The 56,418-nt window shown below is 36.5% G+C and overlaps 7 protein-coding genes across 9 annotated transcripts; 4 read left to right on the top strand and 3 right to left on the bottom strand.

Moving 5' to 3' along the window:
- The first annotated feature begins 3,227 nt into the window (after positions 1 to 3,227).
- Positions 3,228 to 19,101, top strand: LOC124305482 (uncharacterized). The gene is made up of 15 exons (XM_046764994.1): positions 3,228 to 3,275; positions 10,550 to 10,651; positions 11,246 to 11,425; positions 12,019 to 12,110; positions 12,388 to 12,501; positions 12,698 to 12,733; positions 13,981 to 14,118; positions 14,526 to 14,759; positions 15,346 to 15,474; positions 15,744 to 15,938; positions 16,701 to 16,782; positions 16,859 to 17,072; positions 17,824 to 18,042; positions 18,150 to 18,241; positions 18,319 to 19,101. The coding sequence occupies exons 2-15, from the start codon at positions 10,571 to 10,573 to the stop codon at positions 18,478 to 18,480; spliced, it is 1,968 nt and encodes a 655-aa protein (XP_046620950.1). The 5' UTR covers positions 3,228 to 3,275; positions 10,550 to 10,570; the 3' UTR covers positions 18,481 to 19,101.
- Positions 19,102 to 19,482: 381 nt separating this feature from the next.
- On the bottom strand, positions 19,483 to 23,598 carry LOC124305480 (ankyrin repeat and zinc finger domain-containing protein 1-like). Its single transcript, XM_046764990.1, has 13 exons — positions 23,516 to 23,598; positions 23,203 to 23,386; positions 22,874 to 23,080; positions 22,456 to 22,802; positions 22,152 to 22,266; positions 21,838 to 21,992; positions 21,496 to 21,721; positions 21,159 to 21,419; positions 20,871 to 21,077; positions 20,514 to 20,796; positions 20,245 to 20,386; positions 19,987 to 20,160; positions 19,483 to 19,914 (listed from the first exon to the last, which is right to left on the bottom strand). The coding sequence occupies exons 2-13, from the start codon at positions 23,300 to 23,302 to the stop codon at positions 19,747 to 19,749; spliced, it is 2,385 nt and encodes a 794-aa protein (XP_046620946.1). The 5' UTR covers positions 23,303 to 23,386; positions 23,516 to 23,598; the 3' UTR covers positions 19,483 to 19,746.
- Positions 23,599 to 24,105: 507 nt separating this feature from the next.
- On the bottom strand, positions 24,106 to 27,256 carry LOC124305487 (uncharacterized). The gene is made up of 3 exons (XM_046765003.1): positions 26,870 to 27,256; positions 25,801 to 26,146; positions 24,106 to 25,714 (listed from the first exon to the last, which is right to left on the bottom strand). The coding sequence occupies exons 1-3, from the start codon at positions 27,051 to 27,053 to the stop codon at positions 25,627 to 25,629; spliced, it is 618 nt and encodes a 205-aa protein (XP_046620959.1). The 5' UTR covers positions 27,054 to 27,256; the 3' UTR covers positions 24,106 to 25,626.
- A 973-nt stretch (positions 27,257 to 28,229) lies between these two features.
- On the top strand, positions 28,230 to 37,925 carry LOC124305478 (unconventional myosin ID). 2 transcript variants are annotated; one of them, XM_046764986.1, is made up of 15 exons: positions 28,230 to 28,430; positions 30,313 to 30,419; positions 31,648 to 31,843; positions 32,101 to 32,320; positions 32,539 to 32,751; positions 32,966 to 33,166; positions 33,249 to 33,450; positions 33,545 to 33,714; positions 33,809 to 34,069; positions 34,198 to 34,442; positions 34,546 to 34,708; positions 34,803 to 35,135; positions 35,217 to 35,407; positions 35,548 to 35,796; positions 35,874 to 37,925. In XM_046764986.1, exons 1-15 carry the CDS (start codon positions 28,342 to 28,344, stop codon positions 36,082 to 36,084), a joined length of 3,051 nt encoding a protein of 1,016 aa, XP_046620942.1. In that variant the 5' UTR covers positions 28,230 to 28,341; the 3' UTR covers positions 36,085 to 37,925. The 2 variants fall into 2 exon arrangements, with proteins under 2 accessions (XP_046620942.1, XP_046620943.1); XM_046764987.1 differs by lacking the exons at positions 31,648 to 31,843; positions 32,101 to 32,320 and having other exon boundaries at positions 28,292 to 28,430.
- Positions 37,926 to 37,938: 13 nt separating this feature from the next.
- Positions 37,939 to 41,874, bottom strand: LOC124305479 (ubiquitin carboxyl-terminal hydrolase 5). 2 transcript variants are annotated; one of them, XM_046764989.1, is made up of 13 exons: positions 41,579 to 41,874; positions 41,374 to 41,499; positions 40,949 to 41,110; positions 40,764 to 40,870; positions 40,141 to 40,668; positions 39,982 to 40,053; positions 39,685 to 39,877; positions 39,448 to 39,600; positions 39,192 to 39,373; positions 38,694 to 39,079; positions 38,346 to 38,555; positions 38,171 to 38,280; positions 37,939 to 38,080 (listed from the first exon to the last, which is right to left on the bottom strand). In XM_046764989.1, exons 1-13 carry the CDS (start codon positions 41,672 to 41,674, stop codon positions 38,015 to 38,017), a joined length of 2,391 nt encoding a protein of 796 aa, XP_046620945.1. In that variant the 5' UTR covers positions 41,675 to 41,874; the 3' UTR covers positions 37,939 to 38,014. The 2 variants fall into 2 exon arrangements, with proteins under 2 accessions (XP_046620945.1, XP_046620944.1); XM_046764988.1 differs by having other exon boundaries at positions 40,949 to 41,125; positions 41,579 to 41,873.
- Positions 41,875 to 42,390: 516 nt separating this feature from the next.
- On the top strand, positions 42,391 to 47,915 carry LOC124305484 (replication protein A 70 kDa DNA-binding subunit). Its single transcript, XM_046764999.1, has 13 exons — positions 42,391 to 42,670; positions 42,743 to 42,790; positions 43,116 to 43,312; positions 43,442 to 43,608; positions 44,925 to 45,027; positions 45,112 to 45,274; positions 45,423 to 45,627; positions 45,719 to 45,831; positions 45,915 to 46,081; positions 46,168 to 46,405; positions 46,548 to 46,631; positions 46,712 to 46,906; positions 47,036 to 47,915. Exons 1-13 carry the CDS (start codon positions 42,641 to 42,643, stop codon positions 47,147 to 47,149), a joined length of 1,824 nt encoding a protein of 607 aa, XP_046620955.1. The 5' UTR covers positions 42,391 to 42,640; the 3' UTR covers positions 47,150 to 47,915.
- A 214-nt stretch (positions 47,916 to 48,129) lies between these two features.
- Positions 48,130 to 54,390, top strand: LOC124306510 (ATP-dependent translocase ABCB1-like). Its single transcript, XM_046767336.1, has 19 exons — positions 48,130 to 48,283; positions 48,362 to 48,419; positions 48,695 to 49,059; positions 49,143 to 49,314; positions 49,759 to 50,079; positions 50,142 to 50,366; positions 50,458 to 50,583; positions 50,664 to 50,867; positions 50,958 to 51,128; positions 51,292 to 51,453; positions 51,602 to 51,706; positions 51,848 to 52,009; positions 52,083 to 52,187; positions 52,320 to 52,685; positions 52,833 to 53,074; positions 53,172 to 53,331; positions 53,456 to 53,650; positions 53,747 to 54,100; positions 54,176 to 54,390. Exons 1-19 carry the CDS (start codon positions 48,153 to 48,155, stop codon positions 54,365 to 54,367), a joined length of 3,816 nt encoding a protein of 1,271 aa, XP_046623292.1. The 5' UTR covers positions 48,130 to 48,152; the 3' UTR covers positions 54,368 to 54,390.
- The last annotated feature ends 2,028 nt before the right edge of the window (positions 54,391 to 56,418 follow it).

Consider the following 56,418-nt stretch of genomic DNA (forward strand, 5'->3'; position numbering starts at 1 on the left):
CGTCGAGTTTACGCCGCTTGTTGGATCCTCCTGCCAAGCAGAGGCACAGCCTGACTGAAAACCCCCGACATTGTCTGATTCCGTCGATAAAAAAGTCAACGAAAAGGGTCAGAAACGGTCTACAGCGAATGATATGCACCGTGGACAGTAACAAGCTAAAGACGGAAACGTACAGGGATTCGGTCGAGGCGAATGACCAGATATCCAAGGACCACGAACCACCACCACCACCACCATCGAATAACAACGTTCAGCGGCACTATTCCTACACCTACGAGACAACGACCGAAGACTCGGCTTGCAGTGGGAAAGTAAAAGAGAAGGCAATCATGTCGATTGTACCGAGGAAGAAGTTTCTCGAGAGTAACTTCGACAGGAATGAACAGGTGATAACAACCGTGATAGAGAGCGAGGTACCGATGATACTGACAAGCCCGAAGAGCATGAGCAAACCAACGATTTACGGATGCGAGACTCCAAAATGGATGAGAAAGTACCTCCGAGAACCGGAAACTGACAATGAGTCGACACCAGAGATGCCAAGAAGACAGAGTCGAACGAGCAAAATTAAGGCCTGGCAAACCTCGAATCAAGACTCGGTGGACTCGGTCGACTCGGAGAAGTTAACGGCGGAGTGCGTCAACTTTCAACCAACATTTGAGGATACGGTAGTCAAACGGAAAGCGGACAAGGGACGGAACGATACTCGTAAGGTGCGGATCGACGCGTCGGCATTCAAGTCCGGCTGGATAGAAACAGAAATTTGCAGATTGTACGGACTCGACTGCAGCGACGGCACAGATACCGAGGAGGAATCGACCTCGATATAAGATCAACGCCTCCGTCGCGTTAACCTTCAGGTGGCACCTCGGGGTCGTTGAAGATCCCAATTGAAAATTGCATGCAGTAACGAAGCAATTTAATATTTTGACTTTAATTTTTTTTGGGTATTCGCTTAAGGGTGGGAGGTGATACAGCTTGGACGGTCTAAAATCTTACCTGTTTGTGGGAGTGTTTTGTTTCTTCTTAAGAAAATGAAAACACTTGAAGCAATTTAAGTTTTAATCGATAAACAAGTTTTAAAGATTGTGTAAATATTTCAAGTCGACCGGACGAAAATTGACCGAGGAATTTGCGCCACCGGATTGAAAACGTGATCGTTCGATAATTATATGCGCCATTCCGCCATTTTGTTGTTAATTTCAATGAAAAAATTCAAAAATATTCTTAGAACTATAAACAGTAAAGCCCTCGAACTCAAATTGTTCCGAGTGTTGTCATCTTCTGAAAAATAAAAACTCCTAAAAATAGGTATGATTTTAAACCGTCCAAACTGTACCCCCCCCCCCCCCCCCCTCCAACGTATCTTTTACAAGTTAAAAAAGGTTGCAACAATAATTTTTAATTTTAATCGACTCCAAGGTGCCAACTTCACTAACCAATTGCCGGCGTGATTGAAAGCTCGAAGGAAATTAATCGAAGAGTCCAACAATGAGGAATAATTAGTCAAAGAGTGGATTAATTACGTTATCTACATAGTTTGAATTACCACCGACGACAACAAAAAATTATTTATAATTTCATTTAAATTTTATAATTATTATCAGCGTATGGCAGGGTGAGACATTCATAGTATATAATTAATACAATTCTCTACGAAGAAAATATTGTGGAATAATAAATTAAATTTTCTTCATTAAAACCCGTCACATTGGATCGTAAAGAATTTTTTCCATGCCGCAACTCTTTCTATTCTGTAATATCTGTCGTCTCTGAGTCATTTACATGATATTATAAATATAAACTTGTTAGATCACTTAAAGACATTCTAAATATCTCAACAGCTGTATAAACGAATTATTGCAAATTTTTATCGATAATGTATCGCAATGTTTTTTACCGTTCTTTTTTTTTTTTCTTGCGTCGTTGAAATCGTTTCGAAAATATCCCCACCATCGTATAATTAAAAATAAACAAATAAGTTTCTAAGGTAGTAGTACGTATACTGCGACAAAAAAAAAAAAAAAAAAAACTTCAAATCACTGTTATACATATATTATAAATATTTAATATTAAATGTACAATATTATTGGTACAAGATCAATTTGTGCGCGTAAAATACTAGTCATTCGTAAATTGAAAATATATATATATATATATATACATACGTATTATGCGATAAGGATGTATTTTAGATTGTTGTTATTATTATCATCGTCGCAATTACGTACGTGTAACTTACAACATATACAATTTTTTTAAATTTCACCAATCTCGCTGATTGAAAGATTATTTTTAACTTACCTAACCACCGAGTGATAAAAAATTAAATATATACACGGATATACGTATTTCAATTGTTTTATCTCATCGTCGCGCTTTGATAGTAATTATTATTATTATTATTATTATTATTAACGTTGTTACTACTATTGCGAAACTATTGTTGTTGTTATTGTTGTTATTATTATTATTATTTATATCATTATTTATATTATTACCGATATTATTATACCGCATCTGTTAAGTTTACGCTTAGAAAAATAAATCTTGAAAAAAGCTTTAAAAAAAAGAAAACAAACGTCACGCAATTAGCGAAACCAGCGGTATTTATACTGATATTGTCCGCACTGAATTTCTTATTAGACGCGTCGTCTTTCAGCCATTTTGTATCGTTCAAGTCACTTAACAACAACGTCTCACCACACGGTATATAGCATATAATTACTATATCTACAATCTTTACTTTACCGCGCGGTCAACACGCATCGCGTACTATAACATAATGTAACAATTTTCTAATATTATTACATACATACATGTGCCATATATACATGAAGTATACAGACGTTGATTTACAATCAAATACACGTACGTATTATACGTCAAATTCGGAATAGATAACAATACATGCAGTTACATGTGTGAATTAAAAAATCCCGGTATTAATAGAATTATTAGTCACGCATACAGTTTAATGCAAAATCGAATGAAATATGTAATAATAATTTGTGTCGCGTAGTGAAATAACCGTAAATTCGTAAAAAGAACAGAAAAAAAAAAAAAAAAAAAAAACCCCATCGGTAACAAATACAAACCTTGCGTAAATAAATAATTATAATATACGTATATTATTCTTTTTCTTTTTTTTTTTGGTTTCTCAATTGAAAAAAAAAAAAAAAAAAAACAAAGGCAACGTATAAAAATAAGATGAGAAAGGAACGCGTATCCAAGCAATGATCAACTGAACGAAGACGGAGGAATTGAAACAAATGGTAAGCGTATTTCTCAATTGGCAATTACCGTACATTAAACACTATAACTGTTTATACTCGGGAAGAATCAGCGGCGGCTGCTTATTTCTCCGACTCTTTGACTCGCGCGTATAGCTGGATTAGTCATATCATGCACGGAATTTGTATTATTTTTCTAACGATAGGATGAAAATTATTCGGTCAACAACGAGTCGTGATAAATAAGTTAGGCGTACATCAAGTACGTGGCTTTTCACGCCGACTCGGTAAACGGTTTACCCGAATGAAATTTTTCATTTCCGTTCGCCAACGATTTTTTATTTATTTATTTTTTTTTTTTTTTTTGCATTAACAAGACCCCTGAAAAGCTTTAGACATTTTTTTGAAATTCATCATCAATCATTCGTGATTTTTTAAACCCCTCTCGAAACCGGCCAAATTGACTTTTACGCAACGAGAGAACGAGAAAAAAAAAAAAAATGAACAAAATGATTTGTTTCTCGAAATTAAACATTTTCACGCGAGACTCAAGGTGGGACTTTTTTCTAATTTATTTTTTTTTCGATCGTTTTTCTATTTTCATACTTGTCAAAAATCTATCACAACACATCATACCGCATCTCCGATTTGATTGCCGATTATTTTATTTTTTTTTTTTTTTCTTTTTTCATCGCTTCCCTGGTTCCAAGATACACTCGCGATTTTTCGCTTTTCCCTTTCATAATTTTTTAACGAATTTTCAACAGGTACGAAAATCAAGAATGAATATAAACGGAAATAATGAAGAACATTATTCTACACAAATCGTCGAACCGTAATGATACATTAATGTAACGATGATTTCTAATTATTTCAACAAGAGAGAGGATCAGGTTTACCGTAAAACAATCGCCTTGAAACAACTCATGAAAATCTTTACGATTCACGAGACTTATTGTATCCGTTAAAAATACAAGAAACGTAAACTTGAGGTATAACATATTGTTTACGCAATCGTTATTATTAATCTAACGAATATACGCGGATAAAATTTCAATTAAAAATTCAAACGTAATAATGCTTCGATAATCTCGTGTTTTTACACAATTGCAATCTCCCCCCCCCCCCCCCCCCCCCCCCCCCGCCCTCCGTCACTGGAATTGAAACGCAGTATTTAAAGCTGCGTAATATAATACGTCCGTACAATACACTTGCGAGAGAAATTTTTAGTTGGGGTTATCTCTCGTTCCTTAACTGTTTTCATTTTTTACCACAATCGACAAAATATACTTCTAGACAGAGAATGAAAATCAGTTTTCCAACTGTTACCGGAAGCTCTATTATCCGTTGCTATTCTTTCTCATTACTATCGCCGTTGCTATATTTTCTTGCAACCGTTGCGAAAATTTAACGCTCGTGCAAGAATAAATTGACGTTAAAGCCTTGTTCAACTTTAAAAAGTAGAGTAAACCTCAGAAACTGATTTCGCGTTGCAACGACCAAAAAACGGATCGACGATAACGCAAAATTGTTACGCTCATCTCGTTTCTCCTAATTCCAACAATATTCGAACACTTTTTTTAACGATACCCGTTTCACTCAATTTTTCCAGTCACTGTTAACAAATGAAATTTTTCTCCGTCCAATCCATCGCACCGATGAATATTCAAAATTAATCTAAATCCGGTGAATGCGTCCGCACGAGAAAACACATCGGAACGTAAAAGATGAAAAAAGTAAAACAACGCGTGCGAAAAAAACAGAAATAAAAAATCACTGGTTGAACAAACAACCGCGGTTACATGGATTTTTACGATAATCAAACTAAATCGTCCTCACGCTGCTGCCGTCGTACTAAACAATAATAATAATTATTTTTATTATTGTTATTGTAACGATATAGTTTCGCAATACTCGTTATACGTGTCGTCAAGTTCCTGTAACAACAATAAAAAAATAAAAATAACAATAACAACAACGATAACGGGAGAATCGAGGACGATCACAGCGAAGTCGGTCAAGTTCGATCTCATTTTCATCCCCCGGCTAGGCGCTCTTGCGTATCCCAATTTAGATATCCTTACAGGATGTACACCTTGTGTATAAAATACACACGATATATAAGCATATGTATACATACGTGTACACTGTACATGTATATACCTTCCCCGCTGCCCCGCTGCCTTTTCTCCTCCTCGTTAAGTAAAGCTTCTTCACGGAGGGGTGGGGGGGGGAGGGTTATCGTGTTACGTTGCCTTTCATCCCTCGCATCCTTTTTTTGTAATCCAAGTTATACAACACGTATTCTTACGCACGTCGGTTATTTTATAGGTGAGCGTTGAACGGATGATAAAAAAAAAAAAAAAACATTTGTCCCTACGCCTATGCGTATGCATATATATGTGTATATATACATACATACATATATATATGTATGGATGTATGTACCCATATCGGGGTGGTTATTATTTGCCCAATGTTCGAATTTCAATCGTGCAACCCCCCTCATTTGTTTCTGAATTTGAAGATAAGAAACGGAAAAGGAAAAAAAAAAGCCAAAAAAAAAAAAACATTTTAACCCGATATTAACGTCCTAACTCGATGTTAACTAACTTATTTTACGTTACGGAAAAATGCGTGCGTTTGACATTTTTTTTTTTTTTTTAAAGAAATCTAATACTGAAATTATCTTAAAACCGTGTACCATAAAAAATATTTCCTCTTTTGTGCCGCAGTAAAAAATTTCTTTTTTAACAATTTGTATGCAAAAAAAAAAAAAAAAAAATCCAACACTCATCATGTTATTAGCGAAAAACGAGGAAAGAGATGGAAATTGAATGGTTAGATTTACGCAACGTTATACGAAGCATATTTTTTGTCGGGCAAAGATTGTTTCCATTTTTTTTTCTTTTTTTTTTTTTTTTACGATACAAAGTTTACAACGTGACAAACAATCTTTCTTGAGAAAAAACATTTCGAACGCATACATTTTTCCATACGAAAATTCGACTGCTTTGCGGGGGCGTCTTTGGGGATTTAACCAGATGTTTTTTTTTTTTTTTTTTCTCTCTCTACATATGTTTTCGTTGTTTGTCTACTTTGTCTACATACCACTTTTGAGGGGTGGATGAACGCGGAGAAACGACGACACGACCAAAATAAGAAACAACCCAAGCCGGGAGAAATCTTTATATCCATGTATTCCTAAACTACGCGTATAAGAATCGATTCTTCGTTTAGTTTGAAAAACAAAAGTACTTACGAATCCTGTTAGTATATATATACATATGTATGTGTGTGTGTGTGTGTGTGTGTGTGTTTTTTTTTGTAACTATACCTATGTATAAAAAGTATTGTAGACAGCAGCGAACTGGTCCTTTGGACGTAAACAATTTTAAAAGGTGGATTTAGAACGGGACGACTGCAGACGTCGCGACGCCACAACTTCACCCCTCAATTTACTACCCGAGTAAGGTCCAACTTTTGGAAAAACAAGCTTTACTACACTGAGAATAATTTCATTTCTTACAGTGACTAGAAAAATTGATTAAAACGGGTGTCGTTAAAAAAAAAAAAAAAACGTAACGAGAAAGAATAGCAACGGCTAGAAAACTAATTTTCATTTTATACCTAGAACTATATTTCTCGATTTTGTTAAAAAAAAAAAAAAAAACTGATAACAGTTAAGGAACTAAAAATTTCTCTCACTATCCGAGGTCGGAATTTATTTAAAAGCGACAATCTCATCCAATTATCCGTCTGTCGAGAGGATCGCGGATCGATACGGAAAATCAGGTATCGGTTAATTATGCAAAAAGAAACCAGAAACGGAACAAAAAAAAAAAAAACGACAAACATGAAATCACCGCGGTAAATGTACGAATGAAAAAAAAAAAAAAAAAAAAAAAAAAAAAAAAAGTAGAAAATAACGCATCACGGTCGTGTGTAAGAATATACGAAGGAGGAAAACCTCGAGGACGCTTGTCCTATTAAATTCGACACGATACCAATTTCAGGACATTCAAATTACCGCTGCGCGTATAAAAGTTTACATTGATAGAGAGAGGTAATTTCCCTTCGTTAAACTGTAAATTATATATATATATATATATATATTTAACTATATTTACAAACAATATTTCTCTTCGGGGTTTTTTTTTTTTTTTTTTTGTTAGATTGAAAATTAAGATAACGATTAATTTTCAATTTTTATTTCCTAATTATATTTATACTGTAATAACGTGTAGGGTAAAAAAATTTGACCTTCGAATGGAGGAGAAAAAAAAATATACACATGTATATATAATAACAACATCAACCCGTTACGGAACATAAATCGATCGAGCAGATTTGTTCCTTTTTTTTGATTTTTTGATTTTTTTTTTTTTTTTTTTGCTTTTTTTTCCCCCCGACAAGTACGTATTGAAAAGAAGGCGATGCACATAAAAGATTACGTTATAGGTGTACGTATGAACGTGACATAATTTAATCGCGATAGGTAGATGAAGAGAGAGAGAGAGAGGGGGAGAGAGGCATACCTCCGTAACCTTGTGAGGAGAGGGTTACGTGAGGCGGGGATTCCCGAGGGATGATAGGATAAGGTTTTGCGCGAGCGCCCTGATGCAACAATTTTCTCCCCCCCCCCCCCGGCAATTATACCATTGTTCGTAAGGACTTTGTCACAATCTCTGACTCCGTAAACGACGGACGCGTCGACGGTATTTGAAAAACTGTCCAAGCTTTTGCAAAAATTTTTCTCCCACTCGTCCGACATCGACGTGTTGTAAAATTTCAACCTCTTCTTTTTCACGCCGTCATTCAAACCTTACCGCGATAAACTTCACGAGTGCGAAACGATAACGCGCGCGTTGTTCGCAAAAAACGTGATTGCGAAAAAAGTAAAACGAATAAGAGTAAAAAAAAAAAAAAAAAAACAAAAATATCGATACGGAGCGTGTTTTCGAAAGGTAATTAGAAGGAAGGAAAGAGAAATAATACAGCGACGAATCTTCGTTCGAATGAGAGAAAAAAAAAAAAAAAAATACGACGAAAAACGAAACTGACAAAAAAAAAAAACCAAACAAACAACAACAACAAATCACCGCGAGAAATTTTTACTTCCGGTCACCGCTTCGGTCCTTCCATCCGATATTCAAACAGTTTTCTTCAACGATTATCCCGTTTTACCGAATTTTTCCAGTCACCGTAACAAATGAAATTTCTCTCAGTGATTGACACGATCGTTTTTGTTATTTTTTTTTGTGGTTTTATAAGTTAATAGTAATAAAATGAAACGATTTAGAAAAAAAAAACAATTTTCCATCCTCAATCTTCGTAAAATTAGAAAACATCAAATAAAAAAAAAAAAAAAAAAGAAATCCGTTTTCTCTCGTCAAGCGCCGAGCTGCGTGATTTGCGTTGTATGATAATGATAACAACAACAGCAACAACAACAATAATATCGATACGGTGAAAAAAAAAAATATATATATATATATATGTATATATACGCATGCGTATATGGTGATATAGTTTATGTGAATATTGAAAGGGAATCCGACGATTATCGGAAGTACGGATCAGCTGCCGCCGCTTGCGTTCGGTATTTTAACATTATCCGTACCTTCTCGTATATTGAAAATGTGTCGTGCAAACTTGCTAACGGGGGTCTAAAGCTGTGACCGACTCCGGCGTTACAACTAACTGTACGTAACACGATACACGCGTATCAGGATTGTAAAGGTATGCATAGGTTGGAATTAATCAGGCGTTCACTTATTTGGCGATAAGTTATAAAAGCGAGATTCAATTATAGCCTTAGACCCAATTAGCAAGCTTACGCGACATCATTTCAAAATCGGAGAAGGTAGGATAATATTACGTATCGAATGTTCGAAGCGGCAGCGTCGGCGGCATCCTATAATCACATTAAAATATAATATAATAATTAAATGTTTAAACACGCATACGTATACACATGTGTATTGTGCATATGTGCGTATGCACGCGTGTACGAAGATAAATATGAATAAGAAGAAGAACGATCGACGTGAAAAACGATAATACTGTTAATAATTACTAATACATGTTTGTTAACGTGAAAAGTTTTTTTTCGGTACGGTAATTAAATTGCGATATTATTCTCGCGCGTTTGTAGGTGAATATCGAATATGCGCGGATCGATCGTTTTTTTTTTGTTGTTGTTGTTGTTGTTGGTGGTGTTTTTGTTGTTGTTGTTGTTGTTGTTGTATACAAATTATAAACTGTACGAATGAAATTACTTCGAGATCAATTGATGCGCGAAAATTGACCGTCAAAATTGCATATTTCCCGATAAAATAAAAAATTACGAATCGCCGCTGTTTAGACCTATCTTTATTTACTTACGAATCCGTAAGAAATAATTTTCATGCGCTTATTTTGCGTATTCGTTATTTATTTATTTACGTTTTTATGCAAGTACAATATTTCCCAATATTATCGTTTACGGCGTTTATATATATATATATATATATATATAAACTGTAGGTGTGCAAAACGTAAAAACCACATAGAAATTCGGAATTTCTTAGCACAAGTTTTTTCGTTCGATAAAACACAGGTACAGGTATAATAGAGCAAATATTAAAAGAAATCGTAGTAAAAAACATGATAAAAAACAATATATCTCGTTTATCGGACCGTATGTGTAAAAATATCAGGTGTAAAAAAAATAATAACAATAAGAAAGGTAATCAAGTAAGCTTGGTGCAATTTGCGTTATACGATTATTAATTTTAACCGAGAACTACGTGTCGTTCATTTTCGCGTATCGATACATATATATATATATATATATATATATGTATGTATGTATATAAATATTATACCTGTCCTTAAGAAGAGTGAAATCAAATTTCTATCGTCACAACCCTGAAATTGGTTGAAGATAATTTTTAAAAAATGTTGCATAATTATCCACCCCTAGAAAGTCTTACTTTTTCTCATAGCAAAATTCATTGATTTTCCCAAGTTTTCAATCAAAAGTCCGAAATGGTAAAATGAGGGGGGAAAAAAAAAAACCGAACGAAGATGAATTTGTACCGTTTAAAACGCCACTTGGAAAATTTGGCTATCTCTATTTTTGACGCCGCCAACCAATTTTTTAGTGCGACAAGAATGGAGGGGGTAGAAAAAAAGATGTGCAAAATGTTTTGTTTTTTTAAAATCATTTCGAACCAATTTGAAGGGTACGAGCATCGAAACTCGATTTCACCGTCATTAAAGACAGGTCTAATAAATCTAGTATGAAAAAAATGATTGTTATCAATATCCAGTGACAAGGGAGAAGAAACAAAATGACCGTCGAAGAATCACCGAAATCGCGGAGGCCTTCCAGCGGAACAGGAAACGAAAACACTGAGCTAAAAAGCAGTCAGGTAAGTGAATAATTTTAATTATAAACTCGGTTAATTACGTTACAAGTAAAACAACAGATGGCGTTTGAAAATTCATGTATTCAATATTCGCAGTCAGATCTTCTCTCTCTCTCTCTCACTCTCTCTCATTTCTTCATCTCGATCTATTTTATTTCCATTCTTTTATTTTCTTTGTCGTTATACTTTTGTTCTACAATATTGCTAGCCCTGATACTGCTGCCACGCAGTTATCTCACCGCCACATAATTGTCATCCAGATTTCAGATATTTGAATAAAAAATTTCATTTGTTACAGTAACTAGAAAAATTGAGTAAAACAGATATCGTTAAAAAAAAATGTTTGAATATTGGATGGAATTACGAAAAAAAACAAAAAACAAAAAAAAAAAAAAAAAAACGCCGTTATTTCGCGATTTTTCAACTGTCCGAAACTTTCGGTAAACCGTAATAAAATCAAAACTCGTTTAATACATCAAAATCTCAGTTCCTTAAAAACTGATTGTAAATTTCTTTATAAACAATGATTTTTTTTTTTTTCACCAACAATCCGTTACCGACAAACGTTTTACCAACTTAAACCTCGTTAATTTTAAGGTAAAACCAAAGACCGGATGTTTCCGTATAAACCCTGGATCAAAAGACGGTCAACGAGTATACTTGATCCAGATGATTTTACTGCCATTTATACCGATAGCCGCGCTTATAGCCCAAAGTTGTCACAGCATGGCGACGGCGGTAAAAGTTCTTCACAGAGCGGAAAACGTCGAACAACAGGTGACGCGATTTTGCAAAAGATTAAGTATAACTCTTACATACGTATATAGGCATAACAATACGATTATTTAAATAAATTTTCCGTACGAGCCTCGAACGAATGATTTTGCGTAACTGGGCGCAGAAAGAAAAACAAAAAAAAAAAAAAAAACACCCAACCAATCAGTCGTTACTCCACGTCAAAATTCACAGAAAGAATAAATTTCCGATCCCATAATCATTCCGCTAATTAATCCAAATCTTTCTGTTGTCCCTCCTCCTCTTCCTCCTGCTCCTCCTCACCTCCGACATTGACGACGCTGTCTTTAACTCGTTATATTCGCTTTTATCAATTTCCGTCATTACGATTAATTATCCAGGGTAGTGATGAAAAAAAAAAACGAAAAGAAGAAAAAAAAAAAAACGCTGCAGCTTCCGTTTGTTACGTCATTCGAATAATGCAATTAATGCGATTGCCTCGCAGGGAAACGTATAATCCGTAATCTTGGACAAAGTGAGGAAAAAAGAAAGAAAGAAAAAAAAAAACCAATAACATTTTTAACAATCACGTAACAATCGTTGAACAGATCATTTTCTTCCCGTTTCTCTTGCAGATCGGTATTACAGTTGAAATCGGACGTTTGTTAACCGCGTTTCAACAGGAACGAACGCAAAGTGCTATTTATATATTTACCGGTGAGAACAGGTGAGTTTTCTTTTATTTTTTTTTTATTTTTTATTACATATATCGTATAAAACAGATATACGCGTACGTGTATTCATTTATTTAACAAAAATAATCATAAATTTTACCAATCAATTTTGAGAACAAAATAATACGAAACGTTGTATAATGTTGGATATTTTTTTAACTCGTACAATAAATATCAATAATATTTTTTTAAAACTTCATATACGTATATATATATATATGAAGTTTTAACAAAATATTGCATATTATTCACAAATTTTAACATTCGCAGAACGGCACTGAACAACGCTTACGCAAATACGGACGAGCTGCTGAGGGATGCAAATTGGACTTCTTGGAACGAAGATTCGTCGTCCGGCATCCGTTTTCACTTGACGAATTTCAGGTGGCTCTATAACTTTAACCTCAAATATACGTATAACGTTTTGTTTTGTTGTTATTGAATTTTATACGAAAGTTTTAAACGGTTATTTAGACTTGTCGTTGTTATTTATTTTTTTTTTTATTGTTCTTTTTTTTCTGCCCACTCTGTTTGTTATTTTCAACAACAATTTAACGAAGTACAGATTTATCTGTTTCAGCAAAGTGCGACGTGACGTTTTAATTACAAGAACAGTGTAAGTCCGATTGGTATAAGAATTGTTTTCGTTGTAATTGTAAATCTGGACAACAGGGGATTAATGATGAAATAATAATAACGAATAATCGAGACCTAACGCATTTTGCAATAACTGTGAATGCGGATAATTGTAGAAAGAAACTTGAGATACTTTGCAAGTCTGCACGTAACTGCGTAAAAAATTTCACCAATTTTTGAGAATCGATTGAAAACTTTTATGAAAATTGGTTTTGTGAGGCTTTTTGAGTCGCTAATCGCGAAACTGAGGTCAGACTTGCGAAATTTAAATTTAGCGTATTCGATAAACTGAAGAAGAAAAACTAAAGACATTTGGATTTTGATGAAAATTGATACCCGTCGGTTTGTTGGGCGGATGATCGCGAATCTGAAGTCGGATTGCGAAATCCAAAATGACGATTCAATGCGACGGAAAAAAATCTAAAAATATTCCGATTTCGGTAGAAATTGGCAGGCGGAGATTTTTTGAATCATCGATAACGAATCCAAGATCAGACTTCCAAAATTTGTAACGCTGGATCCGTTAGAGTGGTTAAAAATAACAAAAAATCGTCATATTTTCATGAAACACTCTCTCTCTCTCTCTCTCTCTATGAACTTGGAACCTGCAGTGTGGGAACTGGAAGTTCGAAAGCTGGCTCATGGCCAGCGTAAAACCGCTTGTTTTTTCGTTTCCTCTTTACGAACGTATCGCTTAGTAATCACGAGTGTTCGTCAAGTTGCTACGACAGATGGAAGTCTGATCCTGAAACAGACTTTCTAGTTTCCATATAACGTCGCAGCATGTAACAGCCAGCGAGTGATATCATGTTCTTTTAAGGATATAAAAAAAAGTTCACGTCAATAATTTGATACGGATGCACCGCATAGCGTAACATACCTAACGCAATTGGATATCGAGAAATTTGCAATCGTGTAAACAGGACCAAATTTGCATGGTAATATTTTCTTTTGCCGCGGCCATGATACCGTCATTGAATTCCGATATCGTCGTACGAAACACAGCAAATAATCCGTGCGCGCGACTTTCGCACAGATCAATATTTATTCGCATAATCGCTAATCGGTGCAAAATTAATTACGAAATAATTTCCTTCTTCCGTTCCATCCTTTACTATATCATACATCCTTTATTCCTTGAGAATAAAAATGAAAAACATTGAAAATCAAGCGATTTACGAGTAACGTACGCAATTATTTTTTTTTTTTTTAATCGCTTCTCTCCAGGTGCGGAAACCTGACGCAGGAATGTGACAACGGGGCGGCCGTTGAAGGCATGACGAGATGGTACGTAAGAGCGAATCACCAAATGCTGGAGCGAATCTCAGAACGCATAGGAAGCACGGCGACGGGAAATGTCTGGAGGTACGGTGACGCGGATGAAGGAAGACTATCTTTAATTCAAATTTATCAAACCGGCAGAGAAATAGAGACAGGAATTGAAAAATAGAGATTTGTCGTTTTGCTAATTCCGGTGTTTGAAAAAACTTTCAAAGGAGCCCGCAGAATCCTTACGGAAATTCGTTCGATTTTCAGTACGTTCGATCGAATCGTTTGATTTAAAGTCCCCTCGAAGCTTTACAATCCATGAAAATCACGAAATCCATAGATATCAAAAAATCTGTTCTCACCTTTCTTCCGAAGCCTGTATCTCGAAAAGTGCTGATTTTTGATATTTGTGTCCGTGAGAACTATTGATCGGGAGGATATGTACTATGACGTGATGAAAATGCAGCCAAATTCCATGAGAATTTTCTTTTGCATTTTCACAGATTGCTGATAGCGTACAAGTACATAATGAGAAGCGTGGAACACGTGACGATATCCGTGATATTCGGATTGCAAAAGTACACCGAGGGACAGCTCAGCAATCAAGGATTAACTTCGTACGTCGAACACGATACTCTGGCTCGCGAGTATTTCGAGGCGATTCACCATTTTGCCCCGGGGCTTTTGCCTCTCGCAGACGACGAAGCTGGCGGTATTAAACGGGAGGTTGATCGTCGGTGAGTTGTTTGCTTCGCACGATTTTTCTGGTTTCAATAAATCCGGCATCGTTTCATTCTCTTTTTTTTTTTTTTTCTCTACTTTTACGAAATATTGCTTTTCAATTAACGGTAAAAAGAGTGGTGATTGTTTTTTTTTTTTTTTTTTTTTTTTTTATTTGCCATAATTTCAATAACGCACCTTATATTATTGACGAATTAATCAGTGCATTGTTTACTTTTATAAAAATATAATTTACACAGTATTCCTGGAAATGGGAAATACACAGGTAAATTTACTTGAAGAATCCTGATATTCTATTTTGAAAATGTCTGTTCAAAAGAAGAAATTACAACGTCGATAATTGTATTTTAAACATTTACGATTCGTAAAATTTGTGTAGATCACTTGGCGCCTTGTCGCAGGCAACTCGTCGTCGAAATCGCAAACGTACGATGGGTTGCCTGCCACCAGGCGTTCGAATTTTCAACTCGTACCGCATACCGGGTGTCGAATTCCTTCAAAGGATAATCGAAAAAAGGAGATCAGAGTTAATTTTTTAATTTTTCCTTTGAAAATCAAATATCCGCATCTTGTGACTTTCAGACGCGAGGAAATTTCGTCAAATGTGAAAAGCGCGAGTAACATGATGTTACTGAACTCCTACTACATCGAAATGAACGAATACGTGGAAGTTCTCCGGAGTTACGGAACCGAATTGCAACACCTGATTCGGTACGTAAACGTCTTAAATCTCACTAGAAAACCCGATACAATTATGAATAACTGAGTAGAACAGACAAACGAACGAGTAAAGAAAAATAGAAGATGACGGAGGCGAATTTCGAGAAGAAATTATCGTTCCACCGTAATGAGAATGATAGGCATAGATGTATAAAAGATGGGCTGTAGCCAAGGTGTGAGAATTTCGAGACAGAAAGAGAGAGAGAGAGAGAGGGGGAGAGTTGAAATAAGAATGGAAAAATCTATTGTACTGTTTTCAGCACTGGGTCTATTTTTGCTCGTAGGCAGCACCTTTTCAAAGAAATGAGGTCTGCGTCTAACCAGCAGGGTGTAGTCATCGCGATCCTAGCGCTGGTCCTGATTATCTCACCAGTGATAATCCTGCTCATCGGAAACGCGGCTCTAACGATTCAATACTTTGCGGGATCCCTCGTCTCGAGGACTCAGGAACTGAGGTAACGGTTAAACCGTTCGATTTTCAAACGACAATTAAATACGCTGCACGTACATACCTGGTATGTATGTACTAGGGTGGTCTTTAAAAAGGTAATTTTAAAATTTCGACCGGCTCCACATAATTAAAAAATAATTTCGTAATTCTTTCTATTCAACCCTTTCAGGGGCACATCAAATCCACCGAACGGATTGAGATGAAACTTGGTGCGGGTGTTTTTTGGAATGCTGATTACGAAACTGAACTCAAAATTTGAAAACTAAGAGTGTTGGATCCAATATGATGAACCAAAACCCCAAAGTCGATTGATATCGCCATATTGTATCCACCGTTTTGAACTTTTTAATTTCGAGTTCGGATTTGTAATCACCGACATCGAAAGCCTCCGATTATCGAGTTTTATTGAAATATAATCACTTTTTGAATTTTGCCTCACCATATTGGATCCGCCATTTTGAATTTACAAATTTTGAGTTCAGATTCGTAATCAGCGATCCGAGAAAAACCTTCCTATACCAAATTTCATCTGAATCTGTTTGATAAATTTTCTGTGCCCTTGAAAGGGTCGAATGGAATCCACCCTCTTTGGAGCACGGGTTAGAGTCGAGATAAAAAAACTGAAAAAATTATGGAATAATTTTTTAATTATCTGGAGCCGATTTGAGGGGCGAGTCGGTCAAAATTGAATAACGACCTTTTTAAAGGTCATCCTCGTACGTATGCATGTACATACATACTCGTACAATGGATGATTTACTCGCAGAAGGGAAAAGGGAAAGAGCGATCGTTTGCTCTTTCAAATGCTGCCGCCGACCGTCGTCAAACAGCTCAAACAACAGAAGCAGGTAAGCCGAAAAATGTGGAAGAAAAAACAATCGTCAAACTCACCTTCCGTCTCCCGTTTTCTTTTTTTTTCCCCAGGTGCCGGCGGAGGACTTTGAATCCGTGACGATATACTTCAGCGACATCGTCGGCTTCACCGACCTCAGCTCCAACAGCACGCCGATGGAGATCGTCAACATGCTCAACACTCTCTACAGGCTCTTCGATTCCCGGATCCAAAAATACGACGTCTACAAGGTCGAGACGATCGGCGACGCGTACATGGTCGTCAGCGGATTGCCGCAGAGAAACGGTACCGATTCTTACACTGCGTAGAAAAACTCGATACGCCGATCGCGGGGTTGACACGGAATGAAAACGCGGACCGGCAGGATTTCACTTCGGTTCGAAAGATAACTACGTAACGACGGCTAACTTCACGACACTGGTCGAGCCAATCGCGTAGTCGGCGATGACAAGTGACGCTCATTTCGAAATCGAGAGACGGCACAAACGGCGTACAACGCGAAACTTTTTTCATATACACTTTTCATCACTTTACCAAAGGCGATTTGGAAGATTGAAGCTATCCGAAGCCTCAGATTTACTCGGAGCTTCCGTATAACGCGACGAAAACTGAATAACTGAGAAGTTAGCCCCGCACGACTCGCCTGCGACACGACCGAACGAACAGTTGAGAGCTACTAATTGTATGTATTTAGAGCCGTAAGAGGCGCCACCGGCGTGAGGTTGGCGCTTGGCGCGAAGGGCTGAGTTTGAATTTCTCAAGAAGTTAATAAATAAATTGCACGCACATAAGCACGGCACTCGCGTCTCAATTGTTAAACTCGATCAACACGCTTTTTTTGATATTTATCAGTTCTGAAAATATATACCATACAACCACGAAACTTTTGATAATTATCTATATGTGAAAACATGGAAGAGACGAAATTTTTGTGAATGATGAAAAAGGGGGGACCTGACGATTTATTGGCAGGAAAGTTCGCACGTAATTATCGTTGCCACTTACAAATTAATGATGTATGTAATTTTCAACGCAGGGTCTAAGCACGTTGGTGAGATAGCGACAATGTCGCTCGATCTTTTGTCTGGAATACGATGCTACACTATACCGCATCGCCAAGGAGAGAGGCTCGAAATTCGAATAGGAGTGAACACAGGCCCCTGCGTCGCTGGGGTTGTCGGCACAACGATGCCACGATACTGTCTCTTCGGGGATACGATTAACACTGCGAGTAGGATGGAATCGACAGGAGAAGGTTCGCTACCAAACTCAATTTCTTCAACGTTCAACTTGTTCTTGAAATTTTCATTTTCACTCTACGATAAACAATTCGACTTACTCGATTCGTGTGACTCTCAACAGCGATGAAGATCCAAGTATCGCAAAACACAAAAGATGCACTCGACGATTTAGGAGGCTACATTACAGAGTTGAGAGGAAGTATGGAAGTTAAAGTAAGTGTGCGGAAGATGGAACAGCTGCGTGATAATCGATCTTTACCACACACTAATTACTTCAACATTTATTTTAGGGTAAAGGAATGATGAACACCTACTGGCTTACGGGAAAAGAAGAGGAGCTACCTCCGCCTGTCGACCAAGTGGAAAGCATTTTTACGCTGTGTTCGTTCATAGAGCCAGAATTTTTGCAGATTATAAACGAAATGGACGATACTCCATTCTCAATGTTGTAGAGCCAAGAGAATGAACCGTCGCCGTACAGAACGGAGCATAGTTCAGAGGCTTACAGTATACAGATGAACGTGTATTTGAAATTTCGATTCAGTGAATCTCTGGTTACGTCAAACAAATCGACCACCATTTAATTTTACAGAAATGTAGCTTTGAATATCGATTATATAAAAGTGAAATATAGAAGGCGTGTATCTGTTGGATATCAATTTTTAAAAGAAAAAAACGGATGCAGCTAACGCGTTGAAATGATAAATATGTGCAATTTACATATCAGTAGATATTGAATTATCTGTCCTGTCGCTATACGTTCTCAGTGTTATCGTTGTCCAATTAGAACGTATCATTATAGTGGTACAAAAATGAACGAAGATGTGTGTCAATTAATGTATCGTATCGATTAAGTAAATTGGTTAGTCTTAATTATAGATGGTGCATTACTGAATATATTGAATTAAGATTTAATATTCAGACGTAAATATTGGAAAAGTATTTTACTGGTTGGGATCAATAATGTAGGAAGGATGTACGTACAAGAAAATATAATTTGGAAATATGAAATAACTGTAAGTTCAGTAAACAAACGCGTAAACATGCTATATTATAAGGGAGAAATATACGTTTTTCAATGTATCTCAAGTTATTTTATTACCACCGAATAATATTCGAATGAGATTAAAAGTTGACTAAGACTTCATTGCGTTCTTTGTGTCACAAGGCAGTGCGCTACTTCACTGATTGATGATGAAAGACCAACTTGAAGGAAGACTTTACTGACTTTTTGGTAAAATTTGATAGAATCATTTCTAAGAAAATGACGTACACACGTTTTCACATACGGTTTAATCAGCAATCATCCCAGCACACTGAATTACCAAGTTTTCCGTAATAACTATATTTACCACTCAATAGATGACAATATATAATCATGCCACAGAACATTTTGCATTAACACTGTACTCAATATCACACTCGTAGCACAGTCGCCGTAACTATCAATCTATGCTTTCTAAAATTTTATTTGATAAAATTGTATGCGTAATGCGAATACAAGGCACAGGCACATTATAAACCAGACAGATTTTTAGGGTACATTTAATATTTAGGATGTATCAAGTTCTGTCACCTGTGTCTGTTCACGTAATTATCGAGATATGAACTTGTTTTAAAACAATGAGTCCAAATAAAAAGTAAGTAAAAATAAAACACGTACCTAAATCCTTTTTGAGAAACTAATTAATCTGTAGATATTATGCATTAAAATTTTGCTAGTTCTGCTTCACGCCACGATGACTTTTCAGGCAAACCATAGAGCAGAAGCGGTTGGCATTATACTCAAAAGGTATTTGATTGGTCATGTCAGTACCGCACTCAAAGCATCGAGAAAATATCATCCCTCCCTGTTGCATGATACGACGTTCGGCAGCCAACGCTCTCTGGAAGATAAAATTGTACCAATGAGATGTTGTATTGTGGAAAAATACCATTTAGAATAACAATCAGCTTACCTTTTCTCTGTCACTGAGATTGAGAAACCGCTTTTTGAGCGCTTCTTCTTGCCTCTGATTGTCCAATTCCTTTTTCTTTATTTTCTCCTTTTCTCGTTTAGCTTTCTTCAGTAACTTCTTCTTTTCAGCTAATTCTAGTTCCATTTCATCGGTCAGCGGGCCAGGTATTTGGGACTTGAGAAATTGATAAGTATACACAATAACACACTTGTTAAATCAGATAGCTCAGAAAAGTGACTAAAATCAGCGTTCGATTACCTTGGTATAATCAAATTTATTGGGATTAGCGGCCATAAATCTTCTGAACGTATTTCTTGTCTCTTTATCAACTGTTGCTGTGTAGGGAGTTTGAAATTTTTTATTCTTATTACACGGGTCTGAACCAATTTCCAGTAAACTCCTGAAAGGCAGAAGAAAAAAAACTTGACACAAGCTGTCGCTTTGAAAATTCTCAAACTGTGCCACATTTTCAAAGACTGCCATACAAATTTTTACGGAATTCAAGACTAATATTTCTCAAATCTTACCATACGACTTTAAGATATCCACCATTAGCTGCGAGATGTAAGGGGGTATTGCCTTCTTCGTTAGATTCGTTAACGAGCTTCACAACGTTGTCCATTTTCATGAAATTAGTAGGATCCTCGTTTATCTCCTGACCATTTGCTAACTGTTCTTCTAAACCCTGACACCTTTGAATCTCACTCAATGCTGATTCCAGAGCAGACGAGAGCAGCTCTATGTCTCCCAATTTACAAGCGGTCCATAATTTCTGTTTCAAATTATACAGGCTTGCATTTGGTGACGGTTCTGCAGAACGAAAAAGAATAGCAACCACACGTTGTTGGTTATTTGATAATTAACTAATCAAATCGCCAAATCACCGTCATTTTTCTCTTTTTTGGACTTCCTCTTTTGCCGGCGTCCTTTTTTAGCCTTAATGTATCGCGGCACTGTGTCTTGGAAGGCTTGGAGATGCTCGTTGAAATCCATCTCAAGGCTTTGTTCAATCAACGGAACTTCATTTGCCGGACCACTATCATCGTCAGATTCTGACTCGGAAGAGGACTGAGCTAATCGCGCTACGATGTCTGGAATGTACAATGAAAACATTTTTGAATATTTGAAAATTAAGAACTCCCTATCGGTTCAAATTTTGGCATAGTTATTACCAGGCAACGGACGCCGAGGGCTTTTCCGAGGTTTTGCTCTATCTATGTGAGACTTAAGACTGCGATATTGTCGTTCCAATGACGTTTGCGACATTCTCTTCGATTTTTCGTTATCGACAGCACCATTGGTAGAAGGAGGGATGATTTCTGAGGTGGGCGTACTTTCCGGTATTCCATCAAGAATGTCGACCTTTGATACCTTTTTCCGAATCGGTTGTTTTGGTGAAATGGGAAACGAATCTGTAAACTCCGTAGCCGAGCCTGTACGAGAACAAAACGAAGATAAAAAAACTTTTTCACACAAAACGTGGACATTTTCTTTCAATAAATTACCCACCGTACACCTCCAGACTGCTCAGAATATCATACACTCTTTTAACTTCGTTGAATGTCGCACGCCTAGTAGGAAAAGGCAGCGGCCTTAGTCTTGGATCGTTTTTATCAAGCGGAGGATTTTTACCGCCGAATAAAACGGTGCGATTTTGAGGTCCAACTGCTCTGTACAAAATCAACGAGGAACTAACAAGGTGTGTTGTCCACGATTCCAATATCTCTTGAATGTGCTAAAAAAATTTATGAGACATGTTATTGATACGATAGCTATTGTAGTAATGATTTCAACTTCAGTTACAACGCTACGGTGCAACCATAGTTCAGACAATGAATGTCAATACCGTACTTGAATAAGTGCAGCCTCATTATATCGCCGCAAACTAGCTCCTGCACTCTTTGGATGCGTTCCTGCACTTCTGTTGTCTCTTGAGCTTTGAGAGCCGCCTTGCTTGGCACGCACGGTGTAGCAATGATATGTTTTGTGAACTACAGGTATGCCATCTGGACATAAATTTGATGCGTTGAAATTGGATAAAACAATGTCTGGCTCAAAGTAAGGTCAGTGTATTGAATACTTAGCGTATTTAAGATCAGATCAGATGGATATGTAAAAAATTCACCTGGAATAAGTGAATAAAATGTATTCAAGTGCTAAATTACTCTGAAATACTGCAGCCGCAAAGTGGCCACCTCCCAGCATAATGACAGTCCATGTAGTATTTTTCCCACTCTCAAGCGCCTGTGCAACCATCTCTATGTCTAGCTCCGGAATTTCCTAAAATGTAATTCCATCTCGCCTGACCAACTCTTCAACAAAAAATAGGCCGAATCATTTGGATAAAGTGTATTTTCATGCAGAGGTAGCAGTGCAGAAGCATTTTACTACTTCCAGTGTGTACCTCTTGTCTCATAACTGGGTTCAGAGTGATTCGTAGATTAAACGAGCGATTGTATTCCTTCTTACCTTCTTACTATGAAGCAGGCATCGATATATGCTGAATATATTTCCGTCGTCATTTTCAAAAAATACTTTAGAGTGACGACTCGCGACGAGGAGAAGCTCCTGTGCTCGCTTCTTCTGCAAAGCATCCTCATCCAACTCAGTGTCCGAACTATCGGAAACGGATTCAGCTATTTTTCTCTTTCCTTCCTCTTTCCGGTTCTTGTCGTCCACGGGTATGAGTATGCTGCTACTTGTTGTTTTACTATTTCCCGCTTTGGAGTCGGTGCGTGAACTTCCAGTCTCAGAGGTCCCAGTCTCGTCGTCATTTTCAGACTCAGATTCACTCCCCGAAATGCTTGACACATCGTCTGAAAGTATTCAATTTTCGTATTAATTGTGATCAAAGGAGAATTTCCCGCTAATGTTAAACGTTATTCACCCTTGTCAGCCATTAAGCTGAAGTTTCCTTCACTGATGGACTTTAAACCACCCAGCCGCTGTTTGAGATTGTAACGATGCCAGTCTAGCTTGTAATGAAGCCTCTGCTGGGCTTTGTCCTCAAAAACTGTATTGCAAAAGGAGCAGCTCAGCGAGTCCGAAACAACAAGTTCCTCCAACTGGCAGAGTACTTTTTCCACGCCTAAGGCTGGGGGTAAATATTTTTTTTTAAAACATGTGACACCTGTCAGTTTGTAGATAACGCGATGTTGTCACACGATCTAGATGATAAAATTATCAAAACTATGTACCGTGAATTTTGAAACTCACCAGAGGCTGATTTCAACTGCATACATTGCGCAACCTTTATTCCTTTGGTTATATTAACGAAGTCGTCGTGATTGTGTATTCTGAACACCTGATGATCCATTTTTCCTTTGTTTCTTTTTCTCTAAGCTCTAAACCTTTACTACTTTTTATTAGCGGCTCTCACGGATCCTGGGATAAAATTACACTGAAATAGTGATAATTAACTTGATTAGAATACGGGGCTTACAAGCAAATTCAATACGTCCGCGAAATAATTTCACGGACGATGCAACGCGGAAGATTTGCACAATACTGCGAAAGTACGAAAAGATACCTCGATTACATCATCGCCAAGATATTCGATCCGTGTCAAAAACATCTGTCTCGAAACTGCTATGACGTCCCTCCGTCCCTACGTGAAGAAAGTAAAATTCCACGTTGCGAGGCTTTCAGTGAAGAAAAAAAAAAGCAAAGAAAATTTATCACCTGCTGCATCCGTTTCTCGGTTTTCGTTTTCTTGATTTTTTTTTAAATAAAATTTGTGCTAATTAGGCCCCTTTCCGACAACATCCAATCGCGATTGATGAGCTTCAACCAATCAGCTGCCATCTATGTGCCTGATATTTTCAATTCAGAACTTACTACATATTTTCACTACAGCTGCGACTCCCGCGCGATTTAAAAAACGTAAACTTGCAGAGATGGTTTTTTCTTTTCTTACGATAAAATTGTCACTGTTATATATATCTTTTCTCTCACGTTGCTTTCAATTAATCAAAGGCCGTGAATAACTTGTAAAATATAAAAATTTCGGAATCACCGGATTAGTGGGTAACAGAAAAAAAAAAAAGGATTGCCCGTCGTGTCTGGTTAAAAGATGGGAAAGGAAGGAAGTGACAGGGGAAATAAACTGGAGAATTATAATGATTACGAGTAGTTCTTTAATCTACTACAATTCATAAATCTTATAGAGTTTCACAGAATGATTAAAGAAATAGCCAAAAACAATTTGAGAAGTACATATAATACAGTTTTTGCCTGTATAGTGATGAAAGCAATTAAGCATCAAAGCGATTTGAACAAATTCCAGTTTGTTCTTATCAATTATTCCTATACTACTAATTTTAATAAAGCTATTTGTATGGGTATAAAATTTATTGAGAACTGTTATTGTAGCAATCACCGAGAACAAGACCACACTCTGTACATTATTTCATGTACATACGTGTAGCTATTAAATTAACGTACTTATCAATTGTGCATGAAGGAAGTAATAATAATAATCATCAATACAATGCTAGACATACGAATTCAATGAAGTTACAGAATTTGACTCTCTAAAAAACATTTAGGAGCAAATGAAATAAAGCTGTACAGTCAACGAAAGAAAACATGGATTGGTATAATGCTCACAAGCAAAATAAAAAAGTAGAAAGAAAAAATATTATCGTGACTCTCCTCATTAGCCACTAAGGATGCAATGTGTATACATATGTTTAAGTATATGTGTAAAAAACTCTGTGATACAATTAATTCATAGATAGAACCAGTATAATACGTAATACAAAATCACATTTTCCCCGCAGAAACCAAGTATGTCTCTGACCACATCCTTGTGACAATTAACACAATTTAAAGCACAATCATAATGAGTGTTAAATATAACAGCTATTAAGTCAGTCTTACAGTAATATTAGTTAGATTAGTTAGTTAGTATTTTTTCATATCCTAAATTACACATTTTGTATATATGTATATAAAACTCTTTGTACCAAAACAGTTTGTTCTTCTTTCATCTTTTTTTCGTTCTTAAAAAAATGTGTAAATATTGCGCTGTATAGCAAGTTTGATTTACGAAAAGAGCTCTGTACTTAAGTATACCCGTGTATTTGTAGGAAACCATAGCATAGTATAGGAATCGTAAATTGAAGGAAAAGTAAAAAAAAAAACATTTTGTGAACTGCAAGTTAGAAGTGCAATAGTAATGCACGCTAATCCATGCAACATAAATACATGAGCTTTTCCTAGGTACATAGTGACAAAAGACCAGAAAAAAGATAAAAATAAGCTAAAATATTACTCTAATTATTCATCAGATTAATACTTGACATATCCATAATATTTATATAAGTTTTCCATAAATAACGACATGAATTTACATGTTATAAAAAATCATAATAAATAAAATAAACAACTATGTTATATATTTTGAATATGTGTGTGTGTGTGTGTGTGTGTGTGTGTGTGTGTGTGTGTGTGTGTGTGTGTAATGTGTGTCTGCCTGTGTGTGTTTATACTGTACAATATAGCACTACACAGATATTTGATCAATTACTTTCATCAAAGATTTGCGTTACAAACAAAACAATACACTTTTAAAGTGTTAGCTGCTCCGAACACAACATCTCGTCTTCCACTTTACCTGAGATAACGCGATAGCGCAAATCACAAAGTCAAGTATATGAAGATCAAAATCCCATTGAGCACACCAACAAAGTAGTTTACCTGCATGCTGTACCTTGACGACTGGCCACTGCAAAGAATATTTTAGCATATACTTTAAGAATAAGTTTGGCTGAAGGTAAAAACGAAGCTACCATCATTTACTAGGTGACCTACCTTTTTTTCAAGAGGCTCAAAGGGGATGGCGGATTAACTCCGGGTACACTACTGTCCTTGTAAACAATGTACCAAGTGAAACCCATCATTGCCAATCCGCTCAGAGTTGCTCGTATCCAGAGCCAATTGTTTCTTGAAAATCTGATAACGGCGCTGGACACCGCCTCTTCGTATCGCTGGCTAACGTTAACTAACTTTTCACCAGCAGTCACCAATCGATCGCTGCTAAACTCGAATCGCGGTTTTAGGCTTGATATGCTCATGACGGAGAGGTTGGAGATGCTAGGAAAAGCGGGCATTGACGGCAGTTTGTAATCGCCTTGGATTTGCCACTGCAAATCGACGCCTGGGGAGAGGAGGCACATTTGTTAATTGACAAAACACATCGCAAACAAATCTTCAAGCATGCACATATCGGTACAGAGGTATATGTATATTGGATAGCATAGGGCATATTCCAGGGATTCGGCACCACTATTGTTACGAATATTTTATTAACCACGGACACGACCCTGGGCTGGATAGGTGCTGGTCATCGGATAAAAATAGAAGGTCTGATTACACGAAATTCGTTCAACTACGATATATTACATATTCGCGGTTCGGGTTTGCGTTCGAATTTTGAATTCGCATTGGAAATGATGACGGATAATTTAATTTTTCTATCAGATTTTGACGATTCATCTTTTCCATTGCGATTTACGTTATAATTTCTAACGACTCATCGTGTACGAGAACGAATCATTGACATCGATTTTAATTTATCCGAGAAATATCTCAAGTCTCCTGCACGCTCACCGTCGGTTCGGAATTCATGTGGCGTCACCGTAAAAAGGCTCTTTAAAAAATAAAAAAAATAAAACAAACAAACTTTTGACACGGACTATTCTGTCCCTACGGCGATACCTGTAAGGGTGTACGTCATAATGCATATACATGCGTATGTAGATACGACACACCTGTCCAGGAGTAAACAATCACCTGATTGTACGCTACGCGTTTCACATTTATCATACTCAAATAATCTATTGTAGAGAACGACCCGACGCTCGTTACGTGAGTGACTTACCGTAATTCAGGAGTAATTTCCCGATAACAATCGACAGCGAGAAGCAGAATAGGAACAAGCTGAAGGTCCATTCGTTTATCTGTAACTTTTCCCGAAATCCGTGGTAATTTTTGTTGGTCTCGGTTTCTGCATGGCCGTTGTTACTCGGCTTCCAGCCGTTCGTTTTGGAGAACGACATGTTCATCTTTTAATATCTTTTCGGCTATTTAAAGAGCCTGCAAACTGCGACTCACACACTGTAATACCTGGCGCAGATTCTCCTTATGGGCGAGACACTCCCGACCCAACGAGAGGCTTAGGACCCACTACCCGATTCTTCGAGTTTCGACTGACTTCACGATTACTCACGCAACAGTGTAGTAACGGCCAAAAATAATCATGAACGAAATGCGAGGCCAGACACCCGCTCGCGTCGAGTGCGCATGCGTCAGAGAAAAAAAAAGAACTCGGGCTCTGAACTTTCAGTGCTGTATCAAGTTAGAACGGACCCATCAAACATCAACCGGAGTTGTTCTGATTTTGATTTCCGTAATATTGGGATCAATTTCAATTTGCAGTGTGTCATCCGGTGGAAAAAAAATCAAACTAATTCAGCCAGGCTGACAGCTGACCGTGTTTTTTCGTGTTTGGAGCGTAGAACAGGTATATTATTGATTATGTTTAATTAGTTTGCGTGACTTGAGTAATTTCAAACTCCAATAATTACGATCTGCCTTCATTAAAATCAAAAACTTAGGTTATGTGGTGATAAAACGACGCCGACAACCAGGCTCTGACGTCATGAGGACATTTTACAACAGCCCAGTCGAAACGGACATTAGAAATTGCAGTAATTGAATACCACAATTTTCTCAATCTCATCGTTGTCGGGGGGCTGAGGATCGTTGATAATCTAAAGCCAGAATTTCGACCAACTTCTACAGTTGCTTTGGCCGCCATATTGAATTTAGAGGGAATTTGTTTTTGCTAAATAACTCGCCAATTTTCGTCTTTTCAATAAAAATGGTAATAACCAAACTTCTAGGAAACTTAACTCTCTACAACTTTGGCCGTGACAATTTTTTACCTGCAATTGATACTTTTTGACTTAAACCTGAAAAAAGAGGGTGAAATTAAATTACCGCATTATCTCGTTTATTTTTAACTCTAGCGCATCATTGAAGATGAACGAACTCGTAGGAAATGAAATTCTCCGCCATTTCGATGAGAGGAAGATAAAATTGGGATATGCAATTATCGCGAAAAATAAGGCAGAATTAGGCTCCAGAATCATACAGCACTGTCGGTTGGTGGTTGCCGGTGGCGCTGAGGTGGTGGGAGCGAAGTTGGCATTTAGCATTCGTGATTCGTTTGCCGGCGAGCAGTACGCGCTGTCAGGTTGCGGTGTTTGAAAGATTTGACGTCAGTTTGCGTTCGCGCGCCTCGTGCGATAGAAGCGTTGGTTAAACATTACAACAGTGCGATAGGTATCGATGGCAGACCAGGAGGACGTCGGTATTGGTGATTTCGTCCTGCTGGACGAAATCACGTTGGAAAAAGTGGTGGATAACCTGTGTGTCAGGTAAATATAATATCTCACGTTAATACGCGCAGACGACGAGCGGCCTATAAGGTAGTTCTCGATCAGCAATTTTTTCTTTATTTGGTATAAAAGACGTCGAGGTTCGCTACCGGTTGAAAATGATATCCTCGTGTCGAGAAATCGGCTCGCAAACGTTAGCAGAAACTAGAAACCCTCTTGCGCCCCGATCGAAAGATACGGCTCTTCTTATTTCTAACGTCGACCGTAAAGAGGGCGTGGCTAAACAATTGCAGGTGGTTGCAACTTACATTTCGAACTTGAACGCGTCGTACGGCGCGCATATTAATGATATTTACTCGACGCGATTTACACATGTGGCAACGTGCGGCCTCGATAAAAATTTTAGATTTTATTCGGAAGAAGAAGAAGAAGAAGTTTAGTAATACACCCGTGAACGAACACTCGGAGAAAAAACTGTCACTTTATTTCAGCCCTCTCTATTTCTCTCTCTCTCTCTCTACGATATGTTTTTTACTCTATAAATAAAATCCCTCGTCGCGTACTCGACTCGGTTTGTCGGCGACACGCTAAGAGAAAACATTCCTTTGTCGTAAGTGTTAAGGATACTATCGCGCGTTATGACCTCATAGCGTTTTTGGTCTGGTGACGTAAAAATAAACTGCAAGGACGTTTTCGTTCCTAACGATACGAGCACACGTTTATGTACGATGTATGTACAATGAACGTATACTGCATAACACACCGCATGAATGTCCTACTATACGTATGTATCATCTGGAACATGAGTCATTCTCCAGCTCCTCACTCAACCTACGCCGATGATACATTCTCTCAATGTTGCACGTAACAATTTATGCATAATCCTACACGTTTACTTGCATACAATGAAAATTAACCGCCCTTGTAATCCGTATGCGAATACTGTTCGTATCGGCATATGTAAATCGGTATAATACGAGGACGATGGAAAAGGGTTTTCCACTTTACTTCCGAACTGGAGTTAAAGTTTCAATAGACTTTCGCCCAACAAATCACTTCTCACCCAAACCTGGCCAAATGAAAATTCTGAATTTATTCAAAAATATGTAAACTGTTGAAAATTAACTTACCCAGCCAATAGTGAAACCTTTCAAGAAAAAGAGTTTTCCAATCTTTGAATGTTCCAGAAGCAAGTTGTAATGTAATTGGGTCAGATCGCTTCCGTCATTCAGAACGAGTCATTCTAACTTTACCTACAAATCCATGTATTTTCCACAAATGAAATGCGTCAGAGTTTGATAAGAGATTTTTGTACTTTCCCAATTTTATTTCTTTAAGCAAACTTTGCTCTGAATTATCACTAAAAAATACTTTACCAGAGACTTTCCTGTCTTTTGTCTGTATTTTCAATTACGCGTGCGTTTTACAATACCGATACAATAAAGACGTACAACGTTGCCATTATTATTATTATTTCCTTATTATATCATCTCGCTGTACTGTTACCGTATATAAGTCACGCATAACTGTTATTATCTGAAGTGAGATTACGTTATCTTGTGAAAGAATGGGAAAATGGGCAGAAAAAAAAAACCATTAACTTCCACTGATAAAGCCAATCTCGTCGACCATTAGTCAAGGACAAAATTATATTTCTAAACAATTAATGGCTAATAATAATTACTGAATCGATCAAGAACTGCAGTGTCTTGAAGCTTGCATTTTATCGATTTAAATACGGTCAAGGATGGTCGATTCATTGCTGGAACTTGTAGAATCAAAGAAAACTTAGACGAAAATATCAGCCTTATTTAAGAACAGGGGTATATGTTTAAATTAAAAAAAAAAAAAATTCCCTGGTGTTCACTGGGAAAAGCAAGTTCGATGTATGATTTTTATTTATTTTTGTTCTTATCGCTAGATTCAATGGCGGAAAAATCTACACCTACATCGGCGAGGTTTGCGTCAGCGTCAACCCGTACAGAACTACAAATATCTATGGTCACGACCAGATTACTAAATACAAAGGTAACCACTGCGGCCAATGTTAGCTTTGGCTATCTTGCACTATCTGTGCGCAAATATGCTATCAGAAAGACGTTTTTTTCAAATTGCGCTTAGCTAGAGTATCTACACTGAGCCGAGTTATCGCACAAGCTAGAAATGCACTTGTCGCGTATACCAGTTCAATCTTCATTTACCGTTCGTTGCTGTCCGTCGAACATTTAACGTCAATATTTCCGAAAATCAAGGATTACGTCTGCCGAATATAAAATGAATGTCCTCAAGGTGACAGTGACACATTTGTCTTATCTATGAAATATCAATGGCAGAAAATGACACAGATAGAAACTATGAGTCAGATACTCGGTAATTTTGATAAGGATATATAATTTGGAAACAATTTGATAAAGTGCAATTGATTTTATGTAACGCTGAAATGTGTCCACTCACACACTCTGGAAGGTTAATGAATAAGAAAACATTTCCGTGAATTCAAACTTTGTTAATGTGTCTTGTTTTTTATTTTGAACGTTGATCATTTTCTAATAATATCGTTTCGATTCTAGAACAACGGTTGAATTCCGAAGTTACTATTAGGCAACATCATTGAAAACAGAGAGCGAGTTAGATAATGAATGTTGACTTTCCAGTTCTAGTTACAGTAATGAGTAACAACAAGGGAAAGTCGACTCCAGGTTCACATTATAAGTCAGCTGTAAAAAGTAAAGTCACTCTGCTTGAAAGGAACGATTTAACTGTAATTAGAAAACTATTAATAATCGTCTGAAAAATCAACTTGTGCACCAAGCATTGGTGTAGAGCTAATTTACTTATCTGTTTAAATTTTTATCGTTTTTTTATAAACCGGATCAAATTAGGTATCAAAGATACATGTGTAACTTTCGTGATAAATGGAATTTTATGTGCCTATAATTCTAGCCAAATTAGTCATACATTATTAAATGTTTATCGTGCATCAACGAGCCATTGAACTGTAAACAATGCAGATGACAGGGTAAAAACAGGTGTGTAAATTGAATCGTTGAGCCGTGCAACGGTATTCACTGTGACCATTGTATCGCGATGAAAAAAGGTTCTGCTTGAATGTCTTACCATTATATGCAGTTTAGTCGAATGTCACTCACAATTGATCGATTTACTATCAATCAACTTCCATGTTGATAGTCTCTTATCGTATGCTACACGTTTGTTTGTTCAATGAGAAGAAAGGAATTTGCTTTGAAATTTTCAGGAAGAGAATTGTTCGAAAATGTGCCGCACATTTTTGCTATTGCTGATGCGGCGCATAGAGAGATGAAACAGCAAGGCCGCGATACCTGTATAGTTATCAGCGGGGAATCGGGATCAGGAAAAACAGAAGCTAGTAAAATTATTATGAAATATATAGCAGCTGTGACAAATCAGGGAGGCCAGCAAGAGATCGAAAGGTACGAATTTCGCTTGAAGTAAACTTTGGTTGATGTCAAACTCGTTTTATTGCGATGAGACAAATCTTTGATTTTCTACCATTGATCATGAATTATATGCAACGGATAAAAATCATCCTTGGTTTTGATAATGAAAAATAGAACCTGATTATTTCCATATTTTTTCAAAAGAAAGGTATGAGTACGTATTCAAGTAGCCCGATCTTCTTACGGATACCATTTTTTCCTCAACGTCGACTGATTATAATTACTTTCAGAGTAAAGAATGTACTCATACAATCAAACGCGATTTTGGAAGCATTTGGTAATGCAAAAACAAATCGTAACGACAATTCGTCGCGATTTGGAAAATATATGGATATAAACTTTGACTTCAAAGGCGACCCTATCGGAGGTCACATTAGCAACTATCTGCTTGAAAAATCCCGCGTCGTACACCAGCAAAAGGGAGAACGTAATTTCCACTGCTTTTATCAGGTATGATTGATGGAATTGAATTACGTCAAGTAAGAAAGAAAAAATTCAGTACGTCTGTGTTATGATTACATTGAAAGTATGTTATCAGTACATAATCACCTGTCGGAATAGATAAAACTGGCTGAATTTAGAAATGATTAATTTATGCCGACTAAACATTGGCTTTTATATCAACGTGCACTCAAAAATGATACTACGAAGAAATTAAATATTTTCAGCTACTCAATGGATGTCCAGAGGTTGAATTAAATAAATTAGGATTACTCAGAGATCCTAACGAATATCATTACGCTAGGCAGGGGGACACCAGTCGTACCGGCAATTCAGACAGAGCTGACTTCAAAACTGTTTCATCTGCATTGACAACTCTCGGATTTTCACAAAACGAAATCCAGACAACCTGGAACATAATTGCAGCCATTTTACACATTGTTAGTTTTAATAGTTTTTTCTAAACACAAATTTTCTATTATTTTATTATCGCAAAATTGATCGCGTCACAAGTAATCAGTTTTTTTACCCATGATTAAAGTCACTTGATGGCAATTTGTTTCTTTTTTTATTCAACAAAATACTATATGAAGTCTTGTGACACAATTTAGAGTAGAGAAAGATCTTTGAATTAAATAATGTTGATTGCTTCAGGGAAACATCAAGTTTTCATTGATCGAGGAAAAATTATCGATTGATGGTAGTTCCCTGAATGATGCGGCTGAACGTCTTTCCCTAAGTCATCAGGACCTTAGCATTGCTCTTTCACAAAGAGTTATAGCTGCAGGTGGAGAAGTTATGCAAAAGACGCATACTCTTGTAGAAGCTGAATACGGCAGAGATGCTTTAGCCAAGGTGAACGAATGACGGATTTTTATTGTATTACACAGTGTAGGCCGTGTTTTTATCATTTATTTTATACACAATTACCTTACAGGCGATCTATGATAGATTATTTACATGGATTATAAACCGAATTAACGATACCATAAATGTCGACCAAACCAACATCACTAAGACCTATAAAAGTACACTGATTGGTGTGCTTGATATTTACGGTTTTGAAATTTTCGATGTCAACAGTTTTGAGCAGTTTTGCATAAATTATTGCAACGAAAAATTGCAGCAGCTTTTTATCGGTTAGTAAAGAGATAATGTTACCTTTTTTTTTTTTTACAAATCAAGGTGCGACGACGAGGTGCATTATTGTAACTTGTAAATTTAAATTCTTAGAGTTGGTGTTGAAGCAAGAGCAAGAAGAATACAACAGAGAAGGCATAGCATGGAAGAATATTGAATACTTCAACAATCAAGTGATATGTGATCTTGTGGAACAACAGCACAAGGGTATTTTGGCAATTATGGATGAAGCTTGTCTTAACGTTGGAAAAGTAAACGATGCGGTGCGTAATTTTTGTACTTTCTTAAAACTTCCGACCAAACCAATGAATTGAAAATCAACAGACTTCATTTAATTTAAATTACTTCCGCTTACAGATGCTCCTTGAAGCTCTAGATAAAAAGCTTGCTGATCACAAACACTATACTTCAAGACAATTGAGACCAATGGATAAAGAGCTCGAGCATAAAACTCATTTCAGAATCAAACATTACGCAGGTGACGTTGTGTACGATATCAATGGGTTCATAGAGAAGAATAAAGACACTCTTTTCCAAGATTTCAAACGTCTATTATTTGGAAGTAGCAATTCTATAATCAGTAACATGTGGCCAGAAGGTGCTCAAGACATCACAAAAGTGAGTATCAGATATTAGTTATCGAGAGAGAGTTAAACTATCTTTATTTCGATACGAGCTCAACTTCCTCTTAGCATAGTCATTACTTTCCCATTTTTGTATTAACAATATTTCATCGCATTCTATAGACTACGAAACGGCCGTTAACCGCCGGCACCTTGTTCCGCAACTCAATGGTTGCTCTAGTCAAAAATCTAACGAGCAAAGAGCCGTTCTACGTCCGTTGTATCAAACCCAACGAAGTCAAATCACCGGTTGTATTTGACAATGAAAGAGTTAGTCATCAAGTAAGGTACCTGGGATTAGTTGAAAATATACTTGTCAGAAGAGCCGGATTTGTATACAGGCAACGTTACGATAGATTCTTGAAAAGGTAATTACGTTTATCAAAATATTCAAATCGGGGAATCATACTTCTCACCAAGTATATTTAGACGCGACCATTATTATTAACAAATGCGTACTTCGCTGCGCAGGTACAAAATGATTTCACAGTATACCTGGCCAAACTTCAGAGGTGGTACCGATAAAGAGGGAGTTAGAACTCTGATGGAAGAAAAAGGTTTCGCCGACGACGTGATGTACGGTCATACTAAGATATTTGTACGGTCCCCTCGTACGTTGTTTGCTCTTGAAAAGGTAATTTTTTCTTGACCCGAGAAATTTTGCAAGCAGTCGATTTAACTACCAAGTGCAAAGAGAGTCATAATATGATATAACAATTTCATTTCAGGCAAGAAGCGACTTGATACCGGGTATTGTTATATTATTGCAAAAACAGTGGAGAGGCTATTTGTGTCGGCAACGTTACAAGAAGATGAAGGCCGCTCTTGTTATAATGGCATATTACCGCAAGTACAAACAGCGTTCTTATATACAGCAGCTGGAACGAACTTTCAGAAATGCAAGCTCCCTACGAGATTACGGCAGGAGCTTGCCATGGCCAGCGGAAAATTTTGCTATCAGACCTGTTATACCTTCCTTGAAAAAAATGTATGCTAGATGGCGGGCTTGGATGGTACTCAAAGTTATTCCCAGAGAAGATTGGCCGCAATTGCGAATCAAGGTTCTTTTAATTGTTCACTTTCTCATTGATTCAAACTCGGGCGACCAGATTTTCTTATTTGTAAGAATTCTTATTTTTTAGATGGCAGCTGCGTCCGCGTTGCGTTCTAAACGACATAATTGGGGTCAAGAACGCCGCTGGGAGGGTAATTACTTGTCAAAACAGGACGAAAATCCCCACAGCAGTACTTTCAATACTTCGATAAATAATCTTAAAAATACAGATCACTTTACGTCAATACTCTTCAGTGGATTCATCTTAAAAACAAATAAGTAATGCAATTTTTTTCGCTTAGACACTTTTATAGCATTATCAAATTTCTGACTTAACTGTCTAATAAGCTTTCCTCTTTTTTTTTACTTCTGTCATTCTTAGAGATTATATTTAATGCTTTTCTTTAACTTGTCCACAGATTTCAAAAGGTTGCTGAGCGAGTTTTTGTCGTAACCGATCATGCTGTGTATAAACTTGATAATTCCAAGTTTAAGTCCATGAAAAAGGGAACCCCGTTCGCCAATATCACTGGCTTGAGTGTTTCTCCAGGTAAAGACCAGCTCATAGGAATCCATACCAACCTGGGAAACGATTTCATATTTTCAATTCTGAGCAAAGAAGACAGAGTTGGTGAACTTGTTGGCATTCTTTGCAACAGATTTTATCAGTAAGTCGAATCTACTATCGCATTCATATTTTCTATGTAAAATTGTCAACATTAATCAATTTGAATTCTCCTTACAGGCTACAACGAGCTGATCTCCCGGTGACAGTTGCATCGTCATTCAATTGCAAGCTTGGCAATAAGAGTAAAGTAGTGAAAGTTAATGTACAGCCCGAGTTGTTAGAACCGACATTTAAAAAAGATGGTAGTAATATTATTTATGGTATACCTCCGTCACCCGCTATCAATAATGGAAATGATACCAGATTAGACATCAAGCATGCTAGCTAATTTCTAACTGGAAATTTATACTTACAATCAAGATCCTTGCGTAAAATATTCCAAGTTACGTGAGAAAAACAAAAAACACGAAATATACATCAATATTTCATAACTTCCAGTATATTTTCTTGTATATATTAATAAGTATTTAATGCAGCGATAGTTGGCTGTACTTAATACAATTATAAGTTTCCATTTTTCAAGCATTACCTAACATCTGAGAAAAACTTTTTGTTTTTTAATTCTCTTTTACCCCCCAACGGAAGTACGTGCCTTTAACCTTTATTGATTTGAAATGATGTTGTTAATTATATATGTATAAAGTATGATACTATAAGTACCAAAGGAAAACAAATTACTTTTGACATTTGTCTGTAATTTATATGCATTATAAGAGTGAAAACAATGGTGCTTGAGGAATGTTGGTTAGCCTAATAGTAGTATTTCTTGATTAGTGAATAATAGCAAAGATATATAATATTTTTGATGATACGGTTCATTTAAAACGACAGCTTCTTACGAAGAGATTTCTTTTAGTACGATGTTCACAAATCAAATAATATGTATATTTCTAGTTCCATAATTGTCAAACATTTGTTTGATGTGTTGAAACAAACTGTGAACAAAGCTTGTTTCGATAGATGATTACGTTTTACATATTTTGAGGAAGTTGAAAGAAAGGGTGCAGAAAACTTGCGTCATATCCCAAAGAAATTATTGACGCTTTAAAATCGACGTACTTAAAACTGTGATTGATGACGAGTAATATTCCCAATCAATTCATTATATTTCAGCGTAATACTGCTTATTTATTAGAATCGTTACTAACATAGTTTTTATCCTCACAACTAATGAAATGTAAAAAAAATCAGACACAGAAACAGAATGTATAAGCATTGAACTATATAGATATACACAGGTTATATACATTTTAGTAAAACGTCAGTACACCGGTATAAAACTATTAAGCATTGTGCCATTGCATGAAAAAAAAGGAAAAAAAATTATTCTCATTCATAAGCTTGATATTTGATGAGAGTTTCTGTAAAATGAGTCCATTACATCTACTTATGGCGAATGTTTTTACTTGCTTGTAATTACTATATAAATCAATTTTAAATTATATTTACATAGAATGTAAGAGATTTGTTACTTAATACGAGCGTTTGACCATGTTCAAAACAGAAACGTTTAAATGCGAACAGCATAATGCGAAGTGATACAATATCAGAGAAACACGTGAATTACGTGCACAAGTGCCATATAAATTCTTTTCCTCTTATCGTTGAATTGACATGATACATACAAACTTTAAATATTTTCTAACGTGTTCCAAAGTGGGGAAAAGAAATTCTGACTTACCACGAAGACGCAGTAATTCAATTCCTACTTTTTAACAGAAACTGCACCATTATACATGCACTGTCAGTGATGTTGAAACTTAAAACTGTTTTTACTACGGCCAATCTGACGATAGGATATACCTAACTTCAGATTTGAAATTTTAAGCATTTACAATTTTCGAAACGTTTTCCCGAATTACTATTACACAATCATGAATTTTATTCGCTCGATTTTATGTGAAGTTTCAACCACGAGTATCGATAATACAACTGATGTCAATATTTGAAGATATTTTTTTCTAATACAGATTTCTATGTACTGTTATACGTGCCTTAATAAATAATTAAGTAAAAAAGTTTTCTGCTATACTTTAGTCTTTAAATTAAGAGGATGAAAAATTGTTAGTAAGTGTATAAACGATGATTCGCATATAATTTCTGTGCAGGATAGATCATCAAGTTCAAGAAAACGTACAAATTAAACGAATTAGATGATGAATAATGAAAGAATGCGTTGACATGATTTAGATTTTTATTTTATTGTTAAATTTTGGTGTACGATAAAAAGTTTTTACAAAACATGCCCATTCAAATTTCTATTCGATACGTTGATACAGGTATAAGTAGCCCAATTCCTTTGGTGGATTTTCAGATAGTGCAACCTGGAATGTAGATACAACTCAATGAAATACGCTGCACATTATGATTTTGGTAGAATACAAAAGAAATGTCTCAGAAGACATAATGCTCACCTTTTCATCGTTGAATATTACCCAGCGATTATCTTTCAGCAAATGACAAACGTAGTGGCCAACCATAGTTGAGGTACCCATATGAGAAATGAAACCAACTAATTTGTATCCTGAATCAAAATGAAAATTTAATATTTGACTCGATACTTTAAGTCATGATTAATGCATAACTCACGTTCATTTCCATCTCTAAACGCAGCATCCTGCACCGGACCTTCTTCTGTGTCAGGAGCATCCAGTTCTGCTTGGTGACTGAAAATCCAGTCTGCTGCGCGTTCGAGATTGTTATCGGTTGCTTTCAAAGCCTTAGTTGCTTGTTCTTTGGTGAAACCCATGCTCATCACCATTTGGAGGGCTTCTTCGTTCGGTTTGAAGTCCGTTTTTCCTAAAATTAGAGATTTCATTAATTCAAATCTCTTGGCTTTTCGACACGCTCATTTCTTTTTACAACTACTGAATAATTCACCATGCCAATGTTTCATAACCGTAATTAATCATTTTGAAATTTCACAGAATTACTTGCCTGCCTTCATGTCGATACCCGGAGGCACAAATGGATCTGCAAAATCGGAATCTAGGATATGCTCCATGAGCCAGTTAGTTGCGGCTTCCAAGCCTCGATTTTCCGTGAAGAATAACGATCTCTTGCAAGCTTCTGGTGGAAAACCCATATCCTTCAACTGTTCGAGAATGGCTTCATCGAAAACAGGAGGTGGTGGTTCAGAGCCGGCAAGTTCCGGTAGCAATTCTTCTCCACTTTGTAATCCCAGCCCACGAAGCATACTTAAATCCAACTGATCTGGCATCTCGATAGCAACGTCCAATTTAATGGGGATCCAATCTTCTCTCAGGGTGAATTTTTTTAGATGAATAACCAAGTAATCCGGAAAACTGGCGAGACTCGTGACCCTGTGAAAGTAGTTCATCTTATCAGTGCCATTGTTTAAAAAAAGTTATGTACGTTTGTGCGAACAAAGTATAAAATAAGCTAGATAAATGTTTTCTAAAAAATAGACCGTACTTGCATGCATTTGTTTTCTGGTTTAGAGCTGTACTATAAAATTGTTCTACAATTTCAGGCTGGGTGAACATCTCCAGACACGATGAAAGTTTTATTCGAGGTCTGACGATGCTGTTGGAATCCATCTTTTGACCCTTTGCTTCTACTTCCTTTTTCTTTGCCTCAAAAGCAGCGACTTCTTCCTGTGAACACGAAACTAGCGGCTCATGGATCGCAACAATAGCGTGATAGACAAAAAATTGTCATAAAATCGTACCTGATTTACAGCTGCTTTGAGCGGAATGGGAAGTGGCAGCAAATATTCGGGACGATGGGTGTACTTAACTTTGCCAGATCCTCCACATTGATATCTTTCCTCCACTTTAAATTTAAAGCAATCTGCAGGATTGGCTTGATGACGGCTATTGCGCTACTCAACAGAAAGTTACTTAATGATTCGATTATTAAAAAAAGTGTGCTCTGGTTACAGATTCTGTAATCATCTAATAATTACATCTAAAAGATCTATCAGCCGGAGGAAAAATTCTTGTGCATCTTGCTGATGGTTGGTTGAAAAGTCCGGATGACTACGACCGACAAGAGTCTTGAACATTCTCGGAGGTATGCCTTGGCGTCGTTCGTCTTCTGAGCCAGACGGCGGCTGAACAGAGTACTTCCCAGAGACTAGACCCACTCCTAATTTTGCCCTGATAACATTGCTTCGTTATGTATGCGTACTTCCAAAGATATCTTGTATTGTTTAGTGATAACTATTGGGCATGATCAACGAAGCATACTTTGCAAAACTTACATTTGTGTATTAAAATCGTTTGCAGGATCATTGCCAGACTGTTGAAAAAGTTGCGGAGCTCCCTCAACATATCTGTAATCGTACAACGGAGCACACAGTAAACAAATTTGTCAAAGAGAACGAATTCGACAGACTAGGAGTTTATGGTGAAGAATTTACCTTTTTATAAAGTCAGGTATAGTGAACACCATCTGCATGACGCTATTCAGATAACAGGAATTACCCAAATTAACGAGTCCCGTGTATCCAGGGCCGTAAATAGCAGTTAATTTGCTCGCAGCCTCCTGAAGTGCTACCCATTCGTCAAATTTCTGATTAAGGTCCAACTCTAATTCGACCATAGATTTATCAGTCTTCTCCATATGGGTAATATTGATGCCCCAGTGTGCTAGATGCGTGATAAGATGCGGATCTTCAACCATGTCATCTTCATCGTAAGAAAAAACATCCCCTTTTCCTTCTTTGGTGATTGTTCCGAGCTTAACAGCCAAAGGGTGGCCCGTGGTGCGATAGTGTTCAATGGCATGATCATTCCCACCAGTTCCGTCATAAAACTTCCGCCCGCAGAGTATTGACCCATCGGTTAAATTGAGCCATAGGTTCGTGGTCAAATCACAGTTCTCACATTTCCAGCCGCTTGGAGGAATCTTCTTTCCATTGCCCAACTGTTTTAAATTTGCCGCATGCCTGGATAATGAAAAAATAACCTGGTTTAGCCTTGGTAATAATAATTCAGTACATGTAAAGCCAACATTATCAATTTCGTCAGTTTTGTCTATTACTTTGAAACTATTCTCGCTTCTCCGTCCCAAGTTCCAGCTAAGGCTTCTGTTTCTGCTAACTTTGAGGCAGACTCTGCTTCCAATAGAGATTTTATGGCAGTTTTAACCTGGCGAATAATTTAACGATTGATTTAAATTCTTCACTGGATACTGCTTATTTCCGCACTACTTAATATAGCACATACTTGTTCAGGCAAATCATCCTTAGGATACGGTATTGTTACATAATTGGGCAATATAACAATCTCGTAGGATTCATCATACTCGTATTTTTTAGTATCCGGTGTGAATCCTCCCACAACCCCGATCGCTAAACGGGTTATTTTTTTCTCAGGACCATCCCCTTGCTGCTCGGCAGGTATCTGTAATACGTTATAGATAAATAGTTGGAAAAATAAGTGCCATAAATGTCAGTATCCAGAAGTGTATTTTTAATTGTTGTTTCACCATCTGTTTCCACTGCATTCAACGACTCTCGTAAATATATTTAGAGAGAGACTTATACGTTATGCCTTGAAAACTTAGCCCTAACATTTTGGAATAAATTTTGCAGAATGTAACTGACGTATGGTAAGCTATAATTGAAAACAAGTAAAGGAAGCATACTTACTTCTTTTTTTGATCTCTTCAAGCGAAGAAATACAGGGTTATTGGTCCTTTGATAGTAAGCATCGACATGATCCTGACCTAGTCCCAAATATGTTGTAAGATTGAGGTAGAGTCCATTCGGCGATTCCTTGTATAGAATTTATACGATTAGACTTGATTCGGAAAAATGAGAGGTACAGTGCGATAGAATAAAATATGAAACTCACTGGTGTGTCAAACGAGAAAACACATTCATCTTTATATATTTTGTCTCCCCGCTGGGGTATTTTTATTTTATTTAAGTACTGTACTAGCTCGCCCATCGTGTCAAACAGTAGATCTAATTTAATATACGTGGGAAATTAATATCAGGAGGATTCTTTACGCACTAGACAGTCCGTAGTTTCATTCTTTTTGTAAATATGATGAATATAACCAACAAATATCTAGCCGGCCACAATTGATGTCAATGATTTGCGTTAATCAAGGGGAAACCGATGTGGAACCGGAAATCAACAGTCAAGCGGCGTTTTACTGCAACACATAGTTATATGTAATAGCGAATGCGAAACCGTTGGCTATTCATTCCCGAAATTAGCTGGCAGGGCTAAAAACTTCCTATGATAGAGATACAGCTACTCCCGAATTCAGCAGTGCAAAAGAAATAAGAGATTGCTGACAGCACTGGGAGCTAACACCCGTATTCATAGTCCCTCCTTATCTCAAGGATAAAGAACGCCTTGATGAAGGCTTCCTTGAATCTCGAGGCGTCCTCGTTTCATAGTCACAACTTGGCTCTCCCTTCCAGAAGGAAGACATATTTAGGGATATGTGATTGCTTATAGTGGTAAAACTGCAGATGAGAGTGTATAACCTCAAAGAAGTTAACCTGTAAACTGGCTGTGATCGCGTCATACGGGTCATAAGTGCACAGACGCCAAGCGCAAGCGCAAGCGTTGGCTACATGAAACGAAACAGCCAATCGCAGTGCCGAAGGTTTCCTCAAGGAAGATCGAGATCTGCCTTAAAAGAAGGAGGCCAATAAGACTAGTTATTCTGTCGAGGAAGGTCTATGATATGTGAAATGAGGAACACGGAATACTTGTTATTTCATTGTTTGGCGCGAAACAACTTGTCCGGTGTCTTCGAGGCACGCTTCACCAACCTCACTTCCTTTACGTTTTAATGACACTGAGCAAGTGAATCTCGTACTCCGCATCACGGTTCTTCAAACTTTCAGATATTTTTTGAGAATTGAACAGGTGACCGCTTCTCGTTATCCCGGAAAAATGTACGAACTTAGTGAAGGAGCCTTGGACGTAAGTTTCCTGACGTATCTTATTAACATATTCGTGTAATAATCGTTCATGTCAATGAATTTTTTCCCACAGCAAATCATGAACGGTGTCGAGGTCGAAAAGCCGATTTTACAGATATTGGTGAGCAGATCCATTCAATATTATACGTGATTCATACACTGGATACCCATAAAACAGAATTTCATTGTTAACCATCTGCCAACAGTCACCTGAAGCATCAATCCACCAATACTCCAAAATAATAACGATCGAACAGTCGCTTAATCCAAATACTTCATTTCATTCTAATACAATTGAGATTGAATTATTCTTTTAACTATTATGATACATCCTTGAAGTAAAGCGCCTTCGTTGTCTCAGATGTTTAATATTTTGTTTTCAAACTTCCCCTGTTCTATCTACTATTTCTGGAAATTCTTGTTTCGTCATAATTCTTTTCTTTCAGGGACACAAAAAGCTGCAATCGGCGAGCACTCAGGAGCGCTATCGCCTCCTAGTTTCAGATGGCAAAAGAATTAACTCATACGCGATGTTGGCTACACAGCTAAACTCGCTGATTACCAACGACCAACTGACAGAGTTTTCCGTGTGCCAAGTTAATCGATACGCAATTAGTATGATCAACAATTCAGGAACACAGAAGTAAGTTCACAGGAAAACAAGTGTTACATGTTCTATATCACTAGTTTTTTTTATTAGAATCGTCGGACATATTTTTTCATGGATTACTGATGTTTTTTCTGAATTTCGGTTTACTATTTAATCAATCAGGAGAGTGATGGTCATACTCAACATTGACGTTAAGGTTCCGGGCACTGAAGTGGGCTGCAAAATAGGAAATCCTACCCAGCAAGACGGCAATGTACAGAACGGAGATTCTACTCCTGCTGCCCGATTAGCAGCGCCTGTACCAAAAACTAATAATTCCTCAAATTCTGGTAAACCGTGAAAAACACTTGTGTTATTGCATGAATCAGAATCGTCGGTATTATCCAATCTTAATTAAGGGGTTAGATGGGTTTCAAAATTTCAAAAAATTGAATTTTTTTTTTTGCCCATCTTATAATTGAATATGTTGAGAATATTTCTTTAAAATTTTAAAACGATGCGAGTCATATTCTAAGAGATATAGCCTTTGGATGTTTCACCCATCAGGCTATAACCGAGCGTGAGGCAGGTATATCGAGGCAGCTGCTTAGCTATTGTTCGTTTATTTTTGTGATGCGAATACTAGGCTTAGGACTTGCCGGATGTAAAAAATTCTGTGGTTTGATGGATATAAGTTCCTCATTCTTGAATGCATCAACGTACAGTTTTTATGTTGATAAAATACATGAGTGCGTCATAACTGTTGCCGAATCAATTTTGTTGTCTGCTGCAAATCAAGAAAAAAAATTAACGTGTGATGAAAATAATGTTGAAGATACGACAGATGTTACCATGCCAGGTGATGGCACGTGGAAAAACGTGGGTTTGCATCATTATACGGTGTAAGTACGATTATTTACATGTTATTTGAATGTAAATCTTCAATCGCGTTTTCGAAACTACATTTTTGAAATCGGTAGTCACGATTTCTCGAAAACTTATGAACCGATCTCTTTCAAATTTTGCACACTTCTTCAAAATAACATTATCTCGTGCTTGAACGAAGGAATTTTTTTTTTTTTCTATTCCAAGTAATTTTTCAAGGCCATGAAGGGTGCAAATTTTACTCAAAATAAGGGTTTTTTGTTTTCAACACCGCCAAAAATGTAATTTTTGTTTTTTTTTTTTTTCCTTCGTCCAAGCACGAGTTTTAAACATCCACTAACAGAAAATTTTTGGTTTTTGCATTTCAGATGAATCTGTCATGAGTTATCCTGACTATGCCGAGAGAACTTTTTTTTTGAGGGGTCATAGCAGACGACGTGTCCACGCCTTAATTTTCAATATTTTTCAATGAAAATTTCACAAACTACTTATAAAATATGTATCTTTTATGTGTTAAATTGATGGAATGAAATATTCTGTTGATTAAATAAAAAAAAATTCATAAAAATGTACCTATTTTGAGCTTTTGAAACCCACCTAATCCCTTAAATACTATTTTGATACTGTTAAACACTAAAAGATTCATATTTACTTATTTCTTTTTAATTAACCTTTTTATTCTTATGTTATGCTATGGCGAAACACTATTTTTTTTTTTTTTTTTTTTAAACTGAATTTGTAGTCATTTGGCAAAATTATATATAAATCTCACTTTTAATAGTTCGTCCTGGAAGACAGCAGCAATCTTATCTTAATGATTCAGTATCCTCTGGTGCTGGTATCTCAACTACACCGATAGAAGCCCTGAGTCCTTATCAAAACAGGTAATCATGTCATTTAGCAGTTTTAGTTTTTGTGGTATAAAAAATATGCAACTACAAATTGAAAGTTGTGTATTTACTTAACAGGTGGGTAATCAGAGCTAGAGTAGCCAATAAGTCAGCTATAAAAACGTGGAGCAATGCACGTGGCGAAGGTTCCCTCTTTTCTATGGATTTAGTCGATGAGACTGGCGAGATTCGCTGCACTGCATTCAGAGATCAATGTGACAAATTTTACAACATGATCGAGGTATGTTCAGATTAACTCATTTTCATGCAATCATTTGTGACTACTTGTGACTACACATTAACTTGTGACTAATATCAGTTGTTATAGTAATGTAATATAGTGTTAAAATTATTCAAATTTTTTGTATCAAGTTTTTCTTTCTTACTAGTTTGGCAAAATTTACTACATTTCACGTTGTCAACTGAAGCCAGCGAACAAGCAATTCAGTAATTTGAAAAATGAATACGAGATGACAATGACATCCGAAACAGAGGTTGTTCCTTGTCACGACGATTCTGACGAGATCCCAACAGTGAAGTACGATTTTGCACCAATCAGTGAAATTGATGGGAAGGAGCCGAATGCAATAATTGGTATGTTTTTGTTATTCCCATTTACGGGCCTGTGTTAAGAAATGAGATATCAAATATTTTTTTACTCGTACTGGTATATTCTTTTTTCTAGATGTGCTTGGCGTTTGCAAATCTTGTAGTGATATCACAACTGTAGTTGCGAGGACTACAAGAAAAGAGCTTAAGAAGAGGGATGTCAATCTTGTTGACGAAAGCAATACAATGGTACCAGAAGAATTTCTAGCATATCACCACAAGTTCAACATACCTAGTAAAACTGACTAATTGTCACATCTTATTCAATTCAGGTTACTCTCACATTATGGGGAACCCAGGCGGACGAGTTTGATGGATCTTCTAATCCTGTTGTTGCCGTGAAAGGTGCACGTCTTGCCGAATTTAATGGTGGAAAATCTCTGTCTACCCTTAACTCGTCAGTGCTCCAGATTGACCCAGACATTCCCGAAGCTCATAGGTACAAACTATCAATCTTCCGATTCCCATAGCAACAGATTTGCACACAATGAGACAGTTTGAATGAATATCATTGTTACTTATTAGGCTCCGTGGTTGGTACAACACAACTGGATGCACAGAGAATGTGCATACCATTTCTAAGGGGTTGGGCGGTGGCAGTGGGGGAATGAATGGTCCGTGGTTGACGTTCAAGGAGGCTAAAGACATGCAGCTGGGCTGCAGAGAAACTCCCGACTACTTCATCGTCAAGGCAACTATCAATATGATAAGGACCGAAAACTCTCTTTACAAAGCGTGCCCGACCGATGACTGTAAAAAAAAAGTAAGTAACTCGTGATACTGATGAAGCACGCACATCTGGAAAAATTGCCCTTAAAAATGTCACACTTTGAAACAAATGCCTCAGTGAAAGAATAATATACCCAAATGTAGCCCAACAATAATTTTTTTTTTCCATACAACAGCTTATCGATCAGTCCAATGAAATGTATCGTTGTGAAAAGTGTAACAGGAACTATCCAAACTTCAAATATCGACTGCTGGCCAGTGTGAGTATCAAATACAATATTAGTGTGTCAATTTCTAAGAGTGCAGTCTTGTGACTCAATCATGAATATTCTTGTCTCAGATCAATCTCGCAGACTGGACAGACAACCAATGGGTAACCGCGTTCAATGAGGAGGCTGAAAAGATTTTGGGAATGACGGCACAAGAAATTGGTGAATTGAAGGATAATGATGATGAAGCGTTTCTTGAAAAGTTCGGTGAATCTGCTTTCAAAACTTTCCTTCTCAAATTGAGAGTAAAAATGGAAAACTATAGCGTAAGTCATTCAGCTTCCATTCAAATTTGTAGGTTACTTTTTCAGGATACCAAATATAATTTTTATCCAGTTCTAAATTGGAACAACTGTTTTTCAGCACCTAAGCTTAGATGCCATTTGTTTTTACAGGATGAGAACAGATTGAAGTCCACCGTAGTGAATGTGACGCCGCTGGATATTAAAAGCTACAACAATCATCTGATCGCGCAAATTAAAGAACTTTCCAACATGGGCAAGGCATAAATTTTTAGCCCAAGTTTCGATTACTTAAATGTTGAAACATTATTGTAAGGTATTATTATTATTATTATTATTATTGTTATTGTTATTTTCACTATACCGAGCTTGTAACAGCGGTTTGTACAATTTATGCAATGCTGATTCGGTTTAATGTTATCAATATATTAAGTTAATTTATATAAGTGTCCCATGAATATTGCTACTCTAATGAATATTTTTAATTGATCACCAATATTCCACGATCTTTGCTCTATGTGCTCGAATATATTGTACCATTTATAAATACCGTATTGTTCCGAATATACCCCGAGGTTTTTTTTTTTGTTAGCATCCGCCAAAATCGTCCTCGTCTTATATGTAGTTAACTAAGAAAAACTCCCTCAAATACTGTCTTAGAATTGGGGGTTGGCTTGTACTCTGAACAATACGGTACATATATTTACTCGTATACTTATTAAAATAAACTTCGAATTTTGCTGTAAATTTGGTCGTATTTTAACTCGAGATACGTGAACTGAAAATCGGCAGCTATGAAGAATGTTGGCAGTTATGCTGAGGTCTGATTAGCCTGGAAATTTTCGTAGGCTCACGATCAATGATAATAACTCTAACACCCCTAATACATTTATGAGAAAGCAAGTTCTGGAACTGGTAATATTTCGTATCAAGGTCGTTTTTTTTTAATTTATGGGCATATTACTAAATAAGAAAACTTGAGAAAAATGATTTTAAAATGTTTTATAAATAAAAAATTGAAGTTAAAGGAAAATTAAAGAAGGGAATTAAACATTTTTGCTAGACAGATATTTTGCTACAAAACTGATCATATCTGATAATCTTAATTCAGCAAGTCACTTACTACATTCTGATAAGCTTATGTTTCTGACTATAAATTGACAAAGTTATTTTTCTATATCTTGATAGTGTACTGATATGACACGTGTTGCTTGGAATATCTCGTATAATATAACTTAGTATACTGTCAGTCGACATTGACAAAACAATCATGAAGAGTTCTAAAAAATTGAAACTAACTCTGCCAGATGAAAAACGTGCAACTGAATTTCCTAACACAGATCCCATTAAAATAACAGGGTTTCGAATTAACGAACACACAATTGATGGAACTGAGAAAAGGTCAGTTATTTTGAATAATAATGAAAAGCTTGTATTACTTTATACATTGTACTTACGTTTTTACACATTAATTTTCAGCCAAACAACAGAGTTAACGAAAGCCACAAAATACCGACCAATTGCATATTACAAGTTGGTAAGTATTTTATTTACTATGACTTGGTTGTTCCACCTCCCTGGTAAAATTTACCCTCTAAATAAACTGCTAAAGTGCCAATGTAATTAGGATGAGGTGCCTTATTGCGGGTAAATTTCATCAAGAAGATAGCGAATAATCGGAGTTCATTGGCAGATTTTATTAATTGACATAATTTTATATTGATTCTCATTACGAATTACCCTCCCACTAATAATTCAGTCAGACTATCGAATGACTAGGTATCTCTATACATGTCAGATTTTCTTTTACAGTACAGATACACTAATGCTTTGGACAAGTTTCTTCTCATTATTGGTGGCATTTGTGCCATCGCCACTGGATGTTGTGCACCAATTAATACACTGCTATTTGGCCAGCTCGTCGGAGCAGTGGTAGATGCAACGCTAACTGCTGATTCCACAGGGCTCATGGATGCAGTTATATTATTTTCGATAGGGAACGTCAGTGTCGCTACTTTCTTGCTAATATTTTCTTATGTGAGCATTGTTATCTACAATTACGTTGGGCAACGTCAGATATACCGAATCCGGAACATGTACTTTCAATCTGCTTTGCATCAAGAGGTTTCATGGTATGACTTAAACCCAAGTAGCGATATAGCAAGCAGATTGGCAGAGTGAGTACCGTTACAAACTATTAGTTGATAGAGTCAATCTTTGCTATTATTGATGTCACAACTTATATATAATGTTTTAAAAGGGATATAACTAAACTAGAAGATGGAATCTCGGAAAAGGCCGTTATGTTCATCCACAATATGAGTTCTGTTGTAAGCTGCTTTGTACTAGGATTTGTAAGGGGATGGGCACTCGCTCTAGTCTGTCTCGTCACATTCCCTATCGCAGTCCTAATAATGGAGACAATTATGAGGGTAAATATTCCAATTTAGTTTTTACAGGCAATTTGACACTGATAAACTTTCTCCACTGACCCAATTTTGTCTTTTCGTCTTGTACTGTATCACGTATTACGTTACATGGCATAACTCAAGCACGTTTTGCAGCTTATCTGAACTTAAGTATTGATTGGAGTTATCATATGAATAACAGATTAAATCTAACATTTTTCCATCGGCATAATACACAAAATTCACATAATCTAAAACATGACTATATTTCACTTATCGCAGGATATGTGTTATAAGATATCAGAATAATATTGCCAAGTTTTCTTTGGTATTCCGCGAAAACTACAATTGTCTTATGGTATTTTAATACTGCTCTTTATTCCGTAGTTATATATATATAAATGATAACTTTTATAATACTTTATTCTACCTTTAAAATAAAATTACATATATATGAACATTGTTTAGATAACTTCTCGGTTGTCCCGCCACGAAATTGAAGCGTACGCCAAAGCAGGAACAATTGCTGAAGAAGTACTATCAGCAATGCGCACTGTGGTTGCATTTGGAGGGCAAAAGCTAGAACTCAAAAGATATGCCGAAAATTTGTCGTATGCGTATTATAACAACGTAAAGAAAGGTTTTTTTTCTGGCCTGGGGTTTGGATTATCGTGGATCTTCATATATTCTAACTATGCATTATCATTTTGGTTTGGCGTTGGACTTGTTATCGAAGAAAGAGGCCTTGATGAGAGTGAACAAACTTATAATGCTGCTAATATGATCACAGTAAGTTGTTTTAATAAGCCACATTTGTTTAACAGTCTGAAGGTTCATGAAAAACTTCACAGATATTCTTTGCCATCCTGATGGGTTGCCAAAACTTCGGAACAGCTTCGCCATTTATTGACGCTTTTGGAACCGCTAAGGCAGCAGGTTCTAAAATTTTTGCTGTTATTGAGAGAAACTCTTCTATTAACAGTTTGTCGAATGATGGTAATAAACCAATGGAGATAAATGGACAAATCGTGTTTAAAAATGTTCTTTTCAAATATCCTTCGAGACCAAATGTTGAGGTTTGTTATCATTGGCTCGCACAAAATTCTTCATTCAATGACAACATTTACGCTATGGTACAACTGTATATACTGAAAGTCTTAATAATAGGTATTGAAGAGTTTAAACCTCAGGATCAATCCTGGAGAGACTGTGGCATTAGTAGGTGGATCAGGATGCGGTAAATCAACTTGTATTCAGCTTTTACAAAGATTCTACGATCCGTCCGAGGGGCAAGTAAGTTTGCACTCCAATATCGTCATACTAGGAACTTTGTCTGTGCAGTTCTTGAAAATTTAAAGACGTTTATCTTTCAGATTCTCTTGGATGGGCATGACTTGAAAGATCTGAATGTGTCATGGTTGAGAAGTAACATAGGTGTTGTTGGTCAGGAGCCTGTGCTATTTGGTACAACTATTGCTGAGAATATTCGTTATGGAAAAATTGATGCAACTGACGAAGAGATTACTGCTGCAGCTAAGAAGGCAAACGCTCATGATTTCATCATAAAATTGCACAAGGTAAATGTTGTAAGATGTCTCATACATACTAAGTCTCAATTTAATTGAATTTTGACTTAAAATTGAAATTTAAGCTTCTGTTGGTTTCAGGGATATGATACATTGGTTGGTGAAAGGGGAGCTCAAATTTCAGGTGGACAAAAACAAAGAATCGCAATAGCCAGAGCGATTGTACGAAACCCAAAGATCTTGCTCCTTGACGAAGCTACATCGGCTCTAGATACACGCAGTGAAGCAAAAGTACAAGCTGCACTTGATAAAGTAATTCAATTTATTTTCTACGTGTAAATGGTTGCGACATTACACTGTGCAACAAAATCTGATTCAAAATAGAGAAAATACCATTACTTGATCTATATATTATAAGATGAAAGCATGATTCATTTAAAAATAAGTGTAATATTTCAACGTTATACCATTTCAGGCAAGTGAAGGAAGAACTACAATTATTGTAGCGCACAGACTATCTACAATAAGAAGTGCAGATAAAATTATTGTACTTTCTAAAGGCTCAGTGGTAGAGCAAGGGAATCACAATGAATTAATGGCATTCAAAAAACATTACTATGAACTTGTTACTACGCAGGTGAGTCTCGTGTTACAGCCCAGATAATTGAAACTAGCGAAATGCTGATAAATACCTTACACTATTATATACTTTATGAGATTAATGATACTTTTGTCATCTTCCTGTCAATTATTTTACAAGATTTATCAGTGCTTTACTACTTTAGATATATGAAAGCGAAGAAGCTGACGGGGCAAATATCTTACTCAGTTATGCAAAGGATAACGACAGTGATGACGAAGATGATCAAAAAATTGTTACGAATGTAAAGGTGGGTTTTCTTTCTTCAAGTTGTACAATAACGAACGTTACTCAGTATCGGTTATTACCTAGTATAATTCAGTCTCCTTAAATGATAAGTTTCTGTACATAAGCATTGATAATTCTCGTTGTTGTTGATCATATTTTATAGGATTTTGAAACAGAAGCTATAGACACAGGGAACATCTCTATCAGGAACGTTATAAAATATAACATGCCTGAAATTCATTATATTATTATCGCATGTTTGGCATCTATTATTGTCGGCTGTGCTCCACCAGTATTTGCTATCCTGTTTGGTGATATAATCGGAGTAAGAATCATGTATACGATTATGTCCTATCTTAAAAGCAAACTCATTGGTATTCATGAATTGATTATTACAGGTTTTATCATATTCCGATACTGAGCAAATTAGAAGCGAATCCAACGTTTATTGTCTATACTTCGTAGGTATTGGTTTCGCAATTGGGATTGTAACTTTCATACAGGTAAATTATTCTTGATTTCAATATGATCTGATTCCGTCTAATGTCACTGAATAACATTGATTTTAGTTTGATCTTCTTAATTTATAAGAAAACTTCAATTTACATCTATGATGATGAAACTAAACATTGTAGATATTTCTTTTTGACTTCGCTGGTGAACGACTAACGATGCGTATGCGTGAGTTAGCTTTCGGTGCAATGTTAAAGCAAGAAATGGCTTGGTTTGACGATACTAATAATGGAACTGGATCTCTGTGTGCAAAACTATCTGGCGAAGCTGCTGCTATACAAGGTGCAACTGGACAGCGAATCGGTGTCCTAATACAGTCAGTCAGTACAATCACGCTCGGTCTGACCATTTCCATGTATTATGAGTGGCGATTGGGACTGGTTGGTCTTGCATTTATGCCATTTATTCTCGCTACTATTTATATGCAAGGTATCATGATGGCACACGAAGCTCTGAAGTATCAGAAATCCTTGGAAGATTCTACAAAGGTATATTAGACAATAGTATAATACTCCTTTCCTAGCCTAGCTGCAAAATTTTGCTGGGTTTGATTCTCTGTAAAATATTCTATGGTTTATAATTTCAACTAATGATTTATCCTTTTTTTCACTTTGAAGTTGTATTCGTTCTTCTAGATTGCGGTTGAAGCAGTGACCAACATTCGTACAGTCGCTGGACTTGGAAGGGAGGAAACTTTCCAGCTGGCATATGCAGAGGCAATGAATCCATCTTTCCAACTTGCTAAAAGAAATACCCACTATCGTGCTTTGGTATTTGCCTGTGCCAGGTCTATTGTTTTATATGCGTTTGCTGTTGTTATGTGGTATGGCGGGACGCTAATTAATAACGAAGGACTAGACTATCCCATAGTTTTCAAGTGAGTCAACAAGTCACTGAGAAACTTGAATGGTACACGTATTTATTTGATTTGATATATTCGTAACGTATCCGATCAATTATTTATTTTCAAAAAGGGTTGCCCAAGCTCTCATCATGGGCACTGTGATGGTCGCTAATGCATCAGCCTTCGCACCAGATTACCAAAAGGGTTTAATTGCAGCTGCCAAAGTTTTTGCGCTATTTAACAGAAAACCAAAGATCGTGGATCCAGCTAACCCCCAAGAAACGAAGCAGGTGAGCATATTTTAGAAGCGTTCAACATCAGTTTTTGATTCTTTTTTGGGCACACCATCCGCAACTTGATTTATCAACTTAAATTTTACTTCACAAGACTTTTCACATGCCCAAACTCTTTCAGACTGACATGGGTAAAGTCGAATACAACTCAGTTACATTCGAGTATCCGACTAGACCAGGAATCACAATTTTAAAAGCTTTAGATCTTGATGTTCCTTCGGGAAAAACAATTGCCTTAATTGGATCAAGTGGATGTGGCAAAAGCACAATTATTCAATTGCTTGAACGATTTTATGATCCAAATTCAGGCACTGTTGTAAGTTATCTTACGTTTCAGAAATCAATGATATGAACATTAGATATGTTGAACTGATGTTAAAGTTTAGGTAATGAGTAATGCGTTTTTCTTTAGGAACTGGATAACACAGATATTTCATCTGTGACCCTTGTTTCCTTGAGATCTAATTTAGGGATAGTATCACAAGAACCATCGTTGTTTGCCCGCACAATTGCCGAAAACATTGCCTACGGCGATAATTCACGACAAGTTCCGATGGTAGATATTATCAGCGCCGCTAAAAAAGCCAATATACACGAGTTCATCCTGTCTCTTCCGCTCGGATATGACACCAAGCTCGGTACTAAAGGTACACAGATTTCCGGAGGTCAAAAACAAAGAATAGCTATCGCCAGAGCTTTAATAAGGAATCCCAAAGTTCTTTTGCTTGATGAAGCAACCTCTGCTCTCGATATGGAAAGTGAGAAGGTAAGATTTTGTAGCCATACTCACTGAAAATACGGTTATTCATGGCATTTATTTATTCTTTACACCCTTGTGCAGATTGTTCAAGCAGCACTGGATGAAGCGAAAGAAGGTAGAACTTGTATAACTATCGCACACAGACTTTCTACTATCCAAGATGCAGACAAGATATGTGTATTGGACCAAGGTGTTGTAGTGGAAAGTGGAACGCATACAGAGCTCGTTGCTAAAAAAGGACTGTACTACAAATTACGTATGTTACAGGGATGAGAAATAAAGGGTTGCATTTATAATCATTAGTATTAATACTTGAACCTCTGATAGCACTAACATTTCCATGCTAGGCTGTGGATATCTAGAGTGTGAAAATGTCCCATCTTAACTTCAATGTCGATTTCATATATCCGTAATCTTATGATTTAGTATGATTAGATCGTTTAGAAGATAGAATTATAGTGAATTTATCTCTTTGGCCCTACAGCAAAATTTGAAGGACATAGCATGTGGCGATCAAACTGATCTCTTTTTTTACCTGGATTGCTTATGCTAACATTCACATCACTTTCGGTTGATTAGCAGCGATTTTATAGCATCCCTGCACAATCACTGTGCTCATATAAATTTCTTCATAGTATATAATTCTGCCAAGAGAGTAGACTACACACAAACGCGACCAATTTCAATGATACGTCATTTTAACACAGCTAATAACAGAAGTGCAAATAAGGCTTTGATTAAAAAAAAATTTTCGTTTTAATCCAATGAATGCCAACGAAACTCTGGCATCGGACATTTTCAAAGTCTAAGTTGATCAGAGAAAGACCCGATCTTGAATGTACCAAAGAAACTAACAACAAAAATAAAATCATGGCGTTAAAAATTATTCTTTCACATTTTTATTCATACTGATGATGTAGACCTCAGGTGGACCAGATAATAAAGTGCACTTTGTTTTTTCAACTTACATAATTCTAATTCTGTTTAATCTCTACGGTAAGATCTGTTGTGATAAACAAAATTACCTGATAGAACATACCTATTAAATGATTAAATATGAAATTTCACGATTCGTGATTAATCACGAGTAAATATAAATAAGAAAATTTACATATATATATATACATATATGTGAGTAGGCTGCTAAAAAATTGTGTAAATTTTGGGAATTTACATCTTGACGACCAATTCTTCAAATCAATTGGCGTTTATTTTATTCGAAAGTCTGTAGATTAAATTTGATTTACATTTTTTCATTATTATGATCAGTCGATAGGAAGCATTGTTATTGACAATAATGTCGACCATTTCGCCGTCAGTGACACATTTTTTAGTGCTCATGATGCCAAAAATGGCTCAACCGATTTACCTCAAATTGGACGACAATATTATTGAATACTCTATCTTCTTTGTCATAGCCCGATCTATTTGTCATTCGTTTTTATTAAAGAAATTGTAACTTATCAAAGTTCAGAATCTATTGTTTCTCCAAAATTCAGGTCCCTTTTTAATTATTCATTAAGCGACAAAAAAAATATGAAGTGTAAATAAAAAGTGGGATCGTGGCAAAGAAGAGAAACTATCCGAGAATCCTGTCGCCCAATTTGATGTAGATTGGTTAAGCCGTTTTTTAGATGTGGTTAGCACTGTCAAACATGTCAGCAAATAAAATGATTTATGTTAATAGTGAATAACAATACTCCATCTAATTTATTGTAATAAACGAAATGTATGGATAAAGCTGGATCTACATACTTTTGAATGAAACAAACCCCGATTAAATTGAATAATTGTTTCTCGAAATAAAAATTCCTCACTTTCGTCAATTTTTTCAGCCACTACTTATACACTTTGCACCAACATATTGTGTAATAAATTTGAAAAAATATTTCACTTATCGATGTGCGTGCAAGAGTACAAATTTCATAATTGGTATGGTAGATTTATAGTGACAGTGACGATTTTGATTATACAAAAAAAAACAGTTGTGATATTTTCCGTAAATTTATTATATATATATAATTATATACACAGTGTTTTATTATACAGAAAATTTACAGTGACTCATACCAATGACTCTCATTTTGTTCCCAGCCAAAGATAAGCATATTGATTTCAAAGATATTGAATTCATTCTTATGATATCGAATGGGAAAATTGAGTAAGCTTGACTTCTGTATTAAAGAATTTCATTGTATTGGATTTAAAGTCTGTTGCACAGAATTCTAACAACCGGACGAAAAATTTTATTAATGTGTCCAATGTTTATGCACTCTCCAAAGTTGTTGAAAAGTATATATTCAAATATTCGCAAGGCTTGAGCT

Source organism: Neodiprion virginianus, chromosome 5 (assembly GCF_021901495.1).
Source record: "Neodiprion virginianus isolate iyNeoVirg1 chromosome 5, iyNeoVirg1.1, whole genome shotgun sequence".
NCBI lineage: Eukaryota > Metazoa > Arthropoda > Insecta > Hymenoptera > Diprionidae > Neodiprion > Neodiprion virginianus.

Bases quoted from the DNA above. Each gene is read 5' to 3' on its own strand.
- LOC124305480 (XM_046764990.1), bottom strand. From the start codon at position 23,302: ATGGATCATCAGGTGTTCAGAATACACAATCACGACGACTTCGTTAAT. The intron at 20,161-20,244 runs GTAATCGAACGC...CAATTTCTCAAG, and splicing joins ATAAATTTGATTATACCAAG to TCCCAAATACCTGGCCCGCT. The intron at 19,915-19,986 runs GTAAGCTGATTG...TTTATCTTCCAG, and splicing joins ATCTCAGTGACAGAGAAAAG to AGAGCGTTGGCTGCCGAACG.
- LOC124305487 (XM_046765003.1), bottom strand. From the start codon at position 27,053: ATGAACATGTCGTTCTCCAAAACGAACGGCTGGAAGCCGAGTAACAAC. The intron at 26,147-26,869 runs GTAAGTCACTCA...TCCTCTCCCCAG, and splicing joins GAAATTACTCCTGAATTACG to GCGTCGATTTGCAGTGGCAA. The intron at 25,715-25,800 runs GTAGGTCACCTA...TATTCTTTGCAG, and splicing joins TTGAGCCTCTTGAAAAAAAG to TGGCCAGTCGTCAAGGTACA.
- LOC124305482 (XM_046764994.1), top strand. From the start codon at position 10,571: ATGACCGTCGAAGAATCACCGAAATCGCGGAGGCCTTCCAGCGGAACA. The intron at 11,426-12,018 runs GTGACGCGATTT...TTTCTCTTGCAG, and splicing joins CGGAAAACGTCGAACAACAG to ATCGGTATTACAGTTGAAAT. The intron at 12,502-12,697 runs GTGGCTCTATAA...TATCTGTTTCAG, and splicing joins TTTCACTTGACGAATTTCAG to CAAAGTGCGACGTGACGTTT.
- LOC124305484 (XM_046764999.1), top strand. From the start codon at position 42,641: ATGTACGAACTTAGTGAAGGAGCCTTGGAC. The intron at 43,313-43,441 runs GTAAGTTCACAG...TTAATCAATCAG, and splicing joins AACAATTCAGGAACACAGAA to GAGAGTGATGGTCATACTCA. The intron at 45,028-45,111 runs GTAATCATGTCA...TTTACTTAACAG, and splicing joins CTGAGTCCTTATCAAAACAG to GTGGGTAATCAGAGCTAGAG.
- LOC124305478 (XM_046764986.1), top strand. From the start codon at position 28,342: ATGGCAGACCAGGAGGACGTCGGTATTGGTGATTTCGTCCTGCTGGAC. The intron at 30,420-31,647 runs GTAACCACTGCG...TGAAATTTTCAG, and splicing joins CCAGATTACTAAATACAAAG to GAAGAGAATTGTTCGAAAAT. The intron at 32,321-32,538 runs GTATGATTGATG...AAATATTTTCAG, and splicing joins ATTTCCACTGCTTTTATCAG to CTACTCAATGGATGTCCAGA.
- LOC124305479 (XM_046764988.1), bottom strand. From the start codon at position 41,674: ATGGGCGAGCTAGTACAGTACTTAAATAAAATAAAAATACCCCAGCGG. The intron at 41,500-41,578 runs GTGAGTTTCATA...ATTCTATACAAG, and splicing joins TTTTCTCGTTTGACACACCA to GAATCGCCGAATGGACTCTA. The intron at 39,374-39,447 runs GTACGATTTTAT...TCGTGTTCACAG, and splicing joins TCAAAGCAGCTGTAAATCAG to GAAGAAGTCGCTGCTTTTGA.
- LOC124306510 (XM_046767336.1), top strand. From the start codon at position 48,153: ATGAAGAGTTCTAAAAAATTGAAACTAACTCTGCCAGATGAAAAACGT. The intron at 51,129-51,291 runs GTAATTCAATTT...ATACCATTTCAG, and splicing joins TACAAGCTGCACTTGATAAA to GCAAGTGAAGGAAGAACTAC. The intron at 54,101-54,175 runs GTAAGATTTTGT...ACCCTTGTGCAG, and splicing joins TCGATATGGAAAGTGAGAAG to ATTGTTCAAGCAGCACTGGA.